This window comes from Apodemus sylvaticus, chromosome 8 (assembly GCF_947179515.1).
Source record: "Apodemus sylvaticus chromosome 8, mApoSyl1.1, whole genome shotgun sequence".
Lineage (NCBI taxonomy): Eukaryota > Metazoa > Chordata > Mammalia > Rodentia > Muridae > Apodemus > Apodemus sylvaticus.
In genome coordinates, this window is record NC_067479.1 from 89586637 (window position 1) to 89657540 (window position 70904).

The following is a 70904-nucleotide window of genomic DNA, read 5'->3' on the forward strand; positions in this document are numbered from 1 at the left end:
CCACCCCGAGGCCGGCCCTTTCGGGGAGGGGAGGAGCCTTCTCCATGTACCCTCCAGGCAGGGCTCACGGGCTCTGTTTGTCTTTTTTAGCTGAGTGCACACACATGAACAGATACAGACATGGACAGGGTCACTACACAGGGCTGCAGGGGTTGGTACAGGGAAGTTGGCCATAAGAGCAAAGGGGAGCCTCATTACCACTTCCCAGAAGGCTGCAAGCACCCCTTGTTTCAATATTAGTTGATGCACTGGCTACATTGTAGTGAGGTTGGATTAGACTTTAAAGTAAATTCAAGTCCATTAGAGCTAGAGGGTGGGAGTGAGGGCTTAGTGGACAGATCCAAGATCAAAGAGCTCTGGGCTTCCAGGCAGGCCTGGGACAAGGAGGAAGCCTGCCCGCCATGTTCTTGTACCTCCCTGGGTCTTGCTGACAAGGCCACTGGGCTCACAGACCAAAGGGTCTGTTCATCCGATGAGTCCTCTTCCTTTGTCCGTTCCCCGCCCTTCCCCTAAAAATTAATAAAACTGTAATAACAAGGTAATAACACAAAGATGCAGGGGGAAAGATTCAATGCCACCTGTCATCTTCAGCGGAAGACGCGCAAAGGATCGCTGTTCCCTTTTTACCGTGTTGTCCATTGATAACTTCCCTTAAAGAGGAAATACTTCCAAAATGCACAAATGTATAAATACAGGACAAGAGCATATTAATAGGTCTAAACACTTGAATAACATACTGGCTGCTTAATACTGATATTTTCATCCAAGGAAAACGAAATTAAAAAAAAAAAACATAGCTTAAAAGATTGCAAAGATTTTTTCCTCATTAGAATTATGTACCAGTTTCATATAATAATTCTATGTAGATAATATTTTCCTTCTTAATGTAGTTCAGTTGCATACTTTTTACAGACCAAGCATAGAAAAAAATAAGGAAAAAGGAAAAGTTCTCACCATAAATATCTTCTTATAGCTCAACCAGACTTGCAAAATACATCTAAAAATCAGTTTGATATGGATTACGTTTTCAAAAGCACTGATGTTTAAAAACATGCCTTTCTGTTGTTTTCAATTTCAATAGTATCAAGCCATCATATTTTTCTTTTCTTTTTTTAAAAAAGACCCTCAAATATATACAAACAAAAATCACTATAAAGAATTTGGGGTGGGGGTGGGGCGGGCTACCAAGTTCCGTGTCCAAAGAAAGCCTGGTAACCATGCAGAAATTTTAACATCTATGAATTTTTTTCCCAAAATACACACATAGCATTTTTTTTTAAAAAAAAAAAAAGAATTCTGTGTCAAGTATAACTCAAAATAAATACAAATTCACAAGTAGAGCTATTGAATACTTCATATGGGGTAAACATCATTCTCTCTCAACTAGATCGCTAGATCTACCCACTGCAAGCGATTGTCCCTTTTGAGTGCACTACAACCACACGCTTTCTTGTCCCCTGGCCTCCTAGGCCCTCTGAGCATTAACTCTCCCGGAACCCAGCCTTGATGTAGTGGTATCTTTTGCTAGCCTCAGGAAGATCACAAGTTCAGTCAAAGCATCATAAGGCAGGACCAGGGAGGGGCTGCCTGGGGTGAGCGGGGCGTGGCTATGCAGGACATCGGTCTAGTGAGCTAATAGCTCACCTTCTACTGGACCTGGCTTTCTGAAGACTGTCGCTAGCATCTTTTGCATCTGTCATTTACATCTTTGACTCAGTTTACCTATTCCCAACTTGTCCTCATTTGGGACCCAGGTACACTGTCTCTGTTGCTGCGAACACTCTTTAGAGCCCCGGTGGGATGCCTAACAGAAAAAGCCCTTTCCTAGCTGCAGGAAGCTTGGTAGGGGGCAGCCCTGGTACAGTAGCAAGCCTGGAGAATCCTTGGTGCTGGGCGCTCACCATCTGTAGCCCAGCATGCCGCCATTCGAGGGCAGCAGGGTGGCAGCTTATAATCTGGGCCACCAAAGATATTACCTTTGTTAAGTGCTCAGAGGGTATGTTCTCCCAAAATCCACCCTGCAGCTAGCTGCTGCAGACACACAACCATCTCTTCCTCTTACCCCCTGGACCCCTGCTTAACACTTCACATGACTCCTCGGTCGCACAAAACATTTTCATTTGAAAACAAAGGGCAACTGGGCACCATATGTAAACACTGAATTTCAGGCCTATTTCATGGTCTGATATCTCTCTCTCTCTCTCTCTCTCTCTCTCTCTCTCTCTCTCTCTCTCTCTCTCTCTCTCTCTCCATAGAAGCATAGTATGGGGCAAAATCAAGCAACTCAGGGCTGGCAGCTGGGGAAGAGGAGAGAGACAGGAGAGGTGTGGCTTGTCACAGGGTAGGGGGCGCACCGCTGACCCTGGCCAGGACAACCACCACCCTGGGACCATGTGACATGCCAGGAAATCTCACTGCCTCCTTAGGAAGTGGGAAATCTCTATCCCCGGTTTCCAAAGGAGAGGTTCTGTGGCTCATTATAGGCTTGCCCAGTGTGAGGGGCTGAAGAGAAAGGGGAGGAGGGGGGGATGGGAGCATCAGGTGAGAAGGGCTACAGGAGAGGACCTGACATCACTCAGCCTCGCATCCTAAGTGTCTATCAGGACAGAGGTTGGGGGCAGGGCACCTGGATGTCTAGAGACAAATCTCCCCCACCCCCTACCTCCATCCTCAGTGACACTCTGTGTTCCAGAGTCAGCCAGCTCTCTTCTAGAACGTCAGAGATCACTGGGACCTCTTGCTTTCTGGTGACACTTTGTCACTTAACTAATGGGGAAACTAACGCTGGAGATGAGATGTCCTTGTCCCAAGTGGCAGAAAGCGGCTCCAGAATGCCAGGGCCTGCATCCTTCAGGCCAGAACAGCCTTAAGGCTTCTGTGGGGTGGCATCCCGGACATGGGTGGGAAGCTAAGGGTGAAGAGACAGAGAGCAGCTGACAGAACCCAAGCCTACGGGACAGTCTAGGGGAGGTCACGGGAAGTGGTGATGCCTGGTGTCCCTAAATGTCTTGGCACACTGTTCAGTGTTGCCCTGCCTCACTGCCTACCTGTCTCATTGGCAGAGGGAGGCTGTGTTTAGCTACCAGGCGCAATGCAGTGATGTCAGGGCTGGTCAGATTAGGGGGTGAGTGTGGGCAGGGACAGAGGGCCACTCCTCAGTAGCTGTGAGAACAAGTGACTGCCCATCATAACTACAGTCCAGGACTGGCATGGGACTTCCTAAAGTGGTTTTTTCATACGAGGGAAGCTGCAAGGTGCTGGGTGGGATAGGGCCTGGCTGGTCTTGGAGGGAGAGCTTCCCACAGGCCTCAGGATTCACAGTTCACTTAGTGTACAAGGTCGCTCAGCCCCAAAGACACAGGAAGAGAGCGCGCAGGAACATCAAGACCTCTGCTGGCCTCTGTCCTTCTAACAGAGCCCAGGCCTATGGTGAAGAGTCCCTGAGCCTCCTGTCTCTGCACCCTGTTGGGAGCATGTCAGCTACTCTGTCAGTGTGTGAGACAAGGACACAAGCCTCCTCTGTCCCATAGGCCTGTGATGTCTCCTCAAGTATGGGGACATCCAGCCCTTTGGGCAACACAGGGAAGTGGCAGCCGAGAGGTGCTACAGTGGTGGCCAAGGTCACTGCACGCGACGACAGTAGTAGCCCAGGACCTTGCACTTCTCACAGAGGTGCTGCGGGTGCTCCTTGCTCTGGTCAGACACGTCCAGGCCGTCAGGTTTCTCCAGGGGCCTCTGCAGAGAAGGGGAGGAAGGGATCGAGGGAAGGGAGGAGAGAAACTGCAGTTACAGAGATAGCACAGCCAATGCTTCCGCATCTCAGCTTTTGCCCGTTTGCAGACATTTGTGTCCTGTAAGTCTCAGATGAAATTCCTGGGCTGGCTGGAGCCAAGGCATGGGTCTTAGTCCCAGAACCAATGGCAGATGTGTTGCTTGGATCCACAGAGAGGTCTGGGCAACTGCCTCCCCCTGAATCATAAATCTCCCAAATCTAGCCGAGAATAAATTCAGGACAGGGCGCAAAGACATCTGCCAGACATAGAAACTGAGTCTCAGTCAAAGGAAACCCCAATTCATGCCTGTCCCCTTTAATCCAGTAGCCTTGGGAGTCACTTATCCTGGACATAGCTACGTTTCAGCCAATCTGGGGTCTGGGATCAACCCCAGCCAACTCCCAGCCTAGTGCCTGCCCATTTATCAAGTGACTACATGAACTTGTTGTGTTCTAGCAGAGAAACTGAGGCCCGGGGAAAGGAGGTGACTTACTAGGCCTACTGTGCCGCTTATGCTTGCCCCTCATCAGTAAAGCCTATTGTCACCCTGCCCATTTGCAAAGTTTGGAGAAATCCCAAGGGACGCTGGCTATTGGAAACCTGGGCAGCATTAGGTACACACAAGCACCCCTCTAAAAAATTACATGTGCTAAGTGTGTGTTCATGTGTGAGCATGTGTTGCCTCAGCATGAGTGTGGCAGTGAGAGGACAGCTTGGGAGAGTCAGGTCTCTTCTGCCATGTGGGTCCTAGGGATTGAACTCAGGTCATCAAGGTTGGGGACAAGGTCCTTCCCCTTGAGGCGCCTCACCGGCCCTCAAACTTTTTTGTACTTTGGATGACTTAGGGTTCTCTGCCTCCTCTCCCTCCATGACCTATCAATAATAGCCAGCCAAAGACTTGTAAAGCTTGCAAAGATCGTGAGGGGTGGCTCTGTAGTGGACAGTATTTCAATCGGCCACAAAGACTCTATTCTCCCTCTAAGCCCAGAAAGACACCAAAGCAGCAGAGGGTCTTCTACCCAGACTCAGAGGCTCAGAGGAGGCTGGTCAGGGCCAGCTGGGACCCGTCTGTCAAGAAGAGGGGAGCAAAAACTATAGGGTGACACGAGGTTTGGGGCTAAGACCCTTGGATACCAGTGACATGCCCAGGATGGTCAGGGAAGGGCGGCTGATATGAACACAGCTGTGTAGATTGTTAATTAAAGTGGCCAGACTTCTACCTCTTAGCTGCCCTAGAAGGGGGTATCACACAACTCAGTCCTTTTAAGCTTTAGCTACAGAGGAAAGGCCTGGAAGGAGAGATTGGGCTTGGAACTGAAAACCTTCCAGAGAACTGGCCTCACCCCTCTCATTCTGTCCCAGCAGGGAAGAGAAGAAAGAGTTGACTTCCTAGCAGACCAGGTCCCAGAGGGCAGCTCAGCCTCCATACACTGGCTGCGTGGCCTTGGCCTGGCCACCTGACCCCTAGGAGACAGCATCTCGTTCCCTGCTGTAAAGTGGGTGGCTGGCTCTTTTTCAGGGAGTCGTTCTTAGCAAACCCAGTAAAGACAAAGACTAGATGGAAGAACACTCCTTCTAGGTCCCGGTGGTGTTTAGTTTTAATATTAATGAGGGGGACAGTGATACAGGGTCACTCAGAGCAGGAGGTGGTTAACCCACCCCCTGCTGCTCCATGTGTCCCAGAAAACGAGAGCAGCACTAATCTCCTCTCCGTATGGGCTTGCATATCCCCAGGGTGTGGTCATTGTATGTTTTATATGAAAAACTCCCTCTTGAGCTGGAATCAGGGTCCCTGTGCTTTCATCCCGGATGTTCCCAGCACCCAGGGCTGGTTGTGCTCTCTGCTCAGCAACCAAAGGATGGGGATTAGTGGAGCCCTGACATGTCACCTACCCCAGGACAAACCCAAGCTATCTAGTCAATGTCCACTGTTCCCCTCAGCTCCTCCCAGACCCTCCAGGAACCAGCTTTCTAGCAGGGGATAGAGGGACAGGAGTGAGCTAGCCTACACTGCCTGGGCTCCTCCTTTTCTGTGGCCAGGCACTGCCATGGAACTCAGGCTGCCTCAAGGGGACAGCTTCCATGGGAGTGGTGTTTTACCACAGGCGAGGAAACCATAAGCCATTTAAAAGTCTTGCCCAGAGGCCTCCAGGGAGGAAATGGTGAACCTCAAGCCCCATGCTCTCAGGGAGGCTGCCTGTCCTCGTGCATTTTCCTAGCCTGTTCCAAGTACCTGGCTTTCTGTCCCAAGGCAGCATCCTCCTATAAGGCTGCTCCCTCCCTTGTGGTCCTGAGAACTCCCTGGCACTGCTCTGCCCGCCCTGCCAGGCACTGCTGTCCTGGTTTTCATTCCAGGGGCTGACAGAGATCCAGAGGTCCCACGGGTAAGGGCAGAGTCAATGAGATGCTGAGAGGCTGGCAGAGTATTCTGGAAAACCGCGGTGCCCACATCTCCACAGCTCAATGTCACACACACATCACACAGCTTTGAACACTGCTTCTGTCATCCATCGGCTGATGGCTGCTACCTCAGTGTGCCTTTCTGCAGCCTGAGCCTGCAGGTTAGTGACAGTTGTTGTGTAGGTTAGCTCTGTGTGTGTGTGTATGTGTGTGTGTGTGTGAGTCTGCTGAACACATGTGCATACATTTGTGTATATGTGTATACACGTGTGTGTCTGTGTGTTCTCTGTGTGCACCTAAGCGTGTGCAAGCATATATCGTGCATGCATGCAAGTGTACATGTTTGTTGTGTGTGTATGGTGTGTGTGTATATGTTGTATGTGATTATGCATGTATGTGTGTTGTATGTGTGTATCCATATACATGTGTGTGGTGTGTGTGTGTGTGTGAGTGTGTGTGTGTACACTAGAGAGTAAATGACTATCTTAAAGGATCCTATAACTCCAGAGCTTCACAAAGACTTCATAATGTCTGTGTGGACAGTCACCAAGTCATTTAGCATCTCTTTGCATGATTTTCCTTCATAAAGTGAACCTAGTAGAAATCCTGTTTCAGGGGGTTGTCGTTAAGAGTGGTTAGAGGGGTGCCTGGCTCATGGGGAATTGTCCATATGCTAGTATTAATAGTGAATATTATCAGTGATGTTTTAAAAGGGTAGGACCATGAGCTGAATCCTTGGGAAATACTCTTGGCCTACACTCGCCAGCGCAAGCCTGAGCTTCCTTTAAAACTGCTTTTCTCCTTGGCCTTGGTCAATATGGATTCTGGCCAGCTGCTAAGACCTGCTCAGCCTGCAGCCTCAAGTTGCCAGTGGGGAGCTTGGGGGAGCTGTCAGGATGACTCCCCTCTGTGGAAGGAGACACCCAGCAGCTGGGACTGATCTGTGAGCTGCCCCCCACCCCCACTGCCAGCCCCCAGCAGGGAGGTAAAACCCATTAGTGTTTTCTTCTCTTCTGGGGTGGGAGGTGGGGGGGGCTGGGTTGTCTGGGGGAGACACAGTTGGAGCCTGACAGGAAACAGATGTAGTGGGGGCAGGGCTTCTCAGAGGAGTGAGATGGCCCAGGTCAGCCCCGGGGGAGGGGGGAAAGGGGGGAGGGGCGAGAGGACAGGCCCCACTGCCTCACAAGGAGTGTGTGTGGGGTATTCCCAAATCTCAAGCCAAAGAGAGGAACACAAGGACTCGGGAACCCAGAACTTGGCTGGTGTGTGTGTTGCGAGGTGAGATTGTTCAAAACCTACTGCCTTTGTGTACCTCAGTCTTCCCAAAGCACACAGTAGGTGCTCAACAAATACTGTCTGGATGATGGTGAGCCGGAAGCATGGAGCTTTGAGCTCTTGAAAGACTCTTCTACACTGGGTGGGCTGGCTCTTCTGTGGAGAACCAGGCTGGCAGGTCAGCAGACTACACTTAGGCTAGGCTGGTAGGATATGGAGAGGAGGGAGGCAGGGTGAGCTAGCAGGGACCGAGGGATATCTTGGCAAGATGGAAGGGACCCGGTAAGTAGCCGGTCCTGCCAGACACTGGCCCACACAGGAAAACTGCCAAGTTTGCAGTTCCTCTGGCTCTGAGTGTGTGAACTGGTTCTGCCTTTCTGTCTAGGTCAATAGACAGTCTGTGCGTCCCCCAGACCTGCAGCCCAGATCCTCGGAACCCAGACACGGGAGGACTTGCTGTCCTAATTCCCTGTCCCAGTCATCCACCACGGCCTACCCCACCCACACACCTCAGCTTCAGGTTCCATAGTATGGAGTCAGTTAAGCCTCAGTACCGGGAAAGAATCACCTTCCAGAGAGCCTGAAAGAATGCCACCCCCACCCACTGCAGGCGGCTCAGTCCCACACCTAGCTCCGCCCCCACCCAGGCCCCGCCCACCCACCTGCTTGTGCGGGTACACGTTGATGTGGCACTTGATGCACTCCTGCCCCATGTTGGCCCAGGAGTTCCCGCTCATCCATTTTCTCTTGCATTTGGGGCACTTGTACTCGCCAAAGCAGCGCTTCTTGCCTTGGTACGGCGTCAGACCCTCGCCTTTGGGGCGTGCCTAGACAGACAGGAAGTAAGTACGAGAAAATGAGGGCTCAGCCTCCAGCTCTGGTGGCCTGTATCCCGTACCCATACTTGCTTTATGGTGTGCTGGGAATCAAACCCAGGACCTCGTGCATGCTGGACAAGCCCTCTACCCACTGAACTGCATCTCCAACCCAAAAAGCTTGGTGTTTCTCTCACGTCGACACCGGTAGCTAGTGTATTCTCCTTCACGGCTGCACGGTGGCAGGATTCATGAATTCATTAAGTGCTGCTATGAGTGCTTGGCACACGTGTCAACATACATGCTTGTGGGGGGATTTGTAAATTTCCAGAAGTGAAACTCCTGAGCCAAAGGTTATGGGCGCCATTTTTAGCGATAAGATCTATTGCTGCCGCCTCCGCTCCCACAGCTCTTCACCACCTTCGTGTTCCATATCCTCAGGGGCAGAGTTTTAGCCGATGTTCCTGTTTGTCTGCAGCTGCACTGTTCACACATTTGCTTTCCTCAGTCATGATCAGAGAGTCCCAGAAATAAACAACTCATAAGCTTTAAATTGTGCACAGTTCTGACGAACAAAATGAGCGTGCTCTCTCCAAGCCTGGGGCGTCGGTGGTCTCATGCCCCGTGTGCCCATGGTGTATGCGCTACCTGCCCATTAGTTCTTCAGTGACTGACTGATGCCGGGTGAACGGAAGTAGCTACAGTGCTTATGTTCAAGTGGCTCTTGTTTTATGTAGGGATTGACCTGGAGAACAGGAGTAGGGTAGCAGGTAATCCATATGCCAAGATGTTGCAAAGTGCTTTCGTTACCTAGAAACGGGAAATCTGCCAATATCATAAAGAAAGGGGAAAAAAATCTGAGGTCTCTAAAACCTTGTGGTGAGAGCAAAGTCTCTGCTGGGAAATCGAAGAAAGAGAGAGCCATGCTAGTCTGGCCACTGCATGCCCTGGTTACAACCCCAGAGCAGGCATCTTGAAATGCACCTTTCTCCACGAGGGGAGACCATAGGATCGCTAATCTAAAAGGTGTGAGATCTTCTCAGAGGAGGTTTGACGGACGTCTTTCATAATGAGCAAGAAGCATCTTTGCGCATATTTGAGAATGGTTTGCTAGTGTACTCACATGCATAAAATAAGTCTTTTTTTAAAAAAAGATTTTTAAAATGTAATATTAATATGTAATCTTAATATGTAAGCACACAGCACACTGTAGCTGTCTTCAGACACCAGAAGGGCATCAGATCTCGTTACAGGTGGTTGTGAGCCACCATGTGGGTCCTAGAATTTGAACTCATGACCTTCAGAAGAGCAGTTGGTGCTCTTACCCACCGAGCCATCTCTCCAGCCCCATAAGTAAGTCTTAAAAAGAACATCTTGTTCATATTCCTCGGAGTACTTTCTATGCAGGTTTAAAAATATTTTCAGTGCACGCGTGTCTGCGCCTGTGCATGCAGGTGCCTGCTGCAGTCAGAAGAGGGCGTCAGAGCCCCTGGAGCTGGAGTTACAGGCAGCTGAGAGCCGGTCAGTATGGGTACTAGGAACTGTACTCTGGTCCTCTGAAACAGCTGCAGAGGTGCTTACCACTGAGCTATCTTTTCAACCCCAACCTTTTCCTTGTGGACTTGCAAAGTGCATTTTATATATGAAAGGAGCAAGTATTCTCCTGCACAGCTTGATGCCTTTATTGAAATATGATTCAAATAATGCACGCCTCACTCATTGAAAATGGTCACTTCAATGGTCTTTAGTATATTCAGGATTGTGCACAGTCTGGTTTTAGGATACATTTGTCACCCTCTAAAAGTCACTCTGTGCTCCTTCATGCCTGCTTCCTGTTCTATTTATCTGCTCATATGATCTACTTCCTGCCTCTGTAGATCTCCCTAGCTTACACTCATCCTTTTGCCTGGCTTCTTCTACTTCATGTGATGCCATTGAGGCTCGCCCAGGCTGAAGCAAGTGTCCATACTTCACCCTCTCTTGCTGCCAAGGAATACGCACTGTATGCCAATGACGTGACACAGGGCACTCTGGGCTGCTCCTCAGTCAGGGTCATCATAAATAAAGTGCCTCCATGCAAAAAGTTGGATTTCTTACCACAGAATTTAAAATTGGGAGACAGCCCAGAGCTGTGGACCGTCACCAGCCGTGGATTTCCACTAGCTGAGGCCCAGGAGCGGCTGACCATTAGATCCAGTGTTCACACAGCTCCCCTGCTTGGCTCTCATGGGCTTTGAGTTTGAGAGGCCTGGACAAAGCTCTGTGTGTCCTCGTCCAGGGTGGGATCCAGCCTGGCAGTGGCAGGATTGTCCGGCAACATGTTAGAGAGGAAGAATCTGGAGCCCCACATTCAATTCAGCGAATCAGAACCTGTGTGTGTGTGTGTATGTGTGTGTGTCGTATACACAGCTGTCCCCATGCATGTACTGGCTAGAGGTCAAACACAAGTTTGCTCTCCACTTTTTTTTTTTTTAAAGACACTTTCTCATTGAACCTGGAGCTAACCCATTCGTCTTGGTTGGCCATCCAGCGTGCTCCACGAGTCCTCCTATCTTATCTCCCCCGTGCTGGGATTATAGTCAGGTGCCACCCCAGCCAGCTTTTTCTGTGGGTGCAAGATATTAAACTCAGGCCCACATGCTGTGTAGCAAGCACTTTACCCGTGGAGCCGCCATTCCCCCAGCCCAGAACCGGCCTTCTGGGACCTCTACCAGGTCCAGGAAGCGTGGATGATCGTTGCCATGGTAACTCCTTGAGTGACTGCCCGCTTTGGAAACCAGGTATAGAGGTCAAAGGTAGACCCTGAGCTGGGAGGTGGTACACACCTTTAATTCTAGCACTCCAGATAGAGGTAGAGGCAGGCAGATCTCTGAGTTAGAGGCTAGCCTGGGCTAGAGAGCAAGTTCCAGGACAGCCAGTGTTACACAGAGAGACCCTGTCTCAAAAGAAGCAGACCCTGATCCAAATCCTAGTTCTGTGACCTTGGACAAGGTGAGGGGAAGTGACTCTGTCTGAGAGGGTTTTGGGCCAGTGAGAGGACTCAGTGGGTAAAGGCCCTTGCTGCCAACCCTGAGGACCTGAGTTCAATCTTCAGGCCCACATGGTAGAAAGAACCAATTTCCACAAGTTGTCCTTTGACACCCCCCCATATGCATGCACACACACACACACACACACACACACCACAGTGAATATCTACAATAAAACCTTTTAGAAGAGTATTCCGAGCATTATGGGAGATGATACTGCCCTGAGAGCAGCACTTGGCACACAAGGTAAAGCAGGGTTATTGGCACTACTATTTACTAACCTGAAGTAGTATCAGTCTGTAAGATAATCATTTCTATTACTTATGAGTGGCCAGTGTTTTTTTTTTCCCCCAGAAGTCACTCACACCACTAGGTGATATCCGACTAGAACTCAGGAACAATAAAAATTAAAAAAAAGGGGGAGATTGGTGTGAAAATCAAAACTTGGAAAGCAAGCACAACACAGTGCTGATTTGGGGGCCACCTGCCTGATGTCACCGTGACTTCAGCTTCACTGTGAGCCCTGGGAAGGCCTGAGAGGGCGCTGTGTTGTGAGAGATGTACCCCTCAGAGTCAGGAGGTGGTCTCTTCGCTTTGGACAAGAGGGCACCTCTGAGGCTGAGCTCTTTAGCTATCTGGTTTACAGGTTTTCTGAGTCCTTCTGAAACCAGTCTCTCCACCATCCTCCAGCACCCAGTGCCCTGGCTCTGAGCTGCCCGTGACCATAACCCACTTGCTTCTGTTGTCCCAAAACAAGGCACCTTATACATGTGCTCTCCTGCGTCCGTTTCCAAAGGTGTAAGCCTATGCTGTCGCGGGGTGGATGGGACTGGGGGAAGTGGCTTCATTGATAAAATATTTGCCCTGTAAGTGTGCAGACGTGAGTCTGACCAGGAACCCATGTAAGTTAGTCTGGTGTGGTAGTACACACACACACACACCTACAAATAGGTAGATGTCTCACCACAGGTGGCTTTGAGATTTTCCTTAGCTGTTTGAGGGATAGGGCCTATCCCCCAGCAGGCTGGCTCTGGCATCTGGCTCTGTAGACCTGTTCTGCTTGCCTACCAGATCTGGGCCAAAGGACAGAGTGGGTACCGATTGATCCCATCACTTCTGAGCAAAACATTGCATCCGAGTCAGGATTTGAAATAAACTGTGAATTTTGGTCTCAGGGTGTCTGATTCAGAATTGGAGGTCATGAGAACCCACAAAAGTAATGAGGTATAGATCATAACCAAAGGGAGGAACAGGCAGTTGGAGAGGAAATGAATGAGGAGCCGAGCCACAGCTCAAAGTTTTAACACGGTCCTTGTGGAGCCATCTGCCAGAGACCCAGGGTTGGGACGCCTGGCCTCCGAAAGGCCCAGATGTCCACACTGACAGGCCAGGTGCCGGGCTCCCTGGTGACTCTGTGCCATAGGGCAAACTCAGATCCTGGACTCCTGGGTCAGATCCCTAAATCACAAGCCGGCTTAATCTGTCGCTACCCAGCGACCCACAACAAGTCCCTTGGTATCTCTGGCTGTTTCTGCATCTGGCACCAGATGCTGGTCAAGGGCCTGAGCTGCAGACCTGATGCCCTTGCAGGTGCTTCCCTCAGCCCAGGCACACAGAACACACCCTCGCTCGGTGACTATTGGTGTTTACGGCACGCAGAGGGAGGAGCTGAGGCCTGGGCAAAATCCAGAGAATACTTCAGAAGTGAGATGGCAGCCGGGCAGCCAATGTAGTCCTCTATCCCAAGGTGTGCACATAGGGGGACTAGCCAGCCATCGAAGAAAGGGGACTGAGGCATCGTCATCTTCTGGAATATTCTTCCAGAAGGACACTCAATAAAGTAAAAAAGAAGGCTGCAGAAGCTTGGACACGTGCTGGCAGAGGACAAGGAAGGAGATAAGAGACCAGGCAGCTGCAGGACACTGCCAGGGTCCTGGGCTTTGTTCTCAGGGTTCACAGCCTGTCAGGCCTCTCACCACAGAAGGCTACAGGACAGCTGGTGAAACTGAAGATCTGGGGTAAGGGCAGGATGCCCAAGAACATCCATCTCCGAGAGGCTGAAAGCAAGGCTCAGGAGGCTCTTCTGCCCGCCGTGGCTCAGCAGAGATATCATGAGAAAATTCCTTAGACCTCCTGGACAGCCCAGCTGGTGTGGGAGTGTGTGTGTGTGTGTGTGTGTGTGTGTGTGTCTGTGTCTGTGTGCAAGGGGCAGAGGTGGCTTACAGGGCAAGTTTCAGAAGCAGCAGAGAGAGGGACACAGGCCAGCAAGCGGGCAGCTTCAAGGAGCCACTTCCTGGAAGGCCCTGTCCTGACATTGTTGATACTGACCAGTGAGGGCAAGGCCCAGAGCCCAGCGAGAAGGCAGTTTAACAGACTGCCTCCTCCCTGCAGAGGCCTGGACTCTTCTCATAAATGTCAACAGACAGCTCTGCAGGGGTTACCACTTAGCCAAGCAGGCTGCCAGGCCCCAGCAGGCTTTCCTGACCCAAGCTGCCTACCCTCCTTTACCCCACCCACACCAGGGAACAGCATCTGCCAAGAGCTCAGGCGGGGCTCAGTGGGCCCCAGAAGCTGTGAGAGGCAGCCCTGTTTCTGGTCAAGCTAGGTTTGAAACCCTGGTGACCCTGTGGGTACTCCTGGACACCAGGCTCCTGACAGGAAGCCGCAGCTCTCCATAATTCTGTGGCCATCAGTCACATAAGGGCAATGCCCCAAGCCACTCCACAGGTGGAGGATGTGACCACAAATCATGTAGCCTCAAGACAGATCTCCATTTTAATGGGTACCTAAGGGCCTGAAGGGCTTAGCCAATTTAGCTCCCCTTCCCAGACACTCCTCCCTGCAAAAGGTATTTAACTCCAGGCTTGCCCTGAGAAAGGTTTTACTCATCACAACTCTCCGCCATGACAATAAATGCTTCGAAGTCATGGACTGTCCCTTTTCATTGGGATCCGCGGTGGGGAGCAATGGGACAGGCCTTTGTCTAAAGAGCTGCATCTAATCTCCTGCAGGAGGCCTCTCAGCGCTCTCAGCCATGGCCTCCACCAAGCCAAGCCGCCCTCTGGACAAGTCAAGGACTCTCTCCTCCCCATAGGACCCAGCCGGAGCTCTCATCTTTTCCCCTTGGCCTCGAGCTAGATCCAGCCCGCAGGCCCCAACTCTGTTCTCAGCTCTTCTGCGGTTCCCAACAGCACCTGGGTGCTCAAGAGCGTGAGAACCAGGTGCCACCCCCCTCCTAGTAGGCCCGGGGACCCCTGCGCCAGCTCTAGCAGTCCCCAGGACCTCTGACTGCACTCCCCGACCCAGAGTGGGGTCCTGTGGTTTCCCATAGCCCAGTGTCAGCATGGGATAAGGGCAATCCAGCCCAAGCCCTAGCAGACATGGGACCCCACCATTAATCCCACAATCCTCGGTATCACAAATGGGTCCTAGGTATCATAGTAGCCAGGAGATTTGACAGATGGCCTTTGAGGGATCCAGGACAGAACTGGGGAAGGAAGGGCTTTCCAACCTTAAGACTGTGGTTGGAGCAGTAGCAGAAAGGCACCCAGAGAGGCTGGAGGCCACCCTGGTGGGGGATGGGCAGAGCCGGCAAAGCTGGAGGAGAGGAGAGATGAGGGGAAGGAGCCTCTACCTTGGAATATTCATCCATCAGAATGAGGTTGTACTGGCCTGCCTTCCTTCCTTCTGTCAGTCAGTCAGTCCAAGAGAAGGGCTGGGAGGTAGTGAGTCCCCTGTCCCTAAGGCAATGCAAGCAGAGCCTGGGGAAACAACCCTCAGGAAGCTTGCCAAGGGGACCTTTGCCCTGTTCAGGAAGTTGAGCCTGGTAACTCTGAGAGGACTTCCAGCAATATCGTCCTCTGGACTCTGAGGGCTAGTGAAGGCCCCTGAGTCAGATAGGAAGAGAAAGCCACTATCAGATGCTGCCGGGAGCAGAAGCTGGACAGGTGTCTCCTACTAGGTATCTAATGATCGATCATCTTAAAAAAAAATGGCCTTATGGAAATGACCTTAAGGAAATGATCAGAGATATGGACCCAGAGCATTTGCAATGACCTTACTGCCACATGATTTAGGACAATGAAGACCTGGGAATGGGATAATCCCCAGCAGGTCCCAGACGGTCCCAGGGGATGCATGACAGAGCTACTGAGCCAGTTATGAAGAACACCCCAGGAGATAGCTGGGTAGAGGCACTTGTCACAGAGTTTGATCCCTGGAATCCACATGGTAGAAGGAGGGAACCGATTGCAGCAAGTCGTGCTCTGACCGCCACACACGCGCGCACTATGTACAGCGCACACTCACGCACACACACGTCAATGCAATTTTTTAAAACTTATAATGGGTATTGCTAGACGCTTGGCGGGGGGGATGAGAGGTGGCATACTGTGAAAAGGAAAAACACACGTGAGAAACAGTCCAAGGGGACAGGCTAGAAGGTTTCAGAATTTGCCTACAGGGGGTGGGTCTGTGGATGGATTCAGTTCTCCTCGGGCTCTGCCCTAATGAATGAACACATGCTTTCCACAGGGATCCAGCCCAACTTAAAGAGGAAAGCAATGGTGACTACCCGCCCTGGCCACCAGGGGGCGCCTGGGGCTTTCCCCAGGCAGTGGGAACCATTCAGAATCAAAGGTGACTTCTTCCACTTTAGTCCCCTACCGTCACCCCTGAAGGTGTGAACAGTGATATGCAGAGTTACTTCACCCAGGCAGGAAGTCATCCTTGTCCAGGAGGGACCCCCATCTGGAGTCCCTATAGAGGGAGTCTTTCTCAAGTAAGCTTGTTCCCCTAGTGGCCCCTTCTTTGCAGAGCCGTCAGCCATAATAGCCATTGATGCCTTGGGTGGAGCATGACAAAGATGCTGTTCGCAGGAGCAGGCAGCAAGGTGGCACGCCTATTCTAGTTCAGGGTTTCTGAATACAGGGTTCTCTAGCTGCAGGCCCCGCCTCCTCCAGCTGCCTAGGGGTGATACATCCAGGCTTTAAGATGGGCGCAGGGTCTGAGGTGGAGTCTAGCTGTCTCCCAGGACTCTCTGAACTTCCTTGGGATGTGCCAGAACATCACAAAGAACCTGTCATGTCAGGGAGGTGAGAAACAAAGGGGAAGGGGCTACCGCTGTCACAGGTCTCTCTGGGCCTCAGTTTCCCTGTTTCCAGAATGGTGTAGGTAGACTCTGCGCACTCACCTCTCTGGATGTCCATCATTTCAGCCCCATGCAGCCCCTGGGCACCCTCCTCATGAAGCCCTGACTTGGCCCCATGCACCCACATGAAACGATCTGGCCAGAGCCAGAGGGACAGGGAGAGGAAATTAAGAACAGATGGGCTTCCTTCCAGGCAGCCCCGTCCTGCCCTGTCTGCAGGCTCCCGTGCAGCCTGGCTGCTGAAGTGGCCCTGGCCTTGGGGGCACCAGCCATGGGTCTCGGGATCTGACATGGACTCCCTATGGTCAAGCTAAAGAGGCATGGGGACTGACCACAAACTCGCCCAGCAGGGGTTCTGTAAGGCTCCCCGGCTCTCTCTGGAGGCCAGAACTTCTAACTGTGAGCCCTTCCTCTTGCCCTCCCTGCTGCCTCTCCTGAGCCCTTTAGTTCTAAATAAACAAGCTTTGGGAAACAGATGTGATGTTAGGCCTTGGCTCTTCCAGACCCTTCTCGGAGCCTGTTTCTTTGTCTGCCCAGTAAGAGAGATGGGTCTCTGGAAGAGACTCTAACCTTCAGTGAGCTTTACCATGAGCAGTAATCCCTAGTTTGCCCTTCCATAGCTTTCCCACAGCAAGAAAGCAAAGATGTCACGGGCAGCCCAGGCACCTGCACAGGGCCCCCCTCCTTGAACCCTACTCGCTGACTCCAGTGTGACCCTTTCCACCCAGTGCCTGGCCTTTCCCTGAAACGGCTAAGAAAACAAGAGAACAATCATGTTCCCAGTAACACAACCCTCTGACCTGCGACCCTAGGCTGACATATCACCATTCATTCATTCAACTAACTTGTATCGTACACTCATTCTTACCAGACATGGTGGAAAATTCCAGGAACATGGAAATAAACAAGATGGGGACTGTCCTGCTTTCACAGGACATAGTCCAGGGCCTTCTAAAGAAGACCCTTTCTGGGTTCACGGCCCATACCTGGCCACAGCTCCCAAGGTCAAGCCCAAAGATTCCTGTCTGTGGTACAGTCGAACTGTCTGCAGGCAGAGGTATCCCTGGCTACCCAGGTGACTATCTCTAACTGGCAACACTCCCTCAAAATCAGCCTTTGATCTTGGTGTCAGGGAAAGAAACTGAGGCTTAGGGCGGAGTAAAGAGCCACCCATCTTCACAGGGCCGTGACTGAGGTGAAGTCTCCACCCAGTGCTCAAACCTGTTTTCTCTCTTCTGTACCTCAGGGCCCTTCCAACTGTTGTCCCCTAACTTATATGTCTGCACAGCACACCCAGGCAGTCAGGAGGCCCCGGGCCATGGCAGCCCACTCCTGGCAACTGTAGGCTTCCAGAAACCTTAGAGAAAGAAGGCTGTGGAGAGACAGGTGGGCTGGGGACATGCAGCCTACAGGATGCTGGGACAGAGGCCACTGAGAGAAGCCAGCCTGGCTTTCTCTGAGCCTCAAGGGCCTCCTTGTCTGAGTTCAACGTCTGCCCATGTCCCCTTGCCAGCCCCCTCCCTTTTCTGGGTTCCTGCCACAGCCCCACATGGGTCCAGAAGGCCCAGCCCCGGGCACCCCCCCCCCCACTCCACAAAAATGCCATCCCTAACCCACAACACTAGGGTCTGTAAGAGTCCAGGGAACAATGGAAGCTTTCACAGTGACAGGAAAAGGCCTCAGGAAAACCCTGGGGAGGGGGTTGTGGGGTGAGATAGAGAGGAGAAGACAGAGAGGAGGGGGAGACCCAGGAGAAGCCAGGGAGAAAAGGACATGCCTCCTCAGGGTGACAAGGAAGGATTCAAAGATGGGTGACATCGACCAAGAGGGAAGAGGGCACACACTGGAAATGGTGAACCCCAAAAGACACACCCCAAAGCTCCCCAGGACCCAGAGGTTCAGAGAACCCCGCCCCCACCCCAGCGCACCACATGCCTTTCAGCTGTGTCATGAACCGTAGAAGCAGACCTCGCTCTCCAAATCCCACACCAGGCTGTTGGAAGTAATCTTGGGCAAAACTCTCTGGAAAAGCCAGGACTTCCAGGCCTGTGCACAGCCACTCCCTGGCTATCTGTTTCCTGCCTCTGGCTTCCCTCCACTGGCCGCAGGGATGGGATCGGGGCTGAGGGCAGGGAGGGGAAGAGGGGCCTTTGTGGAGGGGCAGAATGGCAGGCATTGCAAAAGATTCAAGCTTCCTCCCCGCTGTGACTTCAAGCTTGGGCTGCAGGAGGGAGGGGTGGAAGGAAGATTTGCAGCCACCCTGTAGCTTGCTGGTGACTGTGGACCACTTCCCGTGACAGTCCAGGACCCTGGGTACACCTTGCATTCTTGCATATCCATCCATCTAGCAGGTCCTTTCTCCTAATGATTCCCTTCTCTCCCGCAGCAGACACGGAACAGTTCAGCTAACCAGTCCCCTAACAAGCACTTCAGTGGCCACTCTAGACTTGAGGTGCCCAGGACTGCAGGACAGAGAAGACACATGTGCACTTGACAGTTAGGCCCCTTTCCTTCTGGCCCCAGCTGCCCTGACCTTAGGCCTTATTAACTCTTTCGGTAAACTCAGACTCAAAATTTAAAAACAAAGATAAGCTTCTTGCCAAAAACAGTACACACAGCCCTACCCTGCTCCTTCGGAACCCTGAAGCGGTAAGGCTTTTCCAACACAGCTCAAAGGCCACTCCTCCCAGTCTCCCTGGGGTTAACTGGTCTCCATGTATTCTGACTCCGTTGTTCCCTGTTAGTGGCTAGCTGAGAACCTTCTTCTTTTAGAGGAGGCTGGACTTCATGGGACTGTGTGGTCTGGGTCATGTCCCTCCCTAAACCCATCTCCAGCCAAACTCAGAGTTCATCTTGGTGTTTACAGACATTTTGCAAACTTTCCTGGCTCATCATAGTGTGTGTGTGTGTGTGTGTGTGTGTGTGTCCAATACAAGGGCCATCCTGCTTCTCCTAGGAGTGACTGGAGAGTCTCTGGACATGAGATTTCGAGCAGAAATATAAAGGGTACAGGTCTCTCAGATGGGAGACTTGGAGAGAGGCTAGGTCTGCCCTGGGCAGGGTACTGCCCACCCCTAAGACGACTCTCCTTGGCTGTGCAGTCTACTGAGCACCCGATGAGGTCTTCCCTGGAAGAGCCTGCCCACCAGGCTAAAGGGAGACTCTGCCCAGTCCTAGGGACGGCAGGTGACCGTGTGGAGGTGGACAGGCTCAGGCTGCAGTGAGGCTCTGGGTGTGAGGGCCACAGCTATGGGAGGAGGGGACAGTGAGCTCAGCTCAAAATAGCAATGGGGAAAGGGTGTGGGGTGGCCAAGAGCCAAAAAAGAGATCCACTCCACCCTGGACAGGGGACGCTGAAGTCAGCTGTTTGGGGCAACTCTGGCAGGGCCAGAGGCTGGGGCTTCCTCGGCTGCTGGCTGCCTGGCTTGCTTTGCCATCCTTAGCTCTAGACTCACGTCAATCCCTTCCTCCTCCCCTCGACAGCTGACAGAAGCAAGCTTTCAGCCACATACCTATAAGTAGCAGAGTTCTGAGCCCACAGGAGACCCAAGAGTCGTAGGCACTGATTGTACCCAGTCCAGCTGAGGCCAGCTACACACTAGAGCTGTGACTGTATAGTAACTGCTTCCAGGTGTAGAAACAAGGGCCCAGAGAGGTTAAGTCATCTGTCTAAGGTCACTAAATAAAGGAGAGGCTGGCCTTCAACCCTAGACCTCTGACTATCGTCTGATTCTGTCACTGAGGTCCGAGGTCCAGTTGTGGCTATCCAAATGGGCAGGGCAGGGCAGGAGTTAAGAGGCCCCTGTGGCTAGGTCTAGCATAGGCAGCTCTTCCAATGATTGCTGGGCATCAGGTAGTGTTGGAAATGAGAGAGGTGGGTGTGGAGTGTCACCATGTAGGCAGAACACCTCAGAGTGCCTTGCCTCTTCAGAGAGAGCGCCCTGCAGGCAAAGGGCCTCTAGCCTGTCTCCTGCCCAGGAAGCCACAGCAGGAAGCAAGGCCGCCAATCCCCATCTGCATGCTGCGTCTGTATCTGAGGGCTGGACCACGGCTGCAGGGCTCACCCTTGCCCACTGTCCTCCAGAGCCTCGTGCTTGCTCTGCAGGCCAAAGGATGGTGCTCTCCACAGCTTCCTGCTCTGGGGGCAGCTTCTCCCCAGCAGCTGGCCCATAAACTCCTACAGATGACGATTCCAAAGGCACAGAGAGGGTGGTGGTTCACTCCAGGTCACACAGCCAGGAGGTGGCAGAGCTGGGGTCCAAATCCAGGGTGGACATCACACATTATATTGAGTGCTTCCTTTTCGGTCTCATTTCCAGCCAGCTTTCTTGCCCTTATCTACGGGCAGCCTCACCCACAAGAATCCAGAGGAGGAAGGAAAGGAAGCCATTACAGAAGTCAGTCAGGTCAGGGCTGGTTAGTGACTGGTCATGCTTGCCCTCTGTGTCCACTGCAGTCCTATGGCCTGGCATATTGTGTCAAGTTAGTCACATCTCAAGGATGCCATACTTTCTTCTAGAAGCTTCCCCTACAGCCTTCTGCACCCAGAGCCCTCTGGTCTCTCACCTCTTACAGAGTTCCTCATTCAGCTCCAGAATTCGCTGGCGGCTGCCGAGTGATGGGGGGACACGCGCTCGGGCTCACAGCTCCTTTGTGGTGCTGCAGACCCACCTCACACAAGACCTGTCTGGCGTCTCCCTGGGGCATGGCCACCCTGCCACACACCGAGGTGAGTGTTTAAACCCTTTTCCCTCACCTCAAGCAAAGTCTCTTGTCTCCCCAAAGCCACACAGCTTTGAAGTCAGCTCTCATCTTTCTGACCCTAGGGCCTCGGAATCTGGAGGGTTATATTTTTCATGCCTGAGATGCACTGCACTGAGGTGGTGGCACGGTAACAGTGCAGGCCCCAACCCTGGAGTCCCCGAATCTTCATTTTCAATTCATCCCTGGGGGGCTGGGGGGGGCTGCTGCAGGCCTGAGGCTCCGCTTTGAGAAGGGTCTCAAGCACCATGATGCTACCCCTTGGTGCCCATTCTATCGTGCAGGATATAAGGCTCAGAGAAGGCAAGTAACCTCCTTAAGCCACACAGGAAGTCAAGAGCAAGAACCGGGAATGCAGCCTGGGTTCCTTGGGCCAGGAGCTGGGCAGGTTGCAGGCTTGAAGGTGTCAGCCTGAGGCTGGCTGGCTAGCCCAGCAATGTAGTACAGGACTGGCAGGGGTGGCGGGTCGGGGAAGGAGGGCTGGCTCCTTGGCCAAGCCCCAAACCTGTGAGTCCGCAGCATCTGGAAACCATCACAGGAACAATGATTGCAGTGCAGACCTGGCTGCTTGGCTCTGCTCTGCGGCGGTCTGTTCAGAAAGCAGCGGAATGGGACAGCCACACCTCCTGCCCCCACCTCCCCACCAGTGTTTACCTTGGCACCGGCGCACGGGGCTCCCGACGGGCCCAGCTGTCGAGAGCCGTCAGCCCTGAGCTGTAGACATGGAGGCTGATAACCAGAGCGGGCGCCCCAGATCCTGGACAGAAGCCAGGCGACCCCAGCTCAACTCTTTTGCTCTGTCTGCAAGATCAGTGGCTTGTGACTTAGCGTCCCCTGGCCTCAGTTTCTCTACAGGGTCTGTTGAAGCTGGCCTGGCTGCTTCCTGTGTAATGGCATGTGTCTGACTACCAAATTGTCCCCAGGTCCCCCTGCTTGTCTTTGGTAGGTCAGTGGTGGGTGAAGGAGCACCTGGAAAATGCTAGGCTACAGTCAATGACTGGGTATGTTTTCCCTGCCTGCCCCACGGGACACCATTCATACTCTCAACCAGAATGTGCTAGGCAGCGCTATGTCTCCAGAATAGGACACACCCACAACCTGGTGAACTTACAGCCAGGGGACAGGGAAAAACAGCAAGTATCTTCCTGGAATAATTCTGACCCCTGGGAAGGAATAGGGTGACCAATGGGAATCTGACTCTGAGCGGAAGTCACACTGTAGGGCATCTAGGGCAGTCCAGGCTCTTCCTAGAATCTGAAATTTCATGATCCGATCTGCTTAAAGGTAGATCCTTCCTGGCCCCCGCACACTCACCACTATGCTCTGTGGTCCGGGGCTCAGTTTTCCCATCTGTCAGCAAGTGGGAGTGGGGTGTGTGTGTGGGGGGGGGGTCAGGAAGGTCAATCTGCACCTGGGTGTTTAGCCCAGGTGCTTTCCACCAGGGATTTGCCTAGGATTTGCAGCTGCCCATGAACATGGAAGGCAAATACAACAGGATGTCGGTGAAGATCTTTCTGGAAAAAAATGCCCACCTGTAGACAGTACTCGGGATTAAGAAGCAAATGGTTTGAGTGACGGGTGGCCCTGACCATGGCTTCTTTCCTCCTCCTCTTCCTCCTCCCCCTCCTCTTCCTCTTCCCCCTCTTTCTCCTCCCCTCCTCCTCCCCTTCCTCCTCCCTTTCTCCCCCTCCTCCTCCTCTTCCCCCTCTTTCTCCTCCCCTCCTCCCCCTCCTCCTCCCTTTCTCCCCCTCCTCCTCCCTTTCTCCCCCTCCTCCTCCTTTTCCCCCTCTTCCTCCTCCTCTTCCTCCCTTTCTCCCCCTCCTCCTCCTCTTCCTCCTCCCCTCTTCCTCCTCTTCCTCCCTCCTCCTCTTCTTCTTCCTCCCCCTTCCTCCTTCCCTCCTCCTCCTCCCCTCCTCCCCTCCTCTTCCTCTTCCTTCTCCCCTCCTCCTCCTCCTCTTCCTGGCCCCATACCAACTGCCTCTTCTGATGCCTCATGGATGCCGTACCTTCAAAGCATGACCCCAGCTACATACAGGCCTTAGAATCATGAAGCTTCCTCCAAGAAGCCCTCCTACCCAGTTCTCAGGATGCACACCCCTTCCCCATGGGCTCCTCCAGTCCCTGCACCTGTGCCTATCTGTAGGCAGTATGCCTAGGATTCTACACTTCTCCCTCTTCAGGGACAGCATGGGTCCAGTGCAAATCAGCCAGCGCCAGAGCAAACTGGCCACAGGCATCTGCCATCCACTAAGCTGAGAAGTCAGAGGAGAGAGGGCTGGGGGCAGGGTGGCACGGAAGGGGGCAGTAGCGGCCTGGCAACTTCCTGAACAAGCAGGCTGGCCGATGTTCCTAGTTCTCAGTGTGGCTATTGTCCCTGCTGGCCCAGAGAACTGGCTGAATGGGGCCTCTGTCCCTTCCCAAGCAGGCTGTCCTGGCTGGCTTGGTGGCATCCCACCAGGCAGCTGGGAGGCGAGATCCGACACTTCCTGTCCCCACTGCACATGTTGGGATGGTGGGGGGAGGGGGACTCTCAGACAAGTACTCATCTGTGTTCCCTAGAGAAGAGCTGCCCAGCTTGAGGCAGGGGGACAGAGAGAAGGGACACTGGCATTGAAGACATTCTTAAAACTGGGGGCCTCAGCCCGCCCCGAGCAGCCTGAGTACCCTCTGAGCTGGAGTCTGGAGCCATCCTTGCCTGGATGTCCTTGGGGCCTTAGGGTCTTTGCTCTTCCCTCTGTCAGGAATGATCTTGCCCCAGGACATCAAACATTTCCTCCCTGATTCATTTGTCTCTAATCAGGTTGTCACGTCCTCAGAGAGGTGGTCCCTGACGGCCCTGTCTGAGCTATGACTTATATCACAGTGCCTCTATTTCTCTGCTGTCACCACCCGCAGGCATGTGAACTGCTCTTTCTTTGTCTCCCTTGCTCAGTGTGGTCTATGCCACACACACAGTAGGAGCTTAATATATACACAGCAAATGAACAGAGAAGAGAAACCAGCTGAGCATTGACTTGCCCCTCGCAGAGCATGCTGGGGAAGACCAGGGCTGGTAAGGAGGTGTCAAGGAGTGTGGGGGCCTCCAGGGAAGCCACAGTGAGAAAGGTTTACTGCAGTCAGCAGAGCTGGGTGCTGTAAAGCTTGCAAGGGAGGGCCTTGGGGGGCGCGAAGCCTAGGCCTCAGGGGTCCTGGGACTCCATCCCAAGGCTGGATTTTAGCCCAGGAGCCATGGGAAACCACGGTTTAGGATTGGTATGGACAAGTCCCTGTGGCCTTCTGAAATCTCGCCGGACACATGAGGCAGATGGATGGTGGCAGGGTGGGACTGTGAGGCCCAGGAAGTCTGAAGCAGCGTTCTGCAGGCAAGTTTCTCTGAGTCAGTGACGTGGGCAGAGCCTGACCACAGCTGTGTCTATCCAGTAGAGATGGAGAAGGAGGAGGTCTGGCCAGGTCCGGAGCAGGACGCGGCACGTGAGACAGTCACATGGTGACATGAGGCTGCAAATATGAGCACTGGGAAAGGGTCCACCTGGAAGCTGGTCTGGAGGCAGGGCTGGGCATTCTGGTCCTAGTCTGTAATTACACAGATGCAGGCAGAGTCTGCCCCCAGTAGGTGAGCTGGAAGGGCACATGGCGCACCTTAAGGCATGCCTGCTAGGCCCCAGAGCGATTCCTCGGGGCCAGGAAGGAGGGTGAATGAGAAAGAGGCTGAGCCCACCAGAAGCAGCACAGGCAGGGCAAGTGAAACTTGAGTCAGAAGGACAGAACACCCAAGGTTTCAGTCATTAGGAACTTAGTAGACACAAGGCACAGATGATCCCCAGGTCTCATCGCCTCTCACTGGCCTTCCACATAGCCGAGGAGGCTCCGGGCAGAGGCTTCCAGCAGCACCAAACCCTGACCAGCAGGATGGAGCTCAGGCATTCAGTGCCGTGGAGCATGTGAGGAAGGGGGACTGCTGGCCTCACCTGCATGTTCCAGAGTCATGCACTGATGGGGCTTGCACTCAGGGACTCTGTCACCGTGTCTGAGGCCTGCTGCCACACTCCCAGGAAGGCCTCCTGGAGTTCTGTGCCTTCCTAGTGCTCCAGCTGAGGCAGAGGCTTTAGGTAAGTCCCTAGTAGTTCTCATGTCCCCAGTGTCCCTGCAACTTGCCCACATGTGCCATGTGAGGACTTCACTGTCTGTCCCATCTTGATGGTGTTCCCCGTGGACTAAAAATCAAGAATCCTGGGAGCTGGGATACCATCCAGGGATGGGGAGCAGATAGGGGGCTAGTGCTTCAGATCTGTCTGTGTAGGCCCTGAACTTATGTGCAGGCCAGGCCGGGCAGCGCAGAGCTTAGGGAGTAAAGCATGAGAGAGTTTGTCCCTCACACCTCGGGATGACCTGGATCTTCCTGCAAATGACAGTGACTGAGAGTGGCCAAGAAAAGTGCAGCAGGGTTGGAGAGATGGCTCCGTGGTTAAGAGCACTGGCTGCTCTAGCAGAGGTCCTGAGTTTCATTCCCAGCAACCATATGGGGTTTCTCACAACCATCTGTAAGGGGTCTGACGCCCTCTGCTGGCGAGCAGGTGTACATGCGGATAGGGCACTCAGACAACTGCGCATGTGCAAGGGGGCAAGTTGGCGAAGCTTCCCCTAACCTTCAGCTCCTGGAGAGGGAGAGGGGTACAGCGCAGCCCTGGCCCTGGTGTAATACACACAGGCCTGGCATGAAGGGCATGCCCTGCCTCCGGAGCTCTGCGCACATGCGCATCTCCACAGCTAAGGCGGGCTGGGAGTGGTGCATAGCCACGGTAGCTCTGGATTTCTATAAAGTGACAAGAAAAAAAAAAAAGGAAAGAAAAGAAGAAAAAATTGTGGCAAAGAGGGAGAAAACCCACAATTCTTTCATCTTGCCTAGAAAAAAAAAGTCATCTGTCCCCACCATGGGCCAGGACATGATCCATCTAGTGGCTTACAACCTCTCATCTAGTGATAGCAAATGAAAACAGATCTCTTCGTGCACAAGAGACCTGGGTTTGGACGCCAGCGCCACTGAGCAACGGCAGGAGAGGTATGTCTGCCTCTCTCTGCATCTTGGTTGGCATCATCCCGTCATCCGCGTAGGGAGGAGGGTGATTGGCTCGTTGGAGGCAAACGCTTGGCACACGGTTGGAATTTCACTTAGAGTAGCCATCACCACCATTATGGCTCCCCCCACCCACATCATCACTACCATCACCACCATCGACACATCACTGCCACCACCGCCACCACCATCACCACCACTGTTCTTACCACCACCACCATCGATGGCGTCGCCAACACCACTACCGCCTCATCACTATCTTTATCACCATCAACATGACTATCACGGCCATTGTCACCACCACCATCACCACCATCGCCATTCTCACATACATTTTCTGAAAAGCATAATTTCACTCCTAAAGTGGCTATAAGGGTGGCCACCCAGTCTCCTTCAGCAAACACAAGCGCTCTCTCTCCAAGGCAGGCTTTGCGCCAACGTTGATCAGCTGACAGGCACGTGGGCAGCCTCTGCTCCTTCTGGATGTGCCAGGTTTGTCCTTACAGAATCTTGCAGAATCCTCACGGCCATTCTGTCAGCCATTCTCCACTGTCCCTCAGCATGGAAGAAACAAGAGAGGTGCTGGGGCATTTGTCACACAGAGAGGGACACAAGGCGTGACGTTTTGCAGCTCACCTTCTGGCATGGCTCCAGGGTTGACACTCTAGCATAGCTGAGGTGGGGGAGCGGAGCAGATAGGGCGGGACTCCAGTCCTTAGGCATGACTGTGTGGTCTAGCTGGCTTGAAAATGGCCTAGGTTTAGAGTCACATGGGGCTGAGCGCCCTCCTAGGTTTGGTGAAGTCACTAGGCTATAGACGGTAAGCTATATATATATTCCTGGGGGGCTAGGATGCTTTCTGTTACCTTACAGGGACTGAAGGTCATTTGGGTCCTATACAACCGGGATGGTTCTATATAAAAAGCTGGCCCAGGCCAGGCTGACTGGAAAGGCCCATGCAGTAACAGCTGCAAGGCAGGACACCATTCTTACTGAGCAGTTCATCTCCTCCTAGGCCTCTGTTCTCCGCCTGGGATTGGGATGTGTTTGTCAGCATAGAGTTTGAGGGGTCTTTGTATGTGATAGCCCCTCATGCTGCAGCCTAATCTGCTACTCTGGGCACCAAGAGCTCTGCTGTAAGATGCGCTGATACAAAATACAATCAAGAGATGCTTCCCCGTGTCTAGACCTTCTAGATTGCTGTCCGTGCTGTGCGGTGGAAGGCGCCTTTTGTGTCCTCTAGCTTTGACTCCTCTGCTGTAGTGTTGGGGGCGGAGCCAGGAGTTCTACAGGGTCCTGCTCTCCCCCGTTTTACTGTCCCCCAAGGCAAAATGGAGTGGCCCATGTCCCCAGTTCATACAGCTCACTGTTTCATCTCAAGAAGACAAAGGCCAGAGCCCTGGCTCCAGTAGCCATTGGCCTAGACAGATGGCCAGACCATCGCAGAGGTGCCGAGTGTAGACTGTGCCAGAGAGCCAGGTCTACAACAGCACCATGTCTTAGATTCTAGAACTGGGGGTGGTAATGCACACTCTGCTCAGGCAAGAGGCTTCCTCCCCAGAATGAGCGCCCGTGAGAACGCAGACACCTGTGTGAGGCTCAGAATGCTGAACTCAGCTGTGGACGGATCAGAGAGTCTCAGATCTGAAACCACACAGCCCACAGCCCACGAGCCAGAGACACCTGGAAGGAAGCCTGTTTCTAAGTCACAAGCTCTATGGCTGCCTGGACCAAGAATCTGGGATGAAGTACAGGCGTGAAGAAGCAGAAGCTGTGGAACTTACTGCACCCTGGAACCTTAGAAGGACAGGGAGCTTGCTCACCTGTAGGTCCTCCATGACAGTTCACGCCGGGTACCGTATTTTGCCCAGCTGTCTGTCACCATCATTTGAACCTGCAGACAAGTCTGTGTCCCAGCCTGCTCTAGTCAACACCTGCAGCACCCCCAGATAAACAAGACAAAACATCCCAGGTACTTCTAAGGGGAAGTCACAGAGGAGCGTCATTGAGTTCAACCCTCTTTCCTGTTATAAGGAGACAGAGACTACAAGCAACTAGCCCAAGGACACACAGAAGTGTCTCCCAGCCTCAACACTAGGCTCGAGTCCCCTAAGTCTCTCCCTGTACCCTCTTTAGACCCCTCTGGCTTCAGGGATTCAGTTGCCTGGAGGTGGGGGAGGGAACAAGAGAGAAAGAGAGACCTAACAAATGAGGGTCACCAGGGTTCTCAATGCCAATCCTTACTCCCAGGAGGCCTGTTATGAAGAGAGACTTTGGAGACAGCAGTTAAAATCCAGGACCTCTGCTGTGACAGTCTGGGTCTAGCTGTGGACTTAGATAAATGGTGTGGCCTCTCTTGTCTAGAGCGCTAAGTATGTCCAGCCTGCAACCAGTGAGGTGCACACACCTCAGATCATCAGATCAACACAAAACCATTAATTTACTTTGTGTGTGTGTGTGAGTGTGTGTATGAGTGTGTGTGTGTGTGAGAGAGAGAGTGTGTGTGTGAGTATGTGAGTGTGTGTGTGAGTGAGTATGTGTGTGAGTGTGTGAGTGTGTGTGTGAGTGTGTGTGTGTTTATATTTACAACTCAGTTCCATGCACGGTGTTCAGCATGCCCTTTGTACATGACAGTGTTATGTCACAATGATAAAGAACTGTCTTGCCAGGCAGTGGTGGCGCACACCTGTAATCCTAGCACTTGGGAGGCAGAGGCAGGTGGATTTCTGAGTCCGAGGCCAGCCTGGTCTACAGAGTGAGTTCCAGGACAGCCAGGGCTATACAGAGAAACCCTGTCTCGAAAATAAAAAAAAAAAAAAAGAAAGAAAAAAGAACAGGAGGCTGGACAGAGACTGCCTCCATCTCCCCCTTGTCCACTGTGGACCTCACACAGCAAGCCCATCCATTTGGGGGGATGGAGGTCCTCGGTGTCCCTCCTGGTGTGTTCCTGTCTAACCCAAACACTCCAGCTGTGATTTGGCCCTTTTGCTGTGTCTGGTGTAGATAGTGATTGCCTGGGCATAAATAAACGCCTTTGGTTTGCTTAGAGGAAGCCCAAGCTTCCTGCACCCAGCTGAGGGTGCGACTCTGTCTGCCCTGTCCCAGCCGACAAGCCTTGCTGACTCTCAAGCCAATCTGAGTAGCCTTGCCACGCCTCTCAGCCTTTTCCTCCATTTCACCCAATGCCCCTGGGTCCTACGCAGACTAACAAGGTAGTTCCCACCCGGTAACTAGGTGGGAATTCCTAGGCAAGATTCCATCAGGCCCATGCTGCAGACTCCAGGGCAAGGAGAGTCGGGGTCACTGTGCTGTGGGACAGTGGCTCCTGAACGGTGTGGGCAGGAGTGAGTCAGAAGGCTAGAGATCACATCCACCCTGTGCTGCTTGAAACTGATCCTGTAGCCGGGCGGTGGTGGCGCATGCCTTTAATCCCAGCACTTGGGAAGAAGAAGCAGGAGAATTTCTGAGTTCGAGGCCAGCCTGGTCTACAGAGTGAGTTTCAGGACAGACAGAGCTACACAGAGACACCCTGTCTCAAAAATAAAATAAAAAAAATAAATAAAAAACAACAACAACAACAAAAGAAACTGATCGTGTGCTAGGCTAGGCAGGAGTTCTGCCACTGAGCCACACCCTCAATCCCAGCTTGCATTTCTGAGCCTCTGAAAGCAGCACCTGGCTCAAGGACCACACCCCAGGCTAGCCTCCAGATGGCCAGAACAGTCACTCCTTTTTAGGGCTTTCAATTTTGCTTATCTGGATTTCCTTTCACCTGTAACTGTCAGCTCAGAAGACTCTCACAAAAGCCCCAAGGATTGGGCTGGATGTGTGCTCACGGACCCACTATACAGAAGGGAAAACTGAGGAGTGACAAGGGCATAAGACTTCTTCAGGGTCACCCAAATGACTATCCTGCTTCTAAACTCCCTTGAAGCTGATCAGAACCAGACCCAGGGCAATGAGCATCCCCTACCTAGCAACCAACTTCCTGTCTTGCCTTCAGCTCAGCAGAGCCTCAGGCCTCCTGGCTCTCCAGCTCATCCTAGAGGACCTGCTGGAACTTCTGGTGCTCCCTCGAGCCAGTGAGTAGCTGAAGGGATCAGGAATCAGCCCAGCCATGAGGCCAGGTTCCCACAGGCATGGGAGAGCTGGGGAGGAGTCCCAAGGGAGGCAGGCTCAAGTTAGGCTCTGAAGGGAACAGGAGGGAAGCAGCTAAGTTAAGGCAAGATGGAGTACAGCATGCGGCAGGGCTTAGCAGCCTGGGAAATACCAAGGGTGTGCATACGATCCGTGGAAGTGTGCGTGCGTGTTTGTGTGTGTGTGTGTGCACATGTGTGTGCATGTTTATGTGCATATGTATGTGTATATGTGTGTGCATATGCATATGTGTGTACACGCATGTGTCCCCAAGAATATAGGCTCAACAGCCATTGGAGGCAATGGGAAGTCAAGGGGAGTGTCTGTTCTATCTCAGGAGTCTTACTATAGTCCCAGCCTCAGTTTACCAGTGAGGCTGGATGAGACTCTGGGGCCAACGGCCTCAAGAGCAACGACAAAGTTTATGCAAGCAGCTGCACACCAAGTGCTAGAAGAGGCCAAGTAAGGGAGAAGCAGTGTGACCCACATACCCCACTGCACCCTGCAAGGCAAGAGAACCCATTCCCAGCCAAGGCTATGCAATGGACAAGCACAAAGCTAAAGTCTGAGTCCAGCTCTGGAAGGCTCTGTGAGAACCCTGGGCCTTCAAAGCCTTGCACAGGTCATGTGAAGAGCTCAAGCCCCCGCCTCTCTGCCTGTTCTGTGCTGAATCACCCACAGCCTCCCAGGTACTGCTGCCACCGCCATTAGCCATTAGCCATTAGCCATGCAGCCACGCAGCCACGCAGCCACGCAGCCACAGGGTGGCCCAGCCTGAGCCTGAGCTAAACCATTTGGTGGAAGCTCCAGGCTCTGTTAACCTCCTAAACCTCTTTAGGATGCCAGCTCGTGTCAGACACCATATGATGGCGACGATGCGCTGACCAACACAGATCAGTGTGCTTTGTTTCCACACTCTGTTCTCTAGGCCTTGCAAGCTGCTCAAGGCTGCGGGATGAGGCCTCCTTTCCAGGCTCTGCCCCCTCCCCCCCCATCTCTCAGGATCCAGGAGATGAAGCCCTCCACGGATCATGGAGACACTGGGGCCTCCTTTTTGTCCTGTTTGGTACTTAAAAAGAGAACCATCAGCTGAGGATGTGAAACCGGGTCCACAGCTAGCTCCTTCCGGTCACGTGCCCTGCACCACACTCCTCTTTCTCCACTCTCATGCCACCTCTACAGCTGTCCCCTCTTGTCTGTGCTTGGAAGGGTGAGGACCTGGCAGGTCCATCCCTCCATGGGAGCCAGTAGGAGCTGACAGCTGTGCTCCCCTGCAGCCGTTCCCCGGAGTACCACCCTGGGCAGAACAGATCCCCTGAGCCTCTTTCAGAAAGTTCCCCGTATTCTTGGAACTGTCCCCTGCTCCTCCGGAGCCCCTGAGGAAACAGCCTTGTCACCTAGCCCCCTACAACTCATCCCTGAAATAGCCCCTTCTGTGGACAGAGGGTAAGAGAGTAGGCCCAGAGCCCTCTGGGAGACCCCACAGCTCTGAGGCACACTCCAGACTTTTGGGACCACCCCAAACCAGTTTGAGAGAGCTGACCTGCAGCCTAAAAATAACAACACCCACTAACAAACTTAGTGTAAGCACTCAGAGAGTGTGGGGAGAGCTTCAGATAAACAGCAGCTCCCAGCATGCTTCGAGGCAGGACTTCTCAGTATCCTTACTAGAAATCGAAGGAAACAAGACCTGGAAAGACTGGCTCACTTTCCCAGAGGCTCACAGCTGGAAAGAGGCCACAATGGCCTGGTGCGAGGCAGCAGGGGGGTCTCAGAGAGGAGGGAGGGAGGGCAGAAGTGAAGGCCAGGATACAACATGAGTCCTGTCACCTCCCAACACCAGGACCCACGAGACTGGGCCAAGCGGCAGTCACAGGCCCCCAGCCATGTTCCTGAGGACATGCCCTGGGCACCCATGGCATTTCAGGACTGTGCCAAGTACTAGAGCAGCACAGCTCAGGTCTCCATATGGCCACTCTTGTGTCCAGGGGAGTCATTCCTCCCTGCCACATGTGACCTGCCCCCAGCCCAGGATCCCTCCTGGGAATCACAGAATAATGCTGTAAGCCTCCCTATCCCCTCTTCTCTCCTCCAATCTGCTCCCCTCCTCCTTCCTCCTCTTCTTCTTCCTCCTCCTTCCTCCCTTGCCTTCTTCTGGCCCCCCGCCCCCACAGATTTTACATAAAGTTATCTTAGCTCAGGTTCTGTGAGAACACCTCGGTTTCCCCACTAGCTCTCTAGTGTTCCTTTCTGCTTTCTGTTGCTATAATAAAATACCTGAAGCTCATGCTTCCCAAAGAGAATGAGTTTATGTAACTCACAGATCGGGCTAAAAGTCCTAACATCAAGTCCTTTGAAGCTCCCGTGGAGAAGGCCACCAAGGCTAGAAAAACTAAGAGTTCACCTGACAAAGGAAGAAGCTTGCCTTCTCATAATAACATAACCAGGGTTCTGGAAGAGCTTGCCTTCTCATAATAACATAACCAGGGTTCTGGAAGAGTTCCCTCCTTTCTTTCCAATGACTTAACCACCTCCCAGGAGGCCCCACCTCTTAAAGGTCCACCGCCTCATCCATCAACCCTGTGGGAACCAAGCTTCCCACACGTGAGCCCTTGAGAAGCACACTCAAACCAAGTCCAAGCCACAGCAGCTCTGGCCTGAGCGGAGGCTTTAAACATTTCAGCGGAGAGCTTTCCCTGGCCTGTCCCTTCCCATGGGAGGTGCTCACAAGCAGAGGGAAGGGCCTGGCCTGGCTCGGTGAGCAGGCTAATCCTCTTCTGCTCTCCATGCCTCTCAGCTTGGGCTCTAAGGAACTTCCAGACCCTAGCCTGAGTTCTTTAGGGGAAGCCCCACAGATGCATGGTCCCTCTCCATCTGTCCCCTGGGCAGGTCCACCCACTCAGACTCCAGAGAAGAACAAACCTGCTGTGAGGTCAGGACTGGAATGAGGGGGCTGGCAAGGCAGGCTGGGGTCAGCTATGGCCCGTCAGCTCTGCTTATGGCCTTCGAACACCCAAGCCCTCGGGGACTGGCGCCTCTGGCCTGTGGTAGGAGGCAAGGCTGGGGTCCAAGGGCAGCCCAGGCAGGGTAGGCAGGCGGCCAGTGGCCTCCCCTAGCAAGACTCTGAAACTATTTACATCCTAAGATTTCAGCTGTTCTGGGATCTGAGGCTCTCTGCTCTATTTTCCTTTTTCTTTTGCAATCTCCAAGAAACCCGAGCTGCCAGCTGGGTGGGGGTGACAATTTTGCTCCGTCTGACATCTGGATCACATTAGCCGGCCGGCGGGCGTGCTGACTCAGGCCCGTGCTCCCCTGGGCTCCAGCCCTCAGCTGGACATGGAGGTACAGGTGACAACCGCACCCCCTCCTGGACCTCCCTCAAGACAGACCACTACTCATCAAGAAAGCACTGGGAGTGAGGGAGGTTCAAGGCTTGACGGACTGACAGACGGACGGACGGACAGACGGGCAGCTGCCAAGTTTGGCATGCTGGGAAGAGGAAGGTCCTAGAGAAAGGACTCTGGATCCTTGCACAGAGGTGCAAGGTCAAATTGCAGATGTGGAAAAAGTAGCACAGACAGGTTAGGCAACTTATCTAGTGTTGCACAGCAGACCAACATACAGAACAATGACTTGAACTTCGCCTTTTAGCTGACACATTCAAGGCGGCATCAGGATCCTTCCTGGTGGCATGCGGACCCTGTGTGAATTTTCCTGAAATGAGCAAGACCATCCAATTACAAGCACCCACCAGTTCCTCTTAGGGCTGCCTGATGACTTTTATGCCCATAGACCTTTTTCTTTTATGTGGCTTTTCCTTTATAAGTTACTAAAAATTATATTTTCTAACTGCATTAGTGTGGATATTGAGACTAGGTTCTAATTACATGTTGATGATGATGATGGGGGGTGGGTTGGTGGTGGTGGTGGTGGTGGTGATGGTGGGGGGGGGGTGATAGTGATGTTTACTTCCTTAAGACCTTTCATGGTCTTAAAACACGTAAAGTAGAACCATTTCTGTGGGCCTCTAAGAAGACCATGGGCAGCCTTGGTGCTGTCTGTGCTGTGGAGCGGTCGCCAGGAGGGGACTCTTGGCTCTTCTTCAAGTGTAATGTTTCCTGATTTGGGCTTCATTTTTTCCTCTGTGTTGCAATGTTCTGAGCTCCACCCGGCCCCCAACCTGCCCTCAGAGTGATCTTTTAAACTGTTAGTGTGAGTCTGTTACCTAAACCCAGATGGCTTCCCTGCCCTCAACACTAAGCTCAGGGTTACAGCTTGGCATGCAAGCCTCCACCACCTGCTCCGACCACACCTCCCGCCTCTCCTCCGGGAGTGCCAGCTGTGAACAAGGGCACACAGTACCCAGAGAGGCCTGGGATGCCTTCCCTCCCTGGTCTAGCTCCTCCCCATGAAACCTCACACAGTGCCCCAGGACACTGAGAGAGAGAGTGGGACAAACTCTCTCGAGCCACCACCCAGGCTGTGCCTATTCTAGAAGCATGTCTGTACCCAAGAGACACTTAGAGAGGTCTTCATAGCCCCGACTCCAAACACACGAGCCAAGCTGGAAAGACTGGAGGATTGGTGGCTCAGAGCCACTGTGGCTCGGATCCTCAGAGTCCTGCCCCATCAGGCCGCAGAAGACATCAACACCCTCGAGCCCAGGTAACCCTGCAGGTAGCTAGCAGGTGCTGCCTAGGCCTCCCTGCAGACAACAGGTATCTATTGCCACCAGAGCTGACAGTCCAACGCTACCCTGCCCACTCAGATTTAGCCAGCAGCAGATCCCTGAGGTTGGGCCATTTCAGGTCATGACCAACGTGGTCAGGATGGGCAGGGGTGGCTTCTTGACTTCTATTTCCAACAGTCCTTCTTTTTTTTTTAAACAAAACAAAACAAAACCTCTGATCTTAAAGGCAGTGGATCTAGATCATAAACAAAAACTCCTGGGCCCTAGACTCAGAGGAGCTGAGTTCTAAGCATTGAGAGTTACCAGCTGTGTGACTTAACTTATGGCAAGCCACTTAACTTCCCTGGGCCTCAGTGTTGTGAGAAGGAAACTGAGGAACTTTATCTTATGTGCTGAGAAGGTGAGAGGCTTACGGGCTATTGGACGGTGACCTTACTGTTTACCTTCGGGTCTCAAGACTATCTCATCACCACTGCGCATACTCAAGGACAGGGACCCTACGGCTGGTTTGTTGTTTGTTGTTGTGGTTGTCATTACATTTCATCTTGCTTTTCCAAGAATGAAGTGTCAACACTCTTGGCTCCTAAGCTTTTGTAGACAAGACATCTATAGAGATGACCCTCGCCCACAACGAGTGATGTCCCCTACGCAGCAGATTTCCGTCACTTCCCACCTCTGCTTTGGAGGCCCCAGACTTCTTGTATTCAGTAGCCCTCACAGTGCCCCAGGGTCATGCGAACAGGGCCTGGGAGACTGTACTCCCAATATTTTAACTGTGTCCTCTTCTTTTAAATAGGGTCGCATGCATCCCAAGATGCCCTTGAAGTTGATATTTAGCAGAAGATGGCATGGAGCTCCTGGCTGCCGCTGTGAAATGCCAGGGCTCGCGGGCAACCTCGAGACCTGGCAGGGTGCAGTTTACCCCAGTTAATCTATGGATAATTCTAAATACATTTAGACCATTTAGAGATTCTTCTACGGAACAAAAGATAAAAGACTAGAAAGAACATTTGAGGGAATAATGGCCTAAAATGCTTAAAATCTAATGACAGCTTTTTGTTGGTGGTTTTGAAGACAGGGTCTCTCTGTGTGGCCCTGGCTGTCCTGGAACTGACTCTGTAGACCAGGCTGTCCTCACACTCACAGAGATCCTCCTGCCTCTGCCTCCTGAGTACTGGGATTAAAGGTGTGTGGCACTACAATGCATCGAAGCAGCTCAACAGTCTCCATGTAGGATGAACAGAGAAACAGACCCAGCACCGGGCACATCTGAAGGCCCAAACCAGCAGCTCACAAAGCCGTGCAGGAGCGGGATTTCTGTATGTCATGCTGGTGAATTAAGACGCATTAGATAAACCATAACCAACAAGTGGATCAATACGAAGTAGCATTAAAATCTTTTTTTTTTTTTTTTGGTTTTTTGGATTTGGTTTTTTTCTAGACAGGGTTTCTCTGTGTAGCCCTGGCTGTCCTGGAACTCATGCTGTAGACCAGGCTGGCCTCGAACTCAGAAATCCGCTTGCCTCTGCCTCCCAGAGTGCTGGGATTACAGGTGTGCGCCGCCACCACCTCCCAGCTTAAAATCATTTTTAAAAATTAAAATGTTACATTAAAAAACTAACAGAAAGGAAAGAAATAAGAATGAAATAGAGGAATTAAGAAGGCAAGGTATGAAACAGAAACTCATGGTAGAAGTAAATCAAACTACACCAATAATACTAAAGGTGAATGGATTAAAGAATCCAATCACAAGGCAGGGATTTTTTTTTTTTTGAATTGGACATAAAACTCAAGCTCCAACCAATTAGATGCTATCTCCAGGATACTCACTTCTGATTCAAATATCTGATTGGATTAAAGTAATCACTACAAAGCTAGGTGTACCACTATGAGGGAAAAACAAAACAAAAACAAAAAAACAGACTTCATGGGTTTGTTTTAGTTCTGTCTTTTTTTTTGGTCTTAGTGATTCAACCCTAGATGTGTTTGCAAGTGCTGAGTAAGTGCTCTACCACGGAGCTGAGTCTCTAATCCTACTTCAGGCTTAAAAAAAAAAAAAAAAAAAAAGAATATTACCGGTGTAAAAATTGGAGTTAAAAGGGGGTATTTTATAATGGTAAAAGGATCAATTCATCAGAATGATATTGCCACTAGAAAGATACCTAACAGGAGAATGCCAGAGCACGGGGAGAGAAACAGACAGTGGAAGACAAAGGGTGATTCACAAACAGTATTGGAGACACTGGTATCTGCATTTAATGGATAGAGAACTGGGCAGAACGTCAACAAGGCAGCAGGAGACGTAAACAGCCCTGTGGCCAGCGTGCCTAGCAGACAGCCCAGTGCGCCCCACCCAACCTTCTCACAGCACAGCACGGCACAGCCTCCAGGCCAGCCACGTGCTGAGCTCCACGACAGCCTCCACACGGTTAGAAGGGATGAACAGTAAGTACGAAGCGTGCTCTCTGACCACAGTGGAATAAGTTCAGAAATCATCAAAAGATATTTGGAAAGCTCACAAATATGTGGCTATTAAACAGCCCATTTCTGAATAACCAGAGGGTCCAAGAGGACACTGCGGATAAGTACTAGGTGGCGGCATGTGGAAGTCACGACGTCCTGAAGCGTGCCGTGGGGCTCATGGAGCAATTTGGACTTACAAGCACTGACAATGATGAAAGAAGGTGTGGGACCCCGGGAGGTGGCTCAGCGGCTGTGCACAATAAAGACCTGAGCTGGGATCTGCAGAACCCGCATGAAATCCGGGTGTGGAGACGTGTGCCTATATTCTCTGTGCGGGGGAGGCAGAAAGAGGAGGTCCCCTGGGGCTGGCTGGCCTGCCAGGCTGGCTGAACTGGCTAATTCCAGTGAGAGAACTGGCTTAGTAAGCAAGCTGGAGGGGCTGGAGAGATGGCTCAGCGGGTAAGAACACTTGACTCCTCTTCCAGAGGTCCTGAGTTCAATTCCCAGCAACCGCATGGTGGCTCACAACCATCTATAATGGGCTCTAACACCCTTTTCTGGTGTGTCTGAAGATAGCTACAGTGTACTCACATGCATTAAATAAATACATAAATAAATAAATAAATAAATAATAAATCTCTTATAAAATAAAAGGAAGTTGGAGAGTATACCAGATGCCAGAATCTCACATAGGAACACACCCATGCACATATCACACACACACATAAATATTACATACATGCACATATCTCACCTGTTCATGTACATATCACACATTACATACATGCACATATCACACACATATTACATGCACGCACATATCTTACCTATGCGTGTACACATCACACATTACTTACATGCACATATCACACACATTACATGCATGCACATATCTCTCACACAAACATTATGCACACACACACAAAGACGGGAAAGCAGAGGCATGATTTCACATCAGGGCGGTGGAAAAAGGAAGATCAAGAGTTCAAGAACAGCTTGAACTGCCTAGCTATATACAATCCTGTCTCAAAGAAAGAAAGAAAGAAACAAACAAACAAACAAAAAACAAAGAAAGAAACAAACAAACAAACAAAGACAAAACAAAAATGAAGGTGTGGCCAGGTACGGGGGCATATGGCCAAGGAATGATGATCACAAGTTTGAGAAGTTTGAGGCCAACCTGGACTATAGATCGAGAACATCTCTTAACAAAAGCAAATCATAACGATGAGGCAGCATATCGTCAGTGACCCAACCTCAGCCCCACACTGAGAACTAAGAATAAAGACAAAGTAAGAGACTCCACAGACGGGAACGAGAAAGCTCAGAGTGGAAAACCCAAGTCAAGGATTTTCAGCGGCATTGTGAGACCACACCCACGGCGGTACTATCCACAGTAATGGGCAGACGCCGCCTCGCTGTGCACTGAGAAGCAAGGAAGGCCTATCAGTTCAGTGGGAGACCACCCGGCCCTGAATGATGGCCAATGACATCACAATGACATGACCCGGCCCTAAATGATGATACAACATCGATGAGCCACGTGATCCTCCTGTCTCAGACTTGGCAGCCCGGGGGTGAGTCACCACGTCTCGCTTACATACTCATTATTTTGACCTGCTGTATAACATTTCATGTGAAACAAGGCTTTATAAAAATTTATTTGCCCCTTTCCTCTCTTTGGGAAGATTTGTGCTCAACACCTGATAGGATGAGAACCCCCCCGACTGGTTCAGGAGTCAGAGAGTACCGTGACCCAGCAGCTGCCTGTGGTCAGTGGAGGGTGGATAGCATCCAGTTAAAGTCTAGCCCACCTGAATCCCCACCGTCCAGCACCCAACAGGGATGAGGGGGTTCTCTCTTCATGGTGGTGTCCGAGAGAAGAGAGTACTCGACAAGAATGGGCCCCTCCTCCCTCATCTGCCATAGAGCTGAGAGACAATGATCAACGTGAAGGAAAGCCAGTATCAGCACTGCGCCGGAAACTGCGGGACCCTCTATCCAGAAGACCCGTCTGCCTCTTAAACTCCAGGCTCCTCCACTAACCAGCCCAACCCTCGGCATGAATTTCTCCCTTGCTCAAAGTGCTCAACCCAGCCTTCCAGAAAGAGGCTCGTGGGAGCCTGACACACAGGCAGTCACCCGCACTACACGAAAGGCTGCCAGGAGACATTTGACACAGGGTTTGTCTCCTCCTTGCTATGAGTGGGTCTTGCTTGCCCATTTCCCAAGCTGCCCATGGATGGGATGCCCTGAACTACTGCATGTGGGAGCGCTTAGCTGGGAAGGGGTGGGCAGCCTCTGAGGCCTTATCTGTTGCCCAATCAGAGAGCCCTAGGGGAGGAGGGGAGCTCAACCTCCACCAAAGTCACGGGATTCCAAGGGCCTCTTGCTCACCGCCCCTACGGGAGGATGGGGTGGGGTGTGGGGTGTGGGGTGTGGGGACAGATGCCATCAGCAGTCAGCTACCACCTTGTAGGGCTCCAGTAGGGGATCACACCTGTCACCACGGAGGTTGAGCTGGCACGTGGGTGTAGGGTGGGCTTGGGGTTCCTTCTCTACCAAATTCCCTGGAACCTTTAACAGAGCTGTGTCGGGGCTAGGCTTGAAGCAGCGGAGACCCGAAGCCCCACCCAGCCCTTCCTAAGACATGCCTAGGATGCAGTGGCGAGCCCATCCTGGCTCCCCACCCGGCCCCACTCTGGTTTCCAGCATCCGGAGGGCAATACTGCATGGCTTTTCAGAATTGATGAGATTCCATTTCTATTACATATATAAAATAAATCCAGCACTACATTAGTAAAGAAAAAAATGGAATATGTGAAGAAGAAACAATGTAGGGGAAAAGGATCTCTGATAAGCTAACACTGCTTAGAAACACGCCTGCTGTCTCCTCTCCCCAGGATCCTGCATCTGTTGGGGAGTCGGTCACCTACAGAATGGCACTGGCTGCAGATGCCTTGCTTCATTACAACAAAGCATGGGGGACAGAATGGGGCTGCCCCTAAACCCCTCCATCTTGCAGCCCAAACCCTGAGAGGGATGCCAGGCCTCTTGGCACCCGGTGCTTTTACCGTGACCTATTCCAGGGCACAAATAGGCAAGGACCCTCATCCTTCCTTGCTCTAGGCAGAGGAGGCAGTGGTGGGTCTGAGGGAGGGGGTGCACATCTGGATTCCTGGCCAGGAGCCCACATTCCTTCCTGGTGAGTGTGAGCAGATGGGGCCTCCAGAGAGTTATGAAGAGGCTGCGGGCTGCCTCCTGCCCCACTATAATGGGACCCGCTCTGCAGGAACACTTGTGGGACCCGAGGGGCCAGAACCTCATGTGGGGGCCTGGTTTGGGTCCAGAATCCACTATGCAGATTGCTGAGCAAGCATCGTGGGCCCAAGTGGGGTCTGGATCCCTCTACCTCAGATGTCTTGTCTTACTTAACAGTACCATGCAAACAGAAGGCCCTGGGGAGAACGTGGTGCCCATCCATCCACCAACCCAGCCGGGAAGGAAGCTCGCTCCGGAGAGCCCAGTTGGGTTGAGTTGCCTTACCTGAGGGCAATCCTTAATGTAGTGTCCTTTGTTGAAACACAGGTGGCACAGGTAGTTCGGAGGAGGCCGCTTGCTGGGCTTGCGGGCCTCAGAGGTGAGCGTCAGGTCTGAGAAATGCTCGGTGAGGGAGCTGAGGCCATCTGCGATGTTGTTGAGGGAGCCATAGGGTGAAGCGTTCCTGTACACACTGCTGCTCAGTGCCTGTGGAAACAGAGGCTATTCAGGGCTGTGGCAAAGGAGGCTTTCAGACACCACCGGCATGGATCCACACAGACCTAAAGCCAGAGTTCAAATCTTAACTTCAGTTGTGGGTTTAGCCTCAGGGGCCCTGCCTATTCTGTGGGAACACGAGAGCGACCCCCTAAGACTTCCGTAAGGGTAAAGGGAGGTCATGATTCTAAAGTTCTTTGTCACGTGTCTGGGCCTTAGGACCCCTGGGTATGTGGTGATGATGTTAACAGCTGCCAACGGTGTTACTATCGGTTCTTGACACACCACACCAGATGTGGAGGAGGTTAATACTCTCAACTTGACAGGACCTAGAATCACTTAGGAGATAAATCTCTTAGCGTGTCTGTGAAGGAGCTTCCGCATTGGGTTGAGCAACTTGGGAAAAGCCACCCTAAGTGTGGGCAGCACCATTCCATGGGCCGGGGTCTTGGACTCAACAAAAAGGCAGATGGGTTTGCGACAGCCTTTCTCCCCCTCCCTATTCCCATTGTGCACACACGGTGGTCACCGGCCCCGGGCTCCTGATGGCACCACCTCTCTATCCTGAGGGACTGTAGCCTCTGATAGTGAACTAAAGTATAGCCTGACTTCCGTAAGTTGCTTTTACCTGATATTTTACCACAGAAATGAGAAAAGTGACTAAATACAGACGGCCTCATGGGAAGCCACTTGTTAGGTAGGGAGAGACTTCAGACACAGCTCTGTTGACTCTATTTCTCACCTAGTAAGAAAGAGGCTTGGGGACGTGCAACATGGCTGCCATTTTCAAGAGCTGGAGGCCGAAGCACAGAGAAGTCCAGCCTGCCTGAGCCACCTCTCTGAGAGCCCAGAGAGGGAAGTGGCTACCTCTCCCACCTCCACATGACAGGAACCAGACACCCTGTCGAGCTCCCAACCAGACGGGGCTCAGGCCCTCCTGGTGTATACAGCCTCTATTTATAGCCATCACGGCACAGCGGAATTTAGTGAAGGTGGGGCCTGTGGTAGGGCTGGCGAGGAATGGCCAAAGGCTCCCCTTTCCCAGGGAAGGGCCAAGGCTAGAAAGCAGCAGCTTCCCCCGGAAGTCAAGGGTGAACCTGGACACAATGGCTGGAGTTCTCTGCACCCACTCCAGATGCCCCATGACAGGGATAAGCGCTGGGCCTGGGCTCATGAGGAGATAAAGCTCTACTTCCTGGAGTCCTTAGGCTGCTAGAGAAACAAGGTTCCTGGAAACAAGAGCTAGACTCCTTTGTAAAGTAGGCCCGGCAGGGCCTAGAGCAGGGGCGATCCTCTGTCTCTTCAGTGTGGAAAGGTGAGAGAAGAGAATTGACAGTGGTCTAGGGCCTGAGGTACACCCTGCCCAACTCCAACAAGAGTAGCTTCTAATCTCACATTTCCAGCTTCAGAAACTGATCACTCAGCTCTGAGTGGACCCAGCCCTCATCTTCCAGCTAAGATAGCACCTTGGACACCTGCTGGGTGACCCTGAGCTGGCTCTTGCCTTCTCTGGGCCTCTATCCAGCTTACATTATTTTAACCAGAGCCTGGGCCTGGCAGAGCACAGACACCATACCTAGAGTTGCCCAGGGCTAGCACACTGCTTTCCCGAGGTGTGGGAATCCCTTAGCTCTCTGGTACAACATGAAACCCAAGACAGAGCACTCCAGCACCAGCCTGCATGTGGTCTGAACTGGGCAAGCCCAGAATGAAGTGGCTCCCTGAGAGGCAACAGCCTCCATCCTGGAGGTAAGGACACTACAGGGTCACTTTCTGAAGTACAGGAGGACAGCTTTGGTGGAAATCAGACAAGGTGGCCATGGTGACAAGCCAAACCCTAGGAGCACTTACTGAGACAGCTGCTTCTCGTCCTAGCCCTGTGAGTCACTGCCCACTACTTCACACACGAAGTGAGTATTCAAAACTTGTATTGAGTGACTTGGAAACTAGTAACAAAAACAGTTTTCTGGGCTCCACCTCAGGGTCACCACAGCAATGGCTGGGGACCAAGAGCATATTTTTGTGTGTGATCAAATATCCACAATGACAGTTACCAGTTTAATGATTTTTAAAGTGTTTGGTTCTGTGGTGCCGAGTATATCTTCACTAAGACACAGCAGCCACCACCACCCACCTCCAGAGTCGTCCATCTCCTCAAGCCCAAACTCTGAATCCACTGGATGATAATTCCTGAGCTGAATCTGCTTTGCCAGCCCCGCACCCCTACCCTGGAAAATTCAGGCAGCAGCAGCCTCTTCACCGGCCTCAGAGCACCAACTCCTGGGTCCCTCTACATCTTGACTGGGAGACCTGTCCCATGCCAGGAAGTTACCGGCTCCATCATCCCTAACCCGCCTGACTGAGGGCAACGCAGCCCTGGCCTCTTAGAGAGAAGTTTATCCAAACAAGAAATCTGAAGCTCCAAACCCTGTGACTCATGCTCACGGCTGGGAAATGCAATTTCACAAAATAACAACCCTCTTCTCTTCCCCCTCTTCCTTTCTTTCATTTTTGCTGGATAGGATTTAAACAAGTCCGCAGCCTTCGAGACTGTTTTAAGAGAAAGGGGAAGTTTGGCGGATGCCAAAGCTACACTAATTACACCCTAAATAGTTCTCTCTCCAGGACCATGGCCATACTCCTAGACTCACGACAGACCCTCCGGCATCCCCAAACAGCCAAGGGCCTCCCACCCCCTCCCTGGCCGCTCAATTCTCCCAGATGCCTTAAAGGACTGCAGAGAAGCCTTCCTTAATAGATCCATGGACAGAGCAAGGCTAAGGTCCCCCTCCCAGCACCCTGGCCTCCACTGTCCCCCAGCCTGTCTTCAGAACTGCCACAGCTTTCTACCTCGAGCACCAGCCCAAGACAAACACCACGCAGAACTAAGAATCCAGGAGGAGTCAGACGGTCCAACCACATTCCCATGCTATTAGTAGAGAAACTGAGGTTCTGGGGGACTGCAGAGGCTCAGACCCAGTTGGAACCGGGAGGCAAGAATCCAACTTGCCTGGTCAGAGCGGGCTGGGCAGATCAGAAAGCCATTTCTTCTGCAAAACCCTTTTTGAGCTCTGGCCACAGAGGTGAAAGGTAAGTCCTGGCTGTTTTCCAGCCTGCAGGGACTGGGCAGAGTGTAGGTTGGGCTTTCTCTCTTAGAACTGAAGGGAGACAAAGCAAACTTGATTGTCCCTGCAGGTACACCATTGTTGGGTTCAGACACCCGGATTCTGAAAGGTACTCTAGTCCTGGCATAGAAAGGGAAATCAGCAATCTACTATGCTGCAGGGCCAGCATGCAGATTGGAGATGCATGCATTGTGAAGGCCCTGCTCCCCAAGGGAGGGTGGCTCCACTATGTGATGGATATAAGCCTCCGTCTGTGGGCTGCATCATCATTCTGCATCAAAGATCCCGGAGGCTGGTAGGAAGCATGGGATTCTTCTACCACATGGGGAAAGACAGCATCAGCGTCACATAATCAATGCTGGAATCTGCTCCAAGGTTCTTGAGGGTCTGACAAGGAAAAATCGATTAGAAGACTCTGGTTTGCTCTGACCACTAGTTATTCCTGTACACTCTGCAGAATCTTTTCTTTACTTAGTTCCCCTTGACTGCTAAGACACCATTTATCTGAGCACTGATCTCATTTTTGTAGAGCTGAAAACTGAGACTCAAAAAAGGCTTAGCCATTTGCCTGAGGCAACAGAGTCAAAATGTGTTGGTCAGTAATATTTCACCCACACACAGCCTCTAAAGTCCGGCTCCACCTATTAAAAAAAAAAAAAAGGAGCCAGAGGATGACATGAGGTGTGACATCATGGTACTGAAGACGAAGTGCATCCAGCTTCTCTGGTTTCTGAGAGGGGGTTGGAATCTGAGGAAGGCAGTTCTGCTGTGGACTCTAAGCGCAGAGGCACAGCATCACACTCTCCCCAGAGAAGCCTGCCCAGCTGGACTCTCCTGCAGGGCTATCACATGGTACGTCAGGCAAGGGAGGAACTGCAGGGTAGCAGGCAGGAATGAGACAGCCTCTGTCAGGAAAGACACAGCCATGGGCAGGGTCAACGGAGAAGGTGGTGTTCAGGGCCAGGCCAGGAACCCCAGGGAGATCAGGCAGCTACAGATGCTCTATGTTCTGTTCTCTAACCCAAGACAATATTAGAGGAAAGAGCTTGATTCTAGCCCCTAGTTCTATGGGGTTCCTTTCAACAGTCACTCAACTATTTTCTTATCCTCTAAAACCACCCAACCTAATGTACATAAAGAAAATATCAGGAAAAAAAAGAACCATCCAACCCTTCACCCCTTCACCTCTTCACCCAACACACACACACACACACACACACACACACACTGCAATAAGAAACCATGGGGGGCTAGAGAGATAGCTCAGCGGTTAAGAACCCTGACTGCTCTTCTGAAGATCCTGAGTTCAAATCCCAGCAACCACATGGTGGCTCACAACCATCTGTAATGAATATGACACCTTCTTCTGGCTCGTCTGAAGAAACCATTCCTATCACCAGTGACCACATACCTTCCTCTGTCCGTAGGGCCCACCTGGAATGGCTCACATATTCATCCTCTGCACACAGACAGGAGGGTGCACACTGGGTTGGGGTGTAGACGGCCATGCACACAGGTGAGAAGTGGGTCACAGGAAGTTGAAGCACACCGTAACTGAGCCCTGCCCCGCCCCACCCCACCTCACCCCCCACCCCCCACTCCACCCCACCCCCGTCACACACAGTTCTGCCCATGTTCTTGTTTCCAGGACCAGGGACATATGAACTGGCCAAGACAGATAGCGACCCTTTGCCAGTCTGGACAATGTTCACACTTCCCTTTAAAATAGTTCCTCCTACAAAGAAGATACTCAGTAAAAGATCCTAGGCTAATGGTCACATCTAGTTCTTTTAGATGAAGGAGGCAGGCAGAGAGAAATGGGGACCAGGGCTTGGGAGAGTAGACAGTGGATGCTGGGCAGAGCCTAGCGGACCTAGAGCCGAGGGAAGACTTTCTCCCCACCTCAGTCTCTTGGGCCCCAACCCAGGGTTACCACTCACTTGATGGTGCTTATAGGCCACGGCTCCTTGTCCGCTTCCCAACTAGCACAAGAGCGCTGGGGTCCCTGTGCCTTAAGGGCTCAGCAGGACTGTAGCGTTAGTCAGTCCAGGTTACGACCAAAGCCATATCCTCTACAGCAGAGGCCTGGAGCTGGGATCTACTGTGCAGTGAGTGTGTCCACAGACTGTGAAGTCACGGGCAGACATGGGCGCTTGTATACTGGGCTCACACCAGGGACTCCGAATGCCTTAAGATTCTCAAAGGTGCTCATGACCAAACAAAGTAAGGACCAGGGTTTCACCCTCTCCCAAGTCAGCCCCTTGCAAGTAATCTAGCTACTAATAAACACTCGTTCCTTGAGATAACATAGGAGGCCGAGACAAGGGAGACCATCTACTTCACCACAAGGCTCTCTCAGAAGAGAGAGCAGGTTTAAAGCCATCTGCCCCACTCCCACCCACTTGGTAGAATGAGCTGCGCATCCAGTGCGGTCCAATTACAGACCTGGCATCAGTGGAAGAATTCCTACTCCCAAGTCCGACAACAGAGCTACGGAGAGACACCGCCACTGCATAGCGCATGGCAGCCAAGCGGCCAAGCCGACCACCTTGGCATCACTCCTTGGCTACCGCAGGCCGTGTTGTTGGAGCTACTGAAGGGTGCTCCCTTTAGGACTGCTGAAGGGTGCTCCCTTTAGGACTGCTGAAGGGTGCTCCCTTTAGGACTGCTCCCTAAAGCAGCCATCCCACGGCTCCCAGAAGAACCATCCAATTGTACTACAAAGAAACACCTTGGAATCTGTCTCTTGGGGCAGGGCTGGAAATATCACGGGTAGATTCAACAAGTATAAAGACTTGGACACACGAGACTGCTGGGTGCTTCCAGAAATTACAAGTTAACCAGTGTAGCCAATGGAGGACTGAGCAACATAAGATATATTCACACACACACACACACACACACACACACACACACACACACACACACAGGATGAGTTAAGGAATAGATCCAATGGCACATGCTTGGTTCTGTCCCTAGGTCTCTGAATGTATCCTCTTCTTCTGGACCTCAGGACGACTGCCCCGGGGAGAGATATAGACATAAAATAGACATACAATAGGTAAGTATGGTTTTTCTCCTCTGTGTCTCCTAAATCAGGCCAGTCAGAGCAGGAATATATTAGGAAACCCAGTACCTACACAAAAGCCCATGACTCTTCAAAGGAGTTGGGGTCCAGGGCTGAGGTGTGGCTCTTGGCAGGGTACTTGCATAGCACATAGGAAGCCATGGATTCGATAGCCTGTACCAGCTAAACAGGACATGATAGGTTACCAGTACTTGTGGAGGTAGGGAGATCAGAAATTCAAGGTCATCCTTAGCTATGGAGCATGTTTGAGACCGACCTGGTCTATATGAGACTGTCTCAAAAAAAAAAAATGGATCCAGACAAAACATCAGAGGCACTGTGATTTGATAGGAAGTCTCAGTGCTTGGTATACACAGGAGCCTGAGGCAGATGTGGGTAGGAGCTAGCCTGGAGACGACAGGCTACAGAGATATGTCCAGGCTGGGATGCAGAAACGATTTAGATCTAGTTCTGCTGATGACTTGGTCATCTAGACCTCTGCTCTCTGGATAATGGAAGCGACAGGGAAAGAACTACATTCTAGAGCCTTGCTATCCATGGTCCCACTGGAAGCGGTGGTGCATGCCGTCATTCCAAGCATTTGGGAGGCTAAGGCAGGAGAATTACCCTGGGTTCAAGGGCAGCCTGGGCTAGGGCGAGGCCCTGCCTCAGAAAACCAAGCAGGGCAGCTTGCTGCTTCCTAGTCTCCATTTAGGCCACTGTGGACTTCTGTGGCCACTAATCACTTATTACTGAAGCCCTTGCTCTCCCTGCAGCCGATTTACATGGCCCAAGCCATAGTTTCCCTCTGAGCCCAGACTTAACGCAGTCAACTTAACAGAACAGAGTCAAGCTGCCTGTGATAACCCCTCCCAAGTGTCAGCCTCCTTGCCTGAGTTACTGTTCAGAGCCCCAAGAGGAGGGGTCAGATGCTTGGGGACTCTTCCCTAGTCATACCTCTGAAGCACTCCTCCCAGGTTCCAGCTGCCTGCCTCCCACCTCAACCAGACCACAGGGACTATGGGAGTCAAGTTTAGCCCCTGCTAGGGAATAGAATGAGTGCTACACAAGTCCACACTGTGGAGCCTCTGACGCCTGCTGTGGGCACAGGTGGCATTTCATCCAAACTCCCTACATTTGCCTAGGCTGGGGGCTGTGTTTGTTTTTAATGTTTACACTTATTTATTTATTTATCTGTGTGTGTTTATGGGTACACAGCCCAGCATGTCAAGGTCAGAGGACAACTTGCAGGAGCTGGGTCCCTCCTTCTGCCTGGGTTTAAGGAACCCAGGGCTTAAACTCAGGTTGTCAGGCTTGGTGGCAGGAGCTTTTACCCTGTCCCTTCCCCCCAGGCCTATTTTGTTTTCTGAGGGTTTTACTGGAGCCCCAAGCTGGCCTTGAACTCATGGCAATCTTCCTATGCTAGAAATACAGACATGAGCCGCTTCTTCCATCTGGAATCTCGTACAAGACCCTCTATTTTTTTTCCCTCCTTTGTGTTCTCCTTGCCATCTCTGTGCTAAAGGGGCTGACGTCACACTCCACACCACTAACAAGTCCGCAATGGGTGGGCCACAGCTGCAAAGCGTGGGGTCGGTCTGTAGTACTGTGGAAAGGGATGTACGAACTCAGGGATCTCCACGCTTTATGTTACTAAGAAGAGCTTCCTGAAGTTTAGAACTATGCAGCCCAGGAGACCGCATGGCTGACTCAGTGGAACGTCCCTGCCTGGACTTGGAGATGGCCAGAAGAACACTGGCCCATATCCTGAGCCAAAACCATCCCCTGGCTGAATTAAGTCTAGGAGCTGCTGGGGCGAAGACTTGTTAACACATTTTGAATGACAGGCCTTCTCTGAGCTTTTACCATGCTGATGAGCACTGTGTGAACGAAGGGATGACGGTGAGCTGACGGTGAGCAACCTGTGCTTTCCAAGCCTGTTTGCGCCCTCCTTTCTCCCAGCATGCACAAAGGAGAGCTGGTCATCCCACAGCCACACTTCCCAGCTACATCTATTCACAGAGAAAAAGGGAAATTTGTCCTAAGAATCTGAATTGAACGACTTGGGCAGCCTCATTTCCCTGCCTCTGCAGGAGGGGGATAAAAAGCCCGCCTGGGCCGGCTCTGAGAACCCCTCCAACGGTCCAAGAGGTAACGCTTAATTCTACTTTTCCAGAAATGGAATTCATGGTGTCTACACTGCTGGGAATTTAAATTCCAAACAGAATTTGGCAAGGAAGATCCTCGGGAGTCCACTCTCTCCACTCCCCCTTCTAAGCCCCACCCCCTCCTGTAGCACCTGGAGAGAGGGGCTCAGCCAAGGAGTCTCTCTCTCTCTCTCTCTCTCTCTCTCTCTCTCTCTCTCTCTCTCTCTCTCTGAAGACATCCAGCTGCGGCCACAGATGCCGTTTCTGAAAGCCGAGTTTACCAGACCTCATTTCCGAACCCAGAAGGGTTTTAACACACTTCCACCTGAAGGCCATCTCCTGGAACCTGTCCTGCACTTATATGTAAACTCGGCCACGTCTCTCTCAGCTCCCAGGACCGCGGGGTTACTCAGGACCCTTGGCTTATCTTCAGCTCCCAGGGCTGAGGTTCCAGGGGCACAAGAGGCCTCTGTGGCCCCGTGTCCTCACCTCCCCCAATGCCAGCTGCATTCATGGTGTTTTGCTATTGTGGAGGGAGCAGCCTGGGGGCGGTGCAGGAGGGGGTGGGTTCTTGGCACAGGGGCCGGTGCAGACGGGCTATGGTCAGCGGTCAGCATGCAAGTCACATCCACAGGCACTGCCTCTGGGCCTGCCAGGCTCTGAACAGAATGGCAATGCTTGTGGACGGGCCCTGGGTCCCTTCCTCAAGTTCCCTCTTGTGACAAAGCACTTGTTGCCTTTGCACCCAGCCCTTTAGTGATGGCCTTGACTGGGTGGGGAGGGGGTTCTCACCTTCTCAGCCACATCGGAACATCAACTAAGCCCCAGGAACACAGCTGGGGGTTTGAGAGAGTTTAAGAGGTCAAGGGCTAGGAGGTGAGGGAGAGAGAGCCAGAACCCAAAGAGAGCCTTCTGGAAGTCGGCGGGCACAGCTCTCCAGCTCTCCATAGAAGCCATGAGCCTTTAAAGTGTGAGAAGTCCCTCTGCTCTCCAGGCTGTCTGCGGGCAGACACCCGCTTGTTTGTGTATACCTCCAGCCTCTAACATACCCCCGTCGGGGACAACCGAGATTCAATCTCCTCAATGGAAAAAGAGGAGGCCCCGAGAGAGATGGGAGCTCCCTTCCCCCACCATTGCACCAGCTCCTCCCACACCAGGCTACTTCCTGGGGGGGAAACTGAGGAACACAGCAATGAAGTGGTGGGGGTAGGTCTCACTGAACCACAGCTGGCATCCCAGAGGCTTGAAATTTCCAAAGACAGGATCTCTGACTGATGGGCACACCAACAGAGACCGCATGTAAGGAAGGAATAAGGTAATGCTGGGATGGAAGCTGAGGGGACCTCGGAAAGGAACGCTGCTGGGCCACGGGACCTCTGGGTCACGGTCATCGCCCAGATGAGAGGCGTCATGGTGGCACTCCATCACTCACCTCCTCTCACACATGTATTGTCTACACTCCCCCGCCCCCACCCTAGGCTCCTCACCCCCATCCTGTGCAGAACTCAACAAATGTTTGCTAAAAGAATTAATAATGGAAAACAGCCAACCAGTAAAGAAATACTCCACAAACGGCTCTCCAAAGCCATTGGTCACCTAAAGCCAGCTCGCCAAGGGACAATAAACTGTAACAAGGAAGACCCCAGCCAGGGAACCATTCCTCGGGGCAGAGAGCATGTGTTAAGGTTTATAAAGAGCTGTGGCATGCAAACGCTCTCCCCGGGCTCTGCAGGCACCTTTCCAGGCTTGCCCCCGCCCTCCTGCCCTCTTCTCTTCCACAGGGCAGCAGGGCAGCCTTGGAGGTGCTGGCCATTCTCATGTCTGTGAGTCCTCCCATAAACCATGGCAGTGTGGAACACATACCTGAGACCAGAAAGGGTGATCTCCTGGCGCCACATCTCCACCCCAGCACACCTCAGCATATACAGGCCTTACTCCCAGTCACCTCGGGGTCAGAGGTGAAAGTGACACCGTGTGTGCCCCTCTACTTCCTGCACCGTTTAGCAGAAGGAAACCACAGGGAAAGGCACAGAGGGTATTGGCATTTTCCAAAATGGAGTAAACGGGTATGGGGTGCCATCGGTAGCCGGATTCTGGGAAGGTTCTGGATAAGACCCGCGAAGGGGGCTGGGAGGTCACGGCCACCTGTGTATTTATCTAGCTGGGAACATGCACTGTCCAGTAGACTTTGTAACCGAATCCATTGAACAGGCAGCCTTTGCAACACCATCCCAGGTTTTGGGAGAAGGCACTAGGCAGCTGGAGCCCTCCCAACGCCACAGCCCCCCCAGCCCCCCCAAGGATTTCCCTTTCATTTCCTTCCAGCCTGGGAAGGCAGGGAACAGAACAGTCTGCTAGGTCAAGCCCTCAAAAACCACTTCCTATGTGCCTGGGGGAGGGCAAGCAGCTGTAGGGTGGATCTAGGGGTTCCCAAGTGGTGGGAGAAAAGGCCCTGGAAGAGCGACTGCTTTCCAGCGAGCCCTCCAGGTTAAGAACTATGGAGGTCGGGGGAAGAATTCTTTTAGGCCCTTTCAGAGGAATTCCGAGCAGGCTCTGCAACCCTCTGTCCCAGCTGGGCAGCCAGAAAAGTTGATAGAGTTGGGCGAAGGAAAGACTAGGAAGGGGCTCCCCGCCCTAACCGCACCCCGGCAGTCTGAAGAGAATCCGGAGACACCCCTGAGCCTGCTTACTAGGAGCAGGACTCCAAACTCGGAGAGGGGGCGGGAGGGCCCTGCCCAGGCCTGAGCTGCTCCGGGCGGCTCTGCCGGGAGGTGACGCGCTCCCGGTGCCCCAGGGACTTCGGGCGGCAAGTTTGGCAGAGCTGATCGAAGCCAAGCCAAGCCGAGCCGGGCAATGTGGGGCCGGCCTGGGCTGTGCCAGGAAGAGCGGAACAGATAGAAGAGGGGCCTGAAGCAGTGGGCGCGGGGCTGGCTCGCGCTGGGGCACCCACCTCTCCGCGCTGCAGCTGGAAGACGCTGTTAAGATAGCTGGAGTGCAGGGGAGAACCCAGCTGCTCCGGGCGGCCCTTGCCGAAGGCCAGCTCCGGGGGCGCGGCGCCGGCGGGCGGCTCGGGCCGGAAGGCATCGAAGGCACTAGCCTGGTGTGTGTCCTGAAGCGACAGGTAGACCCAGTTGAGTAGCTGGGCTGGCTGGTACACCGAGGCGGCGCTCGTGTCGATGGCAGACAGCAGGCTCATTTTGCCGTGGAGGTGCCGGCCCCTCCCCGGCCGCCCGCTCGCGCCCCCCTCCCGGCGGAGGGGCGGGCACCGGGGAGCCTGTGCCCACTGCCAGCCGCCCCGGCCCCGACGGCTATCCGCCCCGCGTCCCGCGCCCCGCGCGTTGCCCGCAGCCGCCACCGCCGCCGCCTCTACGAACTGCAGCAGTGGGCGCGCACGGGCGGAGGAAGGAGGCAGAGAAAGTTGGGCAGGAAACTTTTGGCCCCGCCCCGCCCGCTGCCAGCCCCGCCCCGCCCGGGGATCCGCTATCTGCCTCTGCGCTGACCCCTCCGCAGGATCGCTTCTAGGGTGGGGTCCACAGAGACCCCGCCCCACCACGGCCGGTTCGGGCCCCGTCCTCGCTCCCCCATTGGTTGGCTCATTGAATATGGATATAAGGGTGGGGCAAGACAAGAAAGAAGGCAGGTCCGCACATGCAGCACCCCGCCGACCCCCACACCATGGACGGCCCCTCCCGAATCCCCCAACCCTCCACCCCGGGTCAGCTCAGCTTCCCAGCCCCGGAGCTCAGAATCAATCGGGGCCCAAACAGTCGGCTCTACTGTAAGCTGGTTCCCATCACTTCCCAAGCGCTCTCTAGTTAATTCTTTTTTGTACCTTTTTCCTCTCCCAGTCTCTCCTCTTGCTGTTAGTCCGATTGTATTTCTGTGACTGTCTCGATGTTCTCTAACGACACTTTAAACGTGTCTCCTTTGAAGCTTCCTTCTGTCTCCCTCGCCTCCCTCAAACACACACACACACACACACACACACACACACACACACTCCTCGTGCTATCACCATAGGACCCTCCCCCTCCCACTTAATTCCTTCCATCTGCAAAATCGCTTTGTGGACAGCCTTCGCCGAGGGGGGCCCCGGGTTCCTGCCCAAGGAAGGGCTCCCCTTCTCCTCCCCCATCTCCTGCACTTCTCCTGTTTCTATTCCAGACTGGCCTCTGCTTTTCTCTCCTCTTCTGCTCCCAGGCTCCAACCTCAGCTCTCCCTAGTGTCTTGAAGGGGTTGCAGGACCCTGGCCTAGAAGATCTCGGAAACCCGCATCTTCCTGGATGAGCCCGCACTAGTCAGTGGCTTCCCACACCCTGAGGCCTTCATTCACCTCACAGACCCAGAATGGTGTGGGCTGCCCAATATCCTGGGACCCAAGAACCGGGCCCAATCTCTCGGTGCCAACTCAGAGGAATTGAGTGCCCCGTGGGGATTCAAGTCACCTCCACCTCCTTTGGCCCTGAAGCCATTCAGCCTGGTGTTCAAATGCCAGAAAACAGACTTTCCGAGTAGCCACCTCACCTCTGCCAACCAGCCTGCGTTCTCTGTGATATGGGAATGATTATATTCATGCTGGGCGTCTGTTGACTGGAAGCAGGAGTTCAGTAAATAGAAGCTGTTTAGGAAGGTTCTTTGTCCCTCAACCAGCCACCAAGCTAGGACACCTCAGCACATCTGTAGATGCTTGGATTCAATAGCTTTCAGCGTGACTGAGAGCTAGCCTGTGTCACCAACTGAGAGACCCTTTGATCTCCTTGTTTTGAACCAGTTCGCCTATCAAACAATTGGATTACTAATTACTAGTTACTGATTCAAATGACAACATGTATGTTAATAAAATCCCAATATACTTCTTCATCCCAATGTATCTATAAGCTGGATGTAGTGGCACAGGTCTGAAATTCCAGCATCAGGGAGGTGAGACTTGAGACAAGAGGATCAGAAGTTCAAGGTGAGCCTTGTCTGTGGAGTGAGCTCGATGCTAGCCTGGCCTGCAGTGGGTTCGTCCAGTGCTGCTGTGTATTCAAATGCTAAATTCTGCACCCCAAGTTCTGGTGGCTGCAAGCTGAGCAGATTCTCCTGCATAGCATCTTTTGTTGTAAAAACCTTGGCCCCCAAGTGTTGTGGATTTGGTCTGATGCTGTTGTAATGTTAATTGGGTTCCCAAAATTGCAGAAGAATCCACTTGTAAGATGTTAAGGGTCCCTGCCCCCAGTTGGATCTGATTAGTAAGTACAGTTGCCAGCGGCCAATGGCTGGGCAGGGTGACAGAGGCAGGACTTTAGGATTCTTGGGCAAGGGGACCAAGAGCAAAAGAAGATTTAGAACCACCAGGCCGGAAAAAGGGTAAGAAGCAGGCCTGAGAGGTGCAAAAGAGGCATACCAGTCATGTAAGAGCTGGGTAAGAGTGACCCCTCCCACCCCGCATTGGGTCTAGGGCAGCAAAGATGAAGTATAGATTTTAGTAAGTAATTACTCAGGAATATCAGAGGGGAGGTGTTAGCCACGCGGGAGTTAGGGAGTGGCCCAACCACTGAGCTGCTCAAGGCATATTAAAATATAAGGCTGTGGTGTGTGTGTGTCTGTGTGTATATGTGTGCTTCATCCGGGACCCCAGAGTATTAGGGCAGGTAGTGAGGGCTACTGCCAATGCAGCCTCAGGTTGATGTGACTTAATCATCTACTGCTATCAGTGATTGGTTAATAAAGATGCCTATGGCCTATAGCTAGGCAGAAGAAAGGTGGGCGGGGCTTCAGTTCCCAGGCTTGGGGTCTGAGGCAGGGACTATTGAGGGAGAAGGGGAGAAGAGAGAAGGAAGTCACCAAAGGTAGGTGGATTGTGAGCCCACAGCCTAGAGGGCAAGCCTGCTGGAGTAGAAGCAGGCCAGGCAGAACATGACAGGTGGTATCTTGGGGATCACCACCGGGAAATAGACAAAACATCGTAGAGGGTCGGTATCTATCTGCCCAGGTCTAGTGCTTTAAGGTTTTTTATAAATACAAAGGTTTTGTGTCTTTTGTTTGGGAATTAAATCATCTAAGCTAGGGTAGAAACCCCTAAATATTATTTACTGCAACATTGGGTGACATGAGACCCTGTTCAAATAAAACAAAACACCTCAGCATCTCTACATTTCTGCAAGAAATTTTTGAGCTCCTAAAAATATGGCTAGGATTTGAAACCACCTTCCTCAGAGTTTATAAAGACAAGCGAGAAGGGCTGGAGAGATGGCTTAGCCATTAAGAGCAAGCATTGCCTTTGCAGAGGACCTGAGTTTGGTTCCTCGTGCCTCTGTCTGCTGCCTCACAGCCACCAAAAACTCCAACTCCAAGGACTCTGATACCCTCTTCTGGTCTCCTTGGGCACCCAAACGCAACATGACCATAAACTATACCTCACCACATACTCACACATCCATGGACATGTTCAAAGTAAAATCATATGTTTTCACAAAGATGTGTATGTTGGGGATTGGTTCTAAAGCTTTGAATTAATCATGCCCCAGATCGGGAATCTGCATGTTCAAACACTGAAGGTCCTTGTCCCCAAGTGGTTTTTGATCAATCAATAAAGAGCCAACGGCCAATGGCTGGGTGTAGAGAGACAGAGGTGGAGCTTTTAGATTGGCTCAGGCTAGGAACTGGGAGGGAGGAAGAAGAGAGATTGCCATGTCTCAGAGGGAGATGGATCAGATTTAGAGCAGCAAAAGAAAATTCATCCAAAATGTAGGTGGAAAGGGAAAGCAGCTCTATGGGAGGAGGCGCCCGGAAGGGCGTAGACTTAAAAGGTGTTGAGCAGGAGTACTGGAGGGAAATGTATGCTAGCAGAGCAGGATTAGAACCACCCTACCTTTGAGCTAGTCAAGGCATGTGTGTGTGTGTGTGTGTGTGTGTGTGTGTGTGTGTGCTTCATTTGCAAATCCAGATAGCTCTTGGGCGGGTGTTCAAGTATAACCCGTCAAGAGCACAAAGTGGTTTTACTAATTACCGCTACACAGGTAATATCTTCCAACTGCACAGGGAACCCAGAGGAGAGCCTGAGATGCCCAGCAACTCTTGACTTTACTTGTCTCCCCCGTTTTCTGGATGAAGTCACCCCTTGAAGTCACCCCTTGGTGTCACAAATAATAATATTTCCCCTCCCCCCAGTATGAATTGCAGAGCCAGACTGATTTAGGGGTCAGACAGGTAACCACCATTCCCACCTTGAGACTAAGGGTCTGACGCCCACTTAGAGAGAGACTCGGGTCTCTTCCTGGCCTCCAGAATGATTGTGATGCCAGAAGGGTACTTGTTTTAAGTGATGGCCTCTGCTTCTTTCTCCCTTCCCTCTCCTTGCATATCCTGTCAGGAGCCCGGTGCGTGACTAGGGGTTGGTAGGGTTGAGAGACAGGCAGATGGAAGGAGAGTAAGATTAGGCTCCTTTGCAGTCTGGGTGGCCTCTGTGGGTGTGCATGTCTCTGGTTCCCTCTGTCCTCGGCACATGGTGCTCAGCATGAGGGCTCTGTACCCAGCAAACGATCAGTAGATGTGAGCAACCTATGGGCAGCTTGTTTGGATAGCAGCTAGCTGGCCTGAGGTCAGCCCCCAGATGGCTGCTGGAGACAAATACTACAAATTTCCCAAGATAACAAGAGCTGTGGGATGGGTCTGTGGGTAGAAGTGACAGGAGGGAACCAGAGGACTGGTAGTCAGCCAATAGGCTAGGCCAGATCCCCCCCTCACCGCCCCAGCCCCCTCCCCCACCCCCGTACCTCCCTGCCCAGACATACACTTTAACAAGAGCAAGTGACTTGCTGGAGTTGCGCAGTAACTGCTCCTGACTATATCCTGATTCCCTTACTGGTCCTACCCTGGAAGCTTTGCCCCAGCTGGTAATCTTGGAACTGGAGTAGGAGAGAGTGTTCGTGTGAGGCCTCCAGTCTCTGCCTCCTTCACACCTGAGGAGTCTATTCTATGATCTACAAGATGGGACAAAAGGGAGAAAGAAATCAGGATTCAGAGAAGTTTGGACAGATTCCCACCCTCTGTTTAAACTGGAAGAATTGCTAGCCCACCCATTCCTAAGTTCGTCTCCAGGGCCTGGTGGAGCTGAAAGAGTTTGACCAGAACGTGCTGTTGGCAACCGTGTGGTAGAGAAGGGTGGCCCTGGCCGTTTCAGCAACAATAATATTCATGCTGTCTAGGAAAAATAAGGAAGGAGGTAGTGTGGACATCTCTATCCTGAAGTCACCCAGGAAGTGGGTCTGAGAAACCTTTGAAGGGTTTTGGACCAAGAACTCTGAGGTCTAAAGAACAGGAGGACCTGGAGGAAGGAAAGGGAGTTGAGCCCTGGGGAGGGGCCTGTAAGGCAAAGGAATGTGCAGGGAAGATGGGGCTTTTACCAGCCTGAACAAGTCAGGCTGCTTATCTCTCTGCAAAGCAGTGCACGGTGATTTATCACTCTAAGAAATCCAGGAATCTGAGGATCTCTTGTTCCCATATGGCATCAGGAACACAATGAAGTACCCACACCGTACAGGGCTGGGGTTCTTCTCCCCCTGGGCCAGGGCCAGGCAATTGGGTGTTTTCAGACTCTGTGTTGACACAGAAGGTGTCAGTTTACAGCAGAGAGGGCAAAATGACAAATGCTCTCCTACTCCTGTTCCTGCCCCCACCCCCACCAGGATAGCTCTCTCCAGGGCAGACAGATCTTCCAGGACGATCTGACTTGTGGTCCTCCTCAATGCAAGGCGCCAGGCTCCCATTCACAAGAAGCTGACATGAATCCACAAAGCGAAAATTCCTTTGCTCCCCAGCTTTCTCTTCCCCTTCCATGCATGCTTACACTGAAGGCAACTTCTCATCTCGGGACACGGACCCTTGTCGTCAGGGCACATAGCTTAGCTAGATTTCTCCTCCACTGACCCCAGATACCCTTCTACAGGGAACAGATGTTAAAGCCATAGAGTAGACTGACCACACTAGAGCCCTCACACAGACTCCTGACCAGCCTTTAAGAGAGCAGTCAGAGACCAGCGATTGTAGTTCAATTGAAGACTGTTTGCCTAGCGTGTGTGAGATCTTGCATTACACACCTAACTCTGAAAGAAAGAGAGACAGAGAGACAGACAGAGAGAGCACACAGCACAATTAGCAACCCTTCCCACCACTCACAACCTGCAGCCTGGAAGACTGAGTCCCAAGGCTGATGATTGTGCTCACTTTTGCCCCCCCTCTTCCCCTCCCCCTTCTCTCCCTCCCTTCCTCCACCCCCCCTTAGAGACCAAACTCTTGCCATCTACGAGACATTGATAAGCTGACTGTTCCACCTGAACAGTATCCTGTTGAGGAGGGAAAAACAAAACAACAACAACAACAAAAACTCCTGCTGTTGCTTGAATCCCAGGAACCCTGGGGGAACGAGTGGCCTGAGGGCCTGTTGCTCCTGAGGGCCTATTGCTCTTGAGGGCCTGTTATGTACCTGCTTGGTCTCAGAGCTATAGGACCCTGAGAGGTGATCGTGAGAACCTGTATGCTGAAGGCCTGGACATCCTGCACATATGGCCCAGTCAATCTGACAGAAACTCTTCGTTTCAGGAACCAGGAAGTCACAGAGCCAGGCCTAGGAGCATCCGCCAGACAGCTCCAGAGAGAGATGCGTCCTGACTCTAACACCTGTGGAACCCTATCTGCCCAGATGAGGGTGACTACTAGCTTCCTCCATGCCTCTAGAACAGGCTCCTAGGGGAGACTTCCTACGAGTATCCACCCTTCAGGATCAACTCAACACTGACTCTTTGTGACCACCCAGGGTCAGTGGTCCAAACAAGAGCATGACCTCCCACGCATCCCAGCAGTGGGAAGCTCTGAAACCGAGTGAGCAGAACTCTCTATATGACTTCGAGAAAATCCTTGTCAGCATCAAAGAGCTGGGGGATGAGGGGGTGAAGGGGGGGTGGGGGGGTGAGGGGGGTTGACAGCCACTTGATGGCCACCTCCCTAGTCATCCCGTGTCTTCTTTAAGGACCCACTCAGATTCCTCCTATGCTGGTTATTGGCATGGGATCCTAATACTCTTTGTCTTGGCACTCAAGGGTTTGCTTGTCCGTACTTCATTCCTGACCCTCCGTCTACATTCTACCTGAAGTGTCTCCCAGCTCTAACACACATGGGTCCCATCCTTCAGATAAGGGAGGAAACTGACTTTCCCCCATGCCTCTAGAACATGGAGGAAAGCCAGTATCCTGACTCCTAAGGGAGTCTTCCTGCAGTATCTCCCCCTTCGAGATCAGCTGCAAACTGACTTCTTGTGATGGTAACCTCCACCCTACCTACTAGATAGCTCCCCTCTGTTCTAGACTCTTCGGTGTTGGCTTGGTGTGACAGGTGTAAAGCCCGCCCTCCTCTCGCTTCCCACCCAGCCCACTGCTGGACTGTGAGCACCGTGGCGGCTATAATCTCCTCTGCTTGCTCAGCTCTGCGCCACAGCAAGCCTTCTGTTTACTTAAGGGATGAAGTAATAAACTCAGTATGTCCTTGTGGTTTCCAGGCTCAGATATGCAGACTATCTCGCATGTCATGGAACAGCTCAGAGACGCGGGGATTGAAGAACGGCAAGAAGCCCCAGCAGAGATTGCAAACTGCCAGCATGTGCTGACCATCTGTGTCCTCTGCTACATTTGAATGTGCCCCAAGGTTCATGTCCTGGACATGTAGTCCCTGCATTATCAGTATTGAGAGAAGCAGAGCTTTCAAGAGGCAATTAGATGCTGGGGGTGTAGCTCTAAAGTAGAGTGTCTGCCTAGCATGTGTGAGGTTCTGGGTTCGATTCCCTGCACTCATCCTGAGTGGACTAATATCACTTTGAAGGGATGGGGCTTATCCTAAATGCTAGTTGTCCTAGTTAGGTTTTGTATTGCTGTGATGAAACACCATGCCCTAAAGCAAGCTGGAGAGGAAAGGGTTTATTTGGCTTACATTTTCACATTGAAGTCCATCACTGAAGGAAGTCAGGACAGGAATTCGAGCAGGCCTGAAACCTGGAGGCAGGAGCTGATGCAGAGTCCGTGGAGGGTGCTGCCTATTGGCTTGCTCCTCAAGGCTTGCTCAACCTGCCTTCTTATGGAATCCAGGGCCACCAGCCCAGAGGTGGCACCACCCACAATGGTCTGGGTCCTCCTACACCACTCACTAATTAAGAAATGCTTTTCAGCCAGATCTTATGGAGACGTTTTCTCAGTTGAGGTTCCTGCCTTTCAGATGGCGCTAGCTGCCATAAACTAGCCAGCACCACAGTTTTCTGCCTCCATTTCGTATATGTGTATATGTGAGTGTGTGTGCAACTCTATCTAGGTGTGCACGTGTATGAGTATGCCCGAATGTGCAGCCTGTGTCTCACTCAGTCTCTCTTTACCTTTTTATTAAGGCAGGGTCTCTTGCTAAACATGGAAACCATGGAGACTGAGGCAAAGGGATCTCAGTGATCAGCATTTAACACAGAGACCCATAGGTGGGCAAAGCTGTAGGAACGGTGGCTATCGGGTGCTCAGCACTAAGTGGGTCTCTCCATTAATCCCTCCCCTAAGGCTCATGAGGGTGGAAAGAATGAGGGCCGACCTTTGCTACACAGTGAGTTTTAGGCTTGGGCTAAGAGCAAGGCCCTACTTCAATGTCCCCCTTACAACAAGAAAATAGGACTCAGATGCCATGCCTGTCACTGAGTATGCAGTGAGTATTCAGCCAGTGAGCCCATCTTCTCTCAAGATGTCAGCTGTCCCATTACATATGACCATAGACAAGGCTCTTCCTAACCCCCCCTTCCAGCCTACACACACACACACACACACACATTCTCGCAGCTTCCTGCAGCTCTGGCTCTCAGGGCAGCTTTGCTGGAGATCATCCATTCTGAGGTGCCCCTCCTGGGGAGACACATTGAAAGACTGAGGGGGAAGGGCCCTGCTCTCCCTCCCACCCCAGCAGAAGCATCTGCATCTCTGTGTCTTGGGGTGAAGATCTTGGAGGAGCAGCCTCTATAAGGGCCCCAGCTCAGCTTAGCTGTGGTGATGAAGGATTCCCTCAGTTTTGGAAGGTGGCTTGTGCTGCCCAGAATCTTGAGAAGAGATTTTTGACTATGTTCACTGCATGTGTACAGATGTGTGTATGTGGGTCTCTGTGTGTGTGCACACATGCACATACACATGTGCTTTTGTCCTCAGAGAGTCTCATGATGGAGTGGACAGACATGGCCCGATAATAGGTGGCCAGACCTGAAGAGTGGGGGGGGGAGGCTGAAAGGTGTTCATGGAGGAAGAGGTGTGACCAGTGTGCTCTGTCAGGACACTGGCTGCTCTGTGAGCTTGGTCTGATCTGGAAGGGAGAGGAGTTATTCATTCACCCATATTCACAGTGTTGCCGCTTTGTGTAGCAGAACACGTGTTCCACTGAGAAAGCTAGACTAACTCCATGACAGGCTTCAAATCAACAGTTCAGGAGACTAGGCCTGAATCCCTATTTACAAGAACTGGGCAAGTCCAGGGCTCAGAAGCTGCCCCACCACCTGGCCTGAGGCAAGGACAATGGGTCAGCAGCAGTTTCCAGACTTCCTCAGCAACAGTTTCTAGACCTCCCCAGCGACTTCCGAGCCCCCACACCCCTATAATGGAATGAATGTCCATAGAGATGGACCCAACAGATTAGCATAGAGGTCACCTGTCCAGGAATTCCCTAATGTGCTTTAACTCAGGCCTGTGAGCTCACTTGGTTGTCTCTCTGTCTTGGTAATGGGAGACCCCAGCATGCCAGACTTCTGCAGAATAAAGCACTCTTTGCGTTTGCATACTATTTAAATCTGGGGTATCATTCTTCAATGACTCACGGACTCTTACACCATGTGCTGGAAATAAGACCATTAATGAAAAATAGGGAAGTTTATAACTTCGGTAGGCTTCCACTTCACAGCAGGTACTTAGACCATAAGTAAGGAAGTGTGATAAATGGCACAGTAGAATGTGTGGACATTGGTAAGGCCCCAGTGCTGGACACACAACACATTCTGGTTGCAAAACAGAGACATCAAGCTGGAATTGACTGAGAACTTCCTTCCAGCCGGAGTCCTGAATTCCACAGTCCTGAAATGTGCTATGAACATCATGGGGGGGGGGGGGGGGCTGTCAATCAGTATTACCCTGCACCTTCCATTATGAACCGGCCAGAAAAGCTATACCCTCTGATGCAATAGTGACAATTGGTTTTAATTGGATTTGAGACCCGAGCCACAGAAAGGAACTCAGACCTGGTACCATAAATGTGGTCACATGCCTATGGCTGGGACAGTCACACATCCAAGGTAATACCTACAACTGTTATCTTGCTATGTGGACGTGTTGTTAAACATTTATGGATGGATGGATGGGTGGGTGGGTGGATGGATGGATGGATGGATAGATGGATAGATGGATAGATAGATAGATAGATGTGGATAAATAGATATGGATTGATAGGTAGATAAATACATAGATATGAATGGATAGACTGATAGATGGATGATAGATAGGAATGGGTAGATAGGGATATAGATAAATAGATATGAATGGATAGATAGAAAGACAAATGATCGATAGATACATAGATAGGAATCAATTATATATAGATATAGATAGATAGATAGATAGATAGATAGATAGATAGATAGATAGATAGATAGACCGACAGACAGATAGATAGATAGTGCTGGCCTCAACTGAAGTGGAAATGTAAGGGTTCTTTGGAAAGTCAGTTGTTTCGGATGGTGTTTTGCTGGGCAATCACGTGGAGGAGTCTTTCCCTGAAGCAGACACAGGTGAAAGAATGTGCTGCTAAATCAAGCATGTGAAAGGACACTCATGAAGGATTCTTTGCTAATGGTACACATGTCTTGGAATGCACCAAGAAGCTTCTGGTGGTGTGCTGCAGTTTCTGGCTGCTTCCAAGGACGCAGGCTGATTGTGGAGTGATGTCAGCTGAGGCAGACTCACGTCCTTCTGCTGACTTGTGCTGAGGAGGCTGAGGCCTAGCTGTCTCTGCTAGGTCATGCCACCACTGCTGCTAACCCAGCTCTGCCGAACCCAACTGCTGGTGTATCCATGAAGTGTTGTGAGTAGACGGAGCTGCTGCTGCTAACCCAGGAACTGAACTGCCGACTTCCTGACAACACAGTGGGAGTTGCTCCGAAGAACCTTTCTAAGCAGGCTCGCTTCCCTTGTATCCTTTCTTTTCTACTCCTCTGGTGGGTGGAGGGCCAAAGGGGAGGTTGGAGTGTTTAAGAACCATCATTAAAAGTAGGGTTTGAAAAAATTAAAGTTATGCTCAACCTCAAAACCAAAAAAGTTTCTCTCCTCCATGATCAGCAACAAATGCAGAGAACTGTAAGTGGCTAAAGTGCTGAGAGCAATGACTATCAAGTGCTCTCGGTGTTAAATGCGACCTCTCTACCAACGCCCCCCCCCAACAACCGCCCAGGCCCAAGAAGCAGCAGGGAAGAGGGGGGAGAGAATGTAAGAGCCGTAAAATGCTGTCTTCTGAACATGATCTGGTCACTGCACACATGAACTCACTGCAGCCATGGCTACCCGCCTAGATCAAGCCAACAAGATTAGTCGACGTTCCAATAGGCAGCCCCGACTGACCTCCATGTGTTATTAAAAAAGAAAACAAAAAGGAGAAATGAACTTAGTGCGTCATTTAAAAACAAAAAGAAGAGCCTTGAGGGGCTGGAAAGATGGCTCAGCGGGTAAGAGCACTGACTGCTCTTCCAGAGGTCCTGAGTTCAAATCCCAGCAACCACATGATGGCTCACAACCATCTGTAATGAGATAAGATGCCCTCTTCTGGTGTGTCTGAAGACAGCTACAGTGCACTTATATATAATGAATAAATAATCTGAAGAAGAAGAGGAGGAAGAAAAGGAGGAGGAGGAGGAGGAAGAAGAGGAGGAGGAGGAGGAGAAAGAAGAAGAAGAAGAAGAAGAAGAAGAAGAAGAAGAAGAAGAAGAAGAAGAAGAAGAAGAAGAAGAAGAAGAAGAAGAAGAAGAAGGAAGCAGGGAGGGGGATATATGTTCAGGGTACCCAGGAGAGGAGGGGCTGGAATGGATACGATTGACATCCATTTTTACATGTATGAAAGCATCAAAGGATAAAGGAGAGCGATTAGATTAAGAAAAACTAAAAGAAAATCAAGAGTAGCAAAGCAAGAAAGTGGGATTAAAGGACTGTGCCACCACGCCCAGCTTAAGAATTGCTTTAATGAAGCCCCTGAAAATAGCCTCTCCGGGAATTGACAAATGAAGGCCTGAATAAGGGGGTGAGGTGCAGTTTGGAAACATCAAGAGGACAGTAGTCCATAGCCAGAAAGTGGAAAGCCAAAGGTTGCAAGGTGAAATGTGTTTCAAGTGTCCAGGGGACATAACGGGGAACCAAGGGACCCAGTGGACATGGAGCCCAGGGGACAGCAGGGGATGGCAGAGAGAGAGAGAGAGAGAGAGAGAGAGAGAGAGAGAGAGAGAGCAGACTTCATGGGGCCCTGCAAAGTTGATATCTCTTATTGTGAGTGGGTTGGAGGGTTCCCCGAGGGTCCTGAGTGAAGTGTCCCCATCTGAATGGGAAGGACACACGCTGGGCAGTGGTCGCCACACACACCCAGGCAAGAGACGCAGGGGCTTGCTGAGAAGAGCAGGTTGGCGCCTGGGTGGTAAACAGGGCGATCTGGGATATGTCCCTGAAGCAGAGACGATGGGATTAAGACAAGCAGAGCTTAGATTCTCAGGCAGAGCGTGGCAGGTTGGGCTTGCTGGGTACCGTGTGGATTCTCAGCCTCCAGAATGGTGAGCACTCTATCCCCTCTCCTACCTGTTTCTCTGGAGCACCTGGCTGCTGCCACCCGCCCGTGCTTACACCACAATGCGGCAGTCTCCTCGGTTTCATGAGACTTTTTTTTCCCCTCCGCATCACCTCGGTTACGTGACAATCCAACATGGCAAGCTTGGGACTCTTCCTGTGGCCTCAGTCTCAAGCAGGTATGCGGGGCCGGGCAAAAACAAGGGCTGAGTTTTGAAATACTATCCAGAGGCATAGTGAGCCTCTCAGGGTGGAAGGCCTGGAATCTAAGGTTGGTGTGCTGTGGAGCCCCGTGCCCTGGCCAAAGCTCTTCACTGATCTGGAATATTCCCCAGCAACAGCTTTCTATAGGGATAGGTTCTAGTTTCCCATCTGGGACCAGGAGCTACGCAGTGCCCTCCTGGGTTCTTCCTCCAGAGCCTGGGTTCAGAGCACTGGGCCCCGACCTTGTGCAGGCACTACTTTTTTCTTAATTTTTTCTCGTGGAGCAGGGTCCCATACCACTATCCTAGCAAACACACTGCCCTGAGCTTGGTAGGAAGCCAGGACGGATGGTGGTTTTGTTTCAAGTAGGACAGCATCTTTGAATCCCCTCTGCTGTATGCCAGGATGTTCCCTTTCTCCAGATCATCGTCTGTGAAAGTAAAATGGATTTATTCTCCAATGTGAAGCAGACCGGGGGGGGGGGGGGGGCTCTTAGTGATCCTTGGTCGTCAGCAACAGTCGCCATTAAAAGCTTTAATTAATTGCATAATGTTCACTTGTTTTTTTTTTCAGGGTTGGTCACTGCCCCTGGGGGAATTTGTTATCGGAGACAGATAAAGTTGTTCAAGATGCCAGCACTAGAAGCAAGGCTTCCAAACATGAGGAGGAATTGAGAACTCGACAGATGGAAAGGATCTGAATGGAGGGAAAACAGATTCATGTCCTGGGTCTGACACCAAAGGCTCACGTGGTCACCCAATAGGAAAGCAGGACTTTAGGAGACCGAGAATCTTTTGTGCTCTGAAGGCCATTAGCAAGGCAACGAGAGCGCAGGCCACCGGATAAGGGAAACATCCTGCAGCTCAGGCACCTCAAGAGGAACTTGTTCTGCAAGAGCGGACAACAATTTCGGCTCTTTAATAAAAACCAGCATAGGAGCTGAGGAGATGGCCCACAGAGCAAGCACTTGGACATCAGTTGGGATTCTTACACTCATGGAAAAGCTGGGTGTGGCACTTGTGCCTTAATCCCCAAAAGAGCAGAAGAGACAGGAAAACTCTGGGGACCCCTCAGGCCAACCAGTCTAGGTGACTGAGAGGCCTTGTCTCAGAAAATCAAGGCAAGGGCTGGAGAGATGATGGCTCAGCAGGTCAGGAAACCTGCTGCCAAGCCTGATGACCTGAGTTGGCCCAAGGGAACCTCTGTGATGCAAGGAAATGACTACCATCCCCAGCATATTAACCTCTGACCTCTACACACACACTTCACATATCCTCACAATCAATCAACCAACTAAGGCATTTAACAATTTAAAAAAAATGAAACGGAGAGAGAAGACGCCTGACATTGACTTCTGACCTCTACATACATGTACATAAGCGAGAGCACCATCATACATATGTATACATATAAGCAGACACTCCCCCCACACACACATATAGCTTAGTCTATAAGGTACTTACCTAGGGTCTAACCTCAGGACCTCATAAACCAGGTATGGGAGGGTGCATTTGAAATACCAGCCCTTAGGAAGCAAAGGCAGGAGAATCAGAAGTTCCAAGCTGTCCTTATTTACTACATAGGGAGCTTGAGGCAAACCTGAGCTAGGCTATATACACCCTGTCTCCTGTGTGTGTGTGTGTGTGTGTGTGTGTGTGTGTGTGTGTGTGTATGTATGTATGTGTGGGTGTGTGTGTTTAATTTATAAATAAATTGTATACTATAATAATATAATAAATTATAAATAATTCTGTTTTTAATGAGCAAACAATTTGCTTAGACATTTCTCCAAAGAAGATGAATGAATCGCCCTAAGGCACTGAACCTCCTCAGTTAGCAGAGAAATGAAATTAAAACCACAGTAAAATACCTCCTAACACCTACGAGGATTAGGGAGGATGTGGAGAAACTGGAGTTTGAATACTGGTGTTGGACATGATGCAGCCATTACACACAGTTTGAAGGTTGCTTAAAGAGTGAATTATGGCATGACCCAGCAAAATGGACCCACCCAGAAGAACCGAAAACAAGGGCTCAGATGTCCACAGATGATCATGGTAGCAATACTCATGTTACAAGGGGCAGGAACCACAAACTCCATGATCTGGTGGAGGGGGGAAGAAGTGTTGATATTCACCCCAGAGGAGAAATAAATCGCTGGCCCAGGTAGAGAGCATGCCGAGCCTAGAAACCCTTAGCGTGAGTGCAAAAGCCCCACGGAAAGGGTCCACTGTTTAAGGAGTCTATTTAAATGGATGTCTGAAATAGGCAAGTTCATTGACTCAGGGAGCAATCTGCAGGGACTGAGGGCTGGAAGGGGGGACAATGGTGACCAGCTGCTCAATGGGCGTGGCTTTTCATTTGAGGCTGAAAAATGCCCTGGAATTTAATAGTGCTGATAGTTGTCCAACTCAGGACTACAGTCAGAAACAACCTCTCACTTTTAAGGGGTCACCCTTCTGCATGTGAATCTCGATATCAAAGAAAAAGAAGGCTGAGGAACTGCCAGGGTCGCAGCAAGAAGTGCCTCTCCAGCGCCCCCTGAAGTGTGGGCTTTTCCCATCTTGGTCTTTGTGGCACGAGGGCCCTGCCACAGGCACTTGAGCAAAAGGGAAGAGCTGCTACCAGGCTGGGTGCAACGATGCCCGTGGGTGCAGGGCATTTGAAGGAGAGGAAGTTTAGGGGCAGCTGGCTCCCGTCTAATTTCCCCAGGGAGGTTGCTAAGGTCCCTCAACTTGTCACACTCTAGTCCCTGCCTGAGAGCTTTCTCTGCTCACCTACAAGCTGCGCATCACCAGACACCTGGCCTTGACTTCCTTCCAGTGCTGCGAGACCCTGGACTGGAAATCATTCCCCTTCATCAAGCATCTACTCCAACCAGCTGGGCCTCTGGAAGGGGTGGAGAAGGGTTGGTCCTTGTCTCTTGGTGGCACCATTAGGGTGTGGGCAAGACACCAGTTGCATCTCTGTTTTCTGATTCTCTGGAGGTCTTGCTGCAAACTGAGGAATTTGAGAGGATTCTTTCTGTGGAAACCCATGGGACAGAGGAGGAGAAAACCTACTATTGGTATTTCCATATAAAGCCTCTGTGGTGGTTTAAATATCTATGACCCCCATAGACTCATGTGTTCGGATGCTTGACCCTTAGGGAGTGGCACTGTAGAAGAGGGTGTGGCTTTGTTGGAGGAGGTGTGTCACTGCGGAGTCAGGCTTTGAGGTCTGTTATTCTCAGGCTATGCCCAGTGGGACACACAGGTTGCCTTCAGATCAAGATGTAGAACTCTCAGCTCCTTCACCAGAACCATGTCTGACTACGTGCTGCCAATGGACTAAACTTCTGAAATTATAAGCCAGACTCAATAAATATTTTCCTTCATAAGGGTTGCCTTGGTCATGATGTCTCTTCACAGTAATAAAATCCGAGGACAGCTTCCAACTGCTGACATCTGAGAAGAGGGTTCAGAAAGACTGTAAAAGCCAGAGGATCAGGAGAGCTGCTTCAACACAGTATCTTCTAGAAAGGGCAGGGATGCTCATACGAGACCACCAGCTGACATGCCAGCATGGATGAGGGAGAATTAGCAAGGCTCCACGCTTAGATGAAGAGCTCCAGGCAGTCAGTGGCTACCTGAGGGGACGGTGATCAGTTCTCTCCGGGAACGGTCCCTCTGATGGGAACAGTTCCTCTGATAGACTCGCTGAGCCTAAGAGATCAGTCCTAAACATGTGTGCATGGGGTAGCTGGATTCAGTAGTGTGTGTGTGTGTGTGTGTGTGTGTGTGTGTGTGAGACAACAATTGTAGAAGAGGTGATGAACTTGAAAGAGGATGAGAGAACCTGAGAAGAATTGAAGGGGGAACGGAAGAGAAGAGATGATGTAAATACAGTATACTTGTGTGTAAAATTCTAAAAAAAAAAAAATTGTTTTTACAGATGAGAGGGCCTGGAGCAGAGATCCTGAGCGCACAGGGCCAGATTGGGGCAGATTCAGCGACAGATGCTGTGGAGCATGTGGTCACCAAAGGCACTTGAGGAGGTCCTGTGGGAGCTGGTGTAGAAGGTAGCTTAGAGGTCACACCCTTCAAATAAGCACAGCCTCGGGGAGCGGGGGTTGGGGGGAGGGGTGGGGGTGGGGAGCTGGGACTCCTCCCAGTGACGGAGGCCCTTTGGTTCCGAGCAGTAAACTGCAGCTGACCTGGAGACCGGCCAGTGCTTCAGAGGATGAAACTCACCCGTTAGCCCTCTAGAGCCTTGTAGACTGGCCAAGAGCAGCTCCAGAACTAGGGAGGGGAGCTGCTGGACCCCAGAGAAAGCCTGTCCTAGGAAGTGAGGCGGAAGAACAAGGCCTAGCCTCAGCGGAACCCAAACTGCTCCGAGCCCTTCTCACTGGTCTTCCCAAAGCTCTCTGAAGCAGGTTCTCACTTCCTACTTCACAGGGTTGGAAACTGAGTCACGGAGTAAAACTGCTTGTGGGACATCTCGCTGCAACTCTGGGTGGCAAACTCAGACGATAACCAAGGCTGCAACCCACACCTCTAAACTTAGCCCCGTGGACTCTTTGCAACCTGAGAAAATATTAATGGGAAAATGAAGGGATCAGAGAAGGAGGTGTGTGTGCTATAAGCTGGAAAGTTACTGGCATAGGCTTGAGGAAGTGGGAACACTGCCTAAACCCACAGTCATTGGTTAAATAGCCATGGAGTCATCCCAGCAAGCAGAGCTTCATCCCGCCCTTCTCAAGGGAACAAAACCCCTGGTGTGCTTTCCAGGGAAGAAAGGGAACATCTGGGAGACTCTTGACCCTGGCAGAAAGTGGCTTGGTAATGCAGGAGAAGAATCCGTGCTTGTAATTCTGGGATTACTCTTATGAAGCTACTATGCCTCATTCCTGGCATTCAGACTCAAAGGGTCTTGAGATGGACCCTTCATGGTCCAAATAAACCCCCCAGAAAAGTATCTACAGACTGAGAGAACCAAACATGGTCTTCGAAAAGCAGTTGGCAAGCATCTCCTGCCCCCCAACCCCTGCTGAAGAGTCTTGGGCTTGTGTAAAAGCTGTTTCAATTGGGACTCTCAGCATTCAAGAGGCTAAGGGAGAAGGATTTTTACAACTCTGAAGCCAGCCTGGGCTACATAGCTAGTTCTAAACCAGTCAGGAATACATACTGAATCTCAGTTTTAA

General features: G+C 51.8%; 1 protein-coding gene across 1 annotated transcript; it reads right to left on the minus strand.

The window, feature by feature from the left end:
• Nucleotides 1-1284: 1284 nt before the first annotated feature.
• Nucleotides 1285-53058, minus strand: Zcchc24 (zinc finger CCHC-type containing 24). Its single transcript, XM_052189903.1, has 4 exons — nt 52612-53058; nt 41113-41313; nt 8111-8275; nt 1285-3735 (listed from the first exon to the last, which is right to left on the minus strand). The coding sequence occupies exons 1-4, from the start codon at nt 52855-52857 to the stop codon at nt 3622-3624; spliced, it is 726 nt and encodes a 241-aa protein (XP_052045863.1). The 5' UTR covers nt 52858-53058; the 3' UTR covers nt 1285-3621.
• Nucleotides 53059-70904: the final 17846 nt, after the last annotated feature.

Excerpts from the sequence above, each read along its gene's own strand:
- Zcchc24 (XM_052189903.1), bottom strand. The coding sequence starts at position 52,857 with ATGAGCCTGCTGTCTGCCATCGACACGAGCGCCGCCTCGGTGTACCAG. Across the intron at positions 41,314-52,611 it reads TCCAGCTGCAGCGCGGAGAG|GCACTGAGCAGCAGTGTGTA; the intron begins GTGGGTGCCCCA and ends CTGTTTCCACAG. Across the intron at positions 8,276-41,112 it reads ACATTAAGGATTGCCCTCAG|GCACGCCCCAAAGGCGAGGG; the intron begins GTAAGGCAACTC and ends CTGTCTGTCTAG.